The sequence below is a fragment of the Cinclus cinclus genome, unplaced genomic scaffold (genome assembly GCF_963662255.1).
Source record: "Cinclus cinclus unplaced genomic scaffold, bCinCin1.1 SCAFFOLD_96, whole genome shotgun sequence".
Lineage (NCBI taxonomy): Eukaryota > Metazoa > Chordata > Aves > Passeriformes > Cinclidae > Cinclus > Cinclus cinclus.
In genome coordinates, this window is record NW_026912237.1 from 31,744 (window position 1) to 103,134 (window position 71,391).

Here is a 71,391-nt window from a genome sequence, read left to right on the forward strand (position 1 = left end):
AGGACACAGTATCCGAGGGAGCGTGGCGCCGCTTAGGCGGGCAAAGCAGAAAGGTGCCGCCCGGCACTGGCTTTGACTCCCTGAGCTTCCTTGCTAGGACAGCAGCTGCCGAAAGCTGGCAACTAGGCTGCCAGAGTGCAGAATGTCAGCGGTCTGGCACGCCTGCTTGCCGAAAGCCAGGATCAGCGAGACAGCGTGCTAGGCTCTGTTTCACAGCACCTTGGAGAACACGCCCTTGAAGAATGCCGTCTCTGTTCCGCAAAAGCTCTGCCACAGTGAAGGTGGAAGAAGCAGCCTGTGGCCACGGGCAGAGCTGGTCAACAGCTGCGCCTAACTTTCCCAAGCTGCGAGAGCATTCTCAGCCGAGTTCTGCTTTGACAGAGCTATTGCTGAACTTTTGCAGTCCCGGAGGCTGCTGAAACCAAGGCTGTGTTCTGCCTCTTCATTCTTGCCTTCCTGTGCTCCAGCGAGAAGTGAAGCTCTGGCACGGCATTCAGCTTTGCCGCCTCTCTGCACGGAAAGCACTAGACAGAACTAGTGTGCTTCGTGCATGCTCTCTCCTCGCTTTTATGGTCACTGCTCTGCTTTTTGCTTGGCAGCGTTCCAAGGCTCCACGGCATACCTCTTGCACAGCGAGAGGTGGCCGGCGAGGAATACTTGCTGGCTTAAGTCGTTCCATGCTCAAGGCATTCATCAGAGCAACACCATGCGGGAAAAGAGGGGGGAACATTGCAGGACAAATTTCTATGCTGGAACATGATTGTCTGCGAGACAGCTCTCCGCAGCGCTAGTATTTGGCCAGGCTGAAATCAGCGCCACGGGAAGCCAATCTGACAAGCGGAGTGCAACGAGCGCGGCGATATGGGGCCACTTGGCAGGTGGCCGAAGAAAGACGGCTGCCCCGTGAATGTAGTGCGAGAAGGCGAGTTTCAGCAGGGCGTTCCGGGCGAGCTTAATGTGTAGCCGCAGTTGTTCTAGGCGAGATTGTAGCCGAGAAGCTTTCCGTCTCCATTCACGAGACAAGAAAAGCAGAACGCAATGGTCTAGAGGGTTGAGAAGAAAAGTGCTCGTAGCGAGCTCGTTGCGGCAGAAGCGAAAGCCAGGAGCAGCGTGCTCGGTGCGAGAAGTAGACGGCGCTTCGCCTCCTTGGGAAGGAAATCGCGTCTGGGCACGAACGGCAGCCAGCGAAGCTTCAGAACAGCAGGCTGTTCTGCTCAGCGTACGAGCCTGAAGTGAGTGGCAAGGGCTAAGGGGACAGTTCCAAGGCATCTAGCTTTCCTGCTAGCAATGCCATTTCTACCCTGCTGTGGAAAACATTGTCCTTTGCCCTTCTGCTCCGAGAGGCAGAGAGCATCTCGGCAGACGCAGTGCAGAGGGAAAGGACACAGTATCCGAGGGAGCGTGGCGCCGCTTAGGCGGGCAAAGCAGAAAGGTGCCGCCCGGCACTGGCTTTGACTCCCTGAGCTTCCTTGCTAGGACAGCAGCTGCCGAAAGCTGGCAACTAGGCTGCCAGAGTGCAGAATGTCAGCGGTCTGGCACGCCTGCTTGCCGAAAGCCAGGATCAGCGCGACAGCGTGCTAGGCTCTGTTTCACAGCACCTTGGAGAACACGCCCTTGAAGAATGCCGTCTCTGTTCCGCAAAAGCTCTGCCACAGTGAAGGTGGAAGAAGCAGCCTGTGGCCACGGGCAGAGCTGGTCAACAGCTGCGCCTAACTTTCCCAAGCTGCGAGAGCATTCTCAGCCGAGTTCTGCTTTGACAGAGCTATTGCTGAACTTTTGCAGTCCCGGAGGCTGCTGAAACCAAGGCTGTGTTCTGCCTCTTCATTCTTGCCTTCCTGTGCTCCAGCGAGAAGTGAAGCTCTGGCACGGCATTCAGCTTTGCCGCCTCTCTGCACGGAAAGCACTAGACAGAACTAGTGTGCTTCGTGCATGCTCTCTCCTCGCTTTTATGGTCACTGCTCTGCTTTTTGCTTGGCAGCGTTCCAAGGCTCCACGGCATACCTCTTGCACAGCGAGAGGTGGCCGGCGAGGAATACTTGCTGGCTTAAGTCGTTCCATGCTCAAGGCATTCATCAGAGCAACACCATGCGGGAAAAGAGGGGGGAACATTGCAGGACAAATTTCTATGCTGGAACATGATTGTCTGCGAGACAGCTCTCCGCAGCGCTAGTATTTGGCCAGGCTGAAATCAGCGCCACGGGAAGCCAATCTGACAAGCGGAGTGCAACGAGCGCGGCGATATGGGGCCACTTGGCAGGTGGCCGAAGAAAGACGGCTGCCCCGCGAATGTGGTGCCAGAAGGCAAGTTTCAGCAGGGCGTTCCGGGCGAGCTTAATGTGTAGCCGCAGTTGTTCTAGGCGAGATTGTAGCCGAGAAGCTTTCCGTCTCCATTCACGAGACAAGAAAAGCAGAACGCAATGGTCTAGAGGGTTGAGAAGAAAAGTGCTCGTAGCGAGCTCGTTGCGGCAGAAGCGAAAGCCAGGAGCAGCGTGCTCGCTGCGAGAAGTAGACGGCGCTTCGCCTCCTTGGGAAGGAAATGGCGTCTGGGCACGAACGGCAGCCAGCGAAGCTTCAGAACAGCAGGCTGTTCTGCTCAGCGTACGAGCCTGAAGTGAGTGGCAAGGGCTAAGGGGACAGTTCCAAGGCATCTAGCTTTCCTGCTAGCAATGCCATTTCTACCCTGCTGTGGAAAACATTGTCCTTTGCCCTTCTGCTCCGAGAGGCAGAGAGCACCTCGGCAGACGCAGTGCAGAGGGAAAGGACACAGTATCCGAGGGAGCGTGGCGCCGCTTAGGCGGGCAAAGCAGAAAGGTGCCGCCCGGCACTGGCTTTGACTCCCTGAGCTTCCTTGCTAGGACAGCAGCTGCCGAAAGCTGGCAACTAGGCTGCCAGAGTGCAGAATGTCAGCGGTCTGGCACGCCTGCTTGCCGAAAGCCAGGATCAGCGAGACAGCGTGCTAGGCTCTGTTTCACAGCACCTTGGAGAACACGCCCTTGAAGAATGCCGTCTCTGTTCCGCAAAAGCTCTGCCACAGTGAAGGTGGAAGAAGCAGCCTGTGGCCACGGGCAGAGCTGGTCAACAGCTGCGCCTAACTTTCCCAAGCTGCGAGAGCATTCTCAGCCGAGTTCTGCTTTGACAGAGCTATTGCTGAACTTTTGCAGTCCCGGAGGCTGCTGAAACCAAGGCTGTGTTCTGCCTCTTCATTCTTGCCTTCCTGTGCTCCAGCGAGAAGTGAAGCTCTGGCACGGCATTCAGCTTTGCCGCCTCTCTGCACGGAAAGCACTAGACAGAACTAGTGTGCTTCGTGCATGCTCTCTCCTCGCTTTTATGGTCACTGCTCTGCTTTTTGCTTGGCAGCGTTCAAAGGGTCCACGGCATACCTCTTGCACAGCGAGAGGTGGCCGGCGAGGAATACTTGCTGGCTTAAGTCGTTCCATGCTCAAGGCATTCATCAGAGCAACACCATGCGGGAAAAGAGGGGGGAACATTGCAGGACAAATTTCTATGCTGGAACATGATTGTCTGCGAGACAGCTCTCCGCAGCGCTAGTATTTGGCCAGGCTGAAATCAGCGCCACGGGAAACCAATCTGACAAGCGGAGTGCAACGAGCGCGGCGATATGGGGCCACTTGGCAGGTGGCCGAAGAAAGACGGCTGCCCCGCGAATGTGGTGCCAGAAGGCGAGTTTCAGCAGGGCGTTCCGGGCGAGCTTAATGTGTAGCCGCAGTTGTTCTAGGCGAGATTGTAGCCGAGAAGCTTTCCGTCTCCATTCACGAGACAAGAAAAGCAGAACGCAATGGTCTAGAGGGTTGAGAAGAAAAGTGCTCGTAGCGAGCTCGTTGCGGCAGAAGCGAAAGCCAGGAGCAGCGTGCTCGCTGCGAGAAGTAGACGGCGCTTCGCCTCCTTGGGAAGGAAATGGCGTCTGGGCACGAACGGCAGCCAGCGAAGCTTCAGAACAGCAGGCTGTTCTGCTCAGCGTACGAGCCTGAAGTGAGTGGCAAGGGCTAAGGGGACAGTTCCAAGGCATCTAGCTTTCCTGCTAGCAATGCCATTTCTACCCTGCTGTGGAAAACATTGTCCTTTGCCCTTCTGCTCCGAGAGGCAGAGAGCACCTCGGCAGACGCAGTGCAGAGGGAAAGGACACAGTATCCGAGGGAGCGTGGCGCCGCTTAGGCGGGCAAAGCAGAAAGGTGCCGCCCGGCACTGGCTTTGACTCCCTGAGCTTCCTTGCTAGGACAGCAGCTGCCGAAAGCTGGCAACTAGGCTGCCAGAGTGCAGAATGTCAGCGGTCTGGCACGCCTGCTTGCCGAAAGCCAGGATCAGCGCGACAGCGTGCTAGGCTCTGTTTCACAGCACCTTGGAGAACACGCCCTTGAAGAATGCCGTCTCTGTTCCGCAAAAGCTCTGCCACAGTGAAGGTGGAAGAAGCAGCCTGTGGCCACGGGCAGAGCTGGTCAACAGCTGCGCCTAACTTTCCCAAGCTGCGAGAGCATTCTCAGCCGAGTTCTGCTTTGACAGAGCTATTGCTGAACTTTTGCAGTCCCGGAGGCTGCTGAAACCAAGGCTGTGTTCTGCCTCTTCATTCTTGCCTTCCTGTGCTCCAGCGAGAAGTGAAGCTCTGGCACGGCATTCAGCTTTGCCGCCTCTCTGCACGGAAAGCACTAGACAGAACTAGTGTGCTTCGTGCATGCTCTCTCCTCGCTTTTATGGTCACTGCTCTGCTTTTTGCTTGGCAGCGTTCCAAGGCTCCACGGCATACCTCTTGCACAGCGAGAGGTGGCCGGCGAGGAATACTTGCTGGCTTAAGTCGTTCCATGCTCAAGGCATTCATCAGAGCAACACCATGCGGGAAAAGAGGGGGGAACATTGCAGGACAAATTTCTATGCTGGAACATGATTGTCTGCGAGACAGCTCTCCGCAGCGCTAGTATTTGGCCAGGCTGAAATCAGCGCCACGGGAAGCCAATCTGACAAGCGGAGTGCAACGAGCGCGGCGATATGGGGCCACTTGGCAGGTGGCCGAAGAAAGACGGCTGCCCCGCGAATGTGGTGCCAGAAGGCAAGTTTCAGCAGGGCGTTCCGGGCGAGCTTAATGTGTAGCCGCACTTGTTCTAGGCGAGATTGTAGCCGAGAAGCTTTCCGTCTCCATTCACGAGGCAAGAAAAGCAGAACGCAATGGTCTAGAGGGTTGAGAAGAAAAGTGCTCGTAGCGAGCTCGTTGCGGCAGAAGCGAAAGCCAGGAGCAGCGTGCTCGCTGCGAGAAGTAGACGGCGCTTCGCCTCCTTGGGAAGGAAATGGCGTCTGGGCACGAACGGCAGCCAGCGAAGCTTCAGAACAGCAGGCTGTTCTGCTCAGCTTACGAGCCTGAAGTGAGTGGCAAGGGCTAAGGGGACAGTTCCAAGGCATCTAGCTTTCCTGCTAGCAATGCCATTTCTACCCTGCTGTGGAAAACATTGTCCTTTGCCCTTCTGCTCCGAGAGGCACAGAGCACCTCGGCAGACGCAGTGCAGAGGGAAAGGACACAGTATCCGAGGGAGCGTGGCGCCGCTTAGGCGGGCAAAGCAGAAAGGTGCCGCCCGGCACTGGCTTTGACTCCCTGAGCTTCCTTGCTAGGACAGCAGCTGCCGAAAGCTGGCAACTAGGCTGCCAGAGTGCAGAATGTCAGCGGTCTGGCACGCCTGCTTGCCGAAAGCCAGGATCAGCGAGACAGCGTGCTAGGCTCTGTTTCACAGCACCTTGGAGAACACGCACTTGAAGAATGCCGTCTCTGTTCCGCAAAAGCTCTGCCACAGTGAAGGTGGAAGAAGCAGCCTGTGGCCACGGGCAGAGCTGGTCAACAGCTGCGCCTAACTTTCCCAAGCTGCGAGAGCATTCTCAGCCGAGTTCTGCTTTGACAGAGCTATTGCTGAACTTTTGCAGTCCCGGAGGCTGCTGAAACCAAGGCTGTGTTCTGCCTCTTCATTCTTGCCTTCCTGTGCTCCAGCGAGAAGTGAAGCTCTGGCACGGCATTCAGCTTTGCCGCCTCTCTGCACGGAAAGCACTAGACAGAACTAGTGTGCTTCGTGCATGTTCTCTCCTCGCTTTTATGGTCACTGCTCTGCTTTTTGCTTGGCAGCGTTCAAAGGGTCCACGGCATACCTCTTGCACAGCGAGAGGTGGCCGGCGAGGAATACTTGCTGGCTTAAGTCGTTCCATGCTCAAGGCATTCATCAGAGCAACACCATGCGGGAAAAGAGGGGGGAACATTGCAGGACAAATTTCTATGCTGGAACATGATTGTCTGCGAGACAGCTCTCCGCAGCGCTAGTATTTGGCCAGGCTGAAATCAGCGCCACGGGAAGCCATTCTGACAAGCGGAGTGCAACGAGCGCGGCGATATGGGGCCACATGGCAGGTGGCCGAAGAAAGACGGCTGCCCCGCGAATGTGGTGCCAGAAGGCAAGTTTCAGCAGGGCGTTCCGGGCGAGCTTAATGTGTAGCCGCACTTGTTCTAGGCGAGATTGTAGCCGAGAAGCTTTCCGTCTCCATTCACGAGGCAAGAAAAGCAGAACGCAATGGTCTAGAGGGTTGAGAAGAAAAGTGCTCGTAGCGAGCTCGTTGCGGCAGAAGCGAAAGCCAGGAGCAGCGTGCTCGGTGCGAGAAGTAGACGGCGCTTCGCCTCCTTGGGAAGGAAATGGCGTCTGGGCACGAACGGCAGCCAGCGAAGCTTCAGAACAGCAGGCTGTTCTGCTCAGCGTACGAGCCTGAAGTGAGTGGCAAGGGCTAAGGGTACAGTTCCAAGGCATCTAGCTTTCCTGCTAGCAATGCCATTTCTACCCTGCTGTGGAAAACATTGTCCTTTGCCCTTCTGCTCCGAGAGGCACAGAGCACCTCGGCAGACGCAGTGCAGAGGGAAAGGACACAGTATCCGAGGGAGCGTGACGCCGCTTAGGCGGGCAAAGCAGAAAGGTGCCGCCCGGCAATGGCTTTGACTCCCTGAGCTTCCTTGCTAGGACAGCAGCTGCCGAAAGCTGGCAACTAGGCTGCCAGAGTGCAGAATGTAGGCGGTGCTGCACGTCTGCTGTGAGAAAGCCTATAAGGGAGAGGTAGCGTTCTTGTTTTTGTTTCAGACCTCTTCAACAGTGAATGGGTAGGGAGTCGCTTATCGCTGCGGGCATATCTTGTCAACAGCTGCACCTTACTTTGCCAAGCTGCAAAAGCATTCTCGCTTGAGAACTGCTTTGATAGAAATATTGCTGCAGTTTTGCAGTTCCGGAGGCTGCTGAAACCATCTGTGTTTTCTGCCGCTTCATTATTGGCTTTCTGTGAAACATCGATAAGTGAAGCTCGGGCAGGGCATTTAGCTTTTCCGCGTTTCAGCACGGAGGGCACTATACAGGAATACCGCGAGTCGTGCATGCTTTCTCCTGCCTTTAGCTCCACTGCTGTGTTTTCTAATTGGCACTGTTCCCGTAGGCCACGTAACTGCCGACCGGCGAGAAGTGGCCGGTGAGGAGTACTTGCTGGATTACTCGTTTCCATGGCCAAGGCAATCACCACAACAACAGCATGTGGGAAACGAGGAGGAAACATAGCAGGGCAAGTTTCTCCGCTGGAACATTTTTCTCTGGGAGACATCTCTGAGCCTTACGTGGAAGCGCTTTGCCATTAGGTTTCGAAATGCAAAGAACTCCTCGGCAGATGCAGTGAATAAGGAAAAGACACAATAACCTGGTGGGTGTGATGCGACTTACGCGGGCCAAGCAGGAAGGTATTGCCCTTCACCGTCTTTGATTTCTTGTCCCTGCCTTTTACTTCCAGGTTCTAATAACTAACTTCCGTGCTAGTTTGCTGTGGTGTCACTCCATTCTGTCCAAGGAATGGAGAGAATTTCAGGAATTGGGCAACTATCTCATGTAAAGCCCGCTCTAGGACAGCTTCTCTTGCTAAGCTCTGACAGAACATAACCGTCACCCTAACCCGTACCCGAACCCTAACCCTAACCATAACCCCAACTCTATCCCTATCCCTATCCCTATCCCTATCCCTATCCCTCTCCCTAAACTAAACCTAACCCATACCTGTACCCGAACACTAACCCCAACACCAACGCTAACCCTAACACTAAACCCAACACTAACCCTAAGAGTAATATTAACACTAATCCTAACCCTGACCCTAAACCTCATCCCTAAACCTAACCCCGCACCCTAACTCTAACGCTAAGCCTAAGCTTAATAATAACATTAACCTAAACTTAACCTGAAACCTAGAGCTAGACATAGGTGGCACTTTCCCCCAGGAAGCCAAACTCAAGAGCCCACAATGCTGATGTCTTTTTGTAGGGTACGTTTGGCCCTCCGTTTGTACACAGGGCCTGGGCTCAGCACACACCTGTGAGTCAGTTGAATAAATCCCGGTTTACATTTCAAGGGTTCTCCTTCTGGCACTGCATGCTTGCCTATCTGGACTGGCATGTTCATCTCCCCTCATGGACACATTCACGAACAACTGACCAGATCTGGCAGAGAACAGCCAATAAAACTCACAGTCCGGGAGCAGAAAATCTCTTGGGGTTTAGTTCCATCTCTCACCTGTTCCAAATGCAGGGAAGATGGGCTTTTGTCACACATCACAACAGCAGTGATGGATCAGGGCTTTTGTTAAATTTAATGAAAGGGTATTAAAAATAAACTAAGTGTGATATGTCTTTTAAGGCCATTAAAGCTTTTTAAAACCCAAGGAGATCATCACAATGCCCGAGTTCAGTCTCCTATTCGTACTGGTTTTGATAGCATGAAATACATAGGGTTCTTTTAAGAAATGGTAATTTGTAGCATCTAAACCTCTGGCTCCTCTTGATTTGCACTTACAGCCCCTTGCAGGAAGCTCTGCAGCCTTTTTTTCCATCCTACATTGGAGAGAGGATGCGTATGAGTGACACACATATGCACAAACTGTCTTTCTGGCTCTTCAAAAAGTTAAAAACGCCTGTAAGAAAAATGATATAAAGCAATAATGTGTCTCAGACTGTTCAATAAAAAGGAAAACGGAGCTTTAATGTCCCTTTAATGAGAGGTGTTGAATAAAATCTTCTCCCTGAGTTTGCACACAGTAATAGCATTTTTTTTAACAAACAAAACTAAGATTTTTTTTTTGGACCAAATAAGTTAGGTCTGTATGAGAACAGCTCAGGAGGCTTTCAGGGCTCACAGCGATGATGGCAGAGCACAGAACATTAAAAATGAAGTGTTAGTTCCCTGACTTAATGCCCGGATGGAGCCAAAACATTTTGCAGAGAGACAAAAGAGCTTCTTCTCCTTGTTTCCGAGCTCCCAAGTCAGCCTGTAGTTCATCTCCTGCACCAGTGCAGACCAATCTGACGTGGGTAAGTAACAGATCCGGCTCCCGAGCTCCAAGCCACACGGCCCCGAGGCGAACGCAAGTCAGGAGTACAAAAACAGCTGTGCAAGAAAGATGAGAGAAAAATCAGAAGAGATATTCTCCTATTTCTACACAGCAATACCGAGCCAAGCTGTCTACGTCCAGGACCAGGTTTTCAAACAGTTCCCTAACTCTTTACCTAGATGGAAAAGGTCAAGTGGCTTGGCCCATGCCAAGCCAATGATCCTATTCATGAGAAGGAACAAACCGGCTCCCTGTCAAATCAAACCATTTGAAATCTGACCTGTCAGATGCTCTCATGGACCAGCAATAGGGATCAGCATCCAGGCCTACGTGGATTTGTTTCTTGCAGACCATTTTCCCTCTTGGAATTACATTTCTTTTATAGCTTTTGTTCCATTTTAGTCCTTGAGAAGCAAGTTCTGGGTGAATACCATGCAGAGGTCCAGAATGGTAGTGCTGCTTTATTTTTCCCATCAGTTCCTAGCTTGGTGTGCTGACAGACTATCCCGGAATTCAGAGGTCAAGCAGGGTTGGCTTTGCATTGCCTGTACCTCTGGTCCCACTTTTTGCAAACACAACTTGTGCCAAGGTCACTGAACTCATCACCTCAGCTTTTCCCTCCAAAAGATCCCCTCCTTATTTCCCTGTAGGTGAACTCAGATCCACTCTTCACCTCCACTGGTCATCCAAGTGTCCATTCTGTTCCCCCAGTGACCCCAGCAAGGTCCCTTTGCCTTTCTCCTGCCCCTCTCCAGCCCCAGGCCGCTCCTCTGCTTGCTCTCTCCCACGGGCCTCATCCTACACGGAGCCTCTCCTCCCTTTCTCGCCGGCTGCTGCCAGGGAAGGAGGACACAGAGTCCCGAGGGCTGAGCCCTGCCTGCTAGCCCTGGAGAGTCCTGGCTGCGCTCCCCATGGGCCTCGGAGAAATTTCCCTGAGGAACCGCCTGCCGGGCTCCCTTCAACTACCTCAGCAATCCCCTCAAAAATGCCTCCTCACTCCCCTGGACATCCCCTCGCATTTTCCTACACAAACACTTCTTGTCTCCCCTCTAAATGACACCGGGGCTTTCAGCTAAATCAATGGCATGACCCGTGCCGCCTACTGCTCATGGGTCACCCAACCACAATCAAGAGCAAATGCTGGTTGGCCTTTAAGAACCTGAAATAACTTTGAAGCAAAAGAAATAATATTTTTTCTTCTTTCACATGCTGGACTTGCCTCTGGGGATATGTGCTGAGCTCTCGCTGCAGGGGACTGTCAGGCCCGAATGGCTGGGAGTTCATCTTCTTCTCCCTTGGTCGTCAGAAATTGTCATTAATTACACCACAGAAATGCTTTCTGAAACCTTTCCCCTTTCCTGTCCTTTGCTGGTACATCTTCTCTCTCTGCCTTTGAATTTACAGCTGTTCTTAGGCGGGACCAAGGTGAAATTTTTAGCTGGATTTTTCTAAAATTTCTAATTTTACTGAAATTATTTCCAATTCCCCAATGAGAAGAGCACAGACTCACAGCCATTCAGGGCTGGCAGCCACCGAGGGAAATCTGAGACAGTATTAATACAAGTGACCTTTCCTGTGAGTAGCCATCACTCCAGTCCTCCAGCCTCAGCAAGTTTCTGCCGTGAATGGACCCAACTTCTAATGCAAACCTAAATTTCCGTCAGCTTTTGTTAGAAAGATCCCGGACAGTAAATCATACTACAGAATTTAAAATTTGCACAAAGAATAACAGACCCAGGCCAAACCCAACCACCCCATCACTGCTCCACCCCACTTTTGTCAGAAACAGTCATATTGTTTACAAATCTTCTCCTTCCCTGCTGCTTAGTTCTTCACTGCACATCCCCAGAGAGGATTTACTCCACCTTTCGTTCACCACAGCACCTCTCTCCTCAGCACAAATCCCACTTGGCACAGATAAAACGGAGCAGACCTAAGGCAATGGATCCAGCAGCAGCTGCAATTCCAAGCTCCCCGTTCCCTGGATTGCCCACCCAAGCGCTCCTGGCAACCTCACCTCAGCCCGGACTCTCTGTCCTCAGAGGGAAACACAGCCTGATGGGACACGGCTCTGGCACTCCACTTCCTCTTGCTCCTGCTGACCTGGAAAGCCACAGGTAAACCCAGTCCCCCGGACTTCGAATCCCTGGACACCAGCAGAGCTGGAGTTTCACCCAGATTCCAGATTCCCAAGGCACTTCATCCCAGCAGGGAGGAAAAGGGGAACCCTGTATCCTCTGACTGACCTCACAGCACAGGCAGGACCGGGAGCCCTCCACTGGACTTTGCACAAAGGGACACCCAGGGTGCTGCATTGCAAGAAATCCCAAAGAGAAATGCCTCCAAAACCTGACAGAGAAAGGTTTCAAGTCACTCCAGAACACAGACGGCTGTTCATGCCTTCTCAGGCCACACCAACCCTGTCCTATCCACCTGAGCTGTGCAGGTGAGCTGTGCAAAGGCTCCCCTTCCTCCCAGGCAATTGCTGTCTGAAGCCACAGATGTCCGCCCTGGGCAGCACCTGTAAACAATGTGGGAAAGGCAAAATGAGAATGTTTTCTGTCAGAAAATGAATAATAATAATGATAATAATAATCAGAACTCCTGACAAATTTAGTAACATCACTTTCATATGATAAATACTGGCCATGCCCATCCTTCCGGCCCATGTGAAAACAGGAAGGAGAACTACAGGAAAAGCAGAGTCCCTTCTTTGGATGTCTAAAGACTCTTCTGCACTTTATGCTCTTTGTGCTCTTTAAATGAATGGATTGCTGCTAAAAGAACCTCAGGCCCGTATTTTCTCAGCCACAGGCAGGACAAGGTGACTTGAAGCTGGAGAGCAGGGAGATGCAGGACCTTGGCAAGCGAGGGATAAGAGCAGGGGAAGCAGGGGAGGTGGCGGGGGAGAGCTGGACACTTGAAGGAACAGGTATTTTCTTGTTTACATTCATCAGTGCTGGGAACTTGGAAAACATGTGGTGCTGCATGCATCGAGGACACAATGCCCATGCTGTGGTTGTCTTCCCTTTACTCATAAGCCTTGGCTTCACCCCCTTTCCAGGGTGTCAGATCTTCCCCCTGGTCTCTCTGACCTGCCTCGGCTAGCTCAGGGTCAGAGAGATGGGGGATTTTTTATCTGACATGGACAAAGGTAAAAGATGAGAGGAGGCTCTCTTTCCTGGGATGATCCAAGTTTATTGTCCTGAAGGGTTCCAGGGAGAAGAGAGATAGCATGGGAAACACGGGGTATTTTCAATCCCAACTCAGGGGCGGAGGAATCCCGTATCACAGCCACTCAGGGCTGGCCAGGGGAAAGGGAGGGGTTAAGGGAAGGGGACAACCACGATACAAACCGAGAGTGAAACAGAACGAACCATCCTCAGTGCAACACAAAAACATAAATGTGCATTAAAACACCAGGGGAGCAGAGAATTCCTCCAGGCTAAAGGTGAGTCTGGTCCCACTACAGGGATGTATCCACTAAAGGAGGGGAGTTGTTTATGGGAACTGACCACAAAAATCAAACCCAACAAACACTGAAAGGGACTCTGTCGAGCTGCACCACCGAGTGTTGGCAGCAGGCAGAGGCACGAGGTGCACGCATGATCGAGAAGTACCACTTCACTTGGTTTTTCTGCTTATGTGGATTTCAGTTCTGCTTCACTTCACAGCTGCTATTCTGTCAAGGTCACTTCCATTTTCACAAGCCTGTGTCACGTGTGGTCAAGGCTGTAAATCCTCCCTTAGGATTTCCATGTCTCATCTGGATTTGCCAGGAAGCACGTGCACACAGAGATGCCCGTTTCCGTGACAGGTCACTCAGAAATCATGTAAGCCAGCAACTTGCTCCTCACTGGATCACTTGGAAATACATAAAAGAGCCAGAAGAAAAATAACCAATCAACAACCCACATTTGTTGACATAGCTTAGTGCAGCTTCATCCTAATATTCTGCCCAGTGATGGAGAGAAAGAAGGAGGAAAGCTGTTCTCCCACTTCTCCCAGTTCTGCACCAAGCAGCTGGAAACAGCCAGCACTGCCCTCACCTGCAGCTGTGGCAGCTTCCCTCCTTCCTTCAGCCTCGCCCTGACTTCTGAGGGGCCAGAGGCACCACACCACCCAAAAGCATCAGCGCTCACACCCAGTGCCAGTACGGATGTCTTCATGGTCCATCTTTGGCCAAACAAACCTCGGGCATGGTTTTGCTTTCCTGACAGACTTGGGCAATCTCATTCCCATTTATCAAGGCAACGCACCCCCCCCCCCCCGCGTATGGCTCTGGAGTAAGAGCCCCTCTGGAACAAGAACTCGAGAGAAGACTGCAGGGAAGAATCCAAGAGCAAAATGAAATCCCACATATTCAATGCAGGCCGGCTTCTGGCAGGTTCCTTGTGGCTTTTGGGGCACAAGAAAAGCTTTTACACCATAAAAACATATGTGAAAACCCCACACCGAGCACTTGGTTTTAAAGCTGTTATTGCACTTCATGTTACAGATAACAGAATTGCTTTGGGATTTGGCATTTCCTGCACCCACACAAACACATTAAAATAATTAAGTGCTGAGTCCTGAAGCTCAGTTCTTCCAATCTTATTTTGGTGGTGTCACTTGACATACCAAAATCCAAAGCAATACTTCCAAAAATGAAAAGCAACTCCCTCCCCTCCCCATTCAGTTTTCCAGTGGAGGGGTCCTTTTAAGAACAAGTTAAAGAAAAGAAGAAAAGCCCAAGACCTACTATCAGCTAGTGTACCAACCCCCTGTTTTCCATAGATTCTCATTATGCCTGATGGCTTCTCTAAGAAAATCAATTTGTACATGTAAAAACCTGTCAAGTAGGGGCAGGGGTTTCTGAGCCCCCACCTCGCAGGTGAAGGATCTGAGGAAGAGTGGCACAGAGGGATCCCAAAGTGCCCAAGAGAGGTTCAAGTTCACTGCGTTTGGGCAGCATTATTTGAAACCAAAGTGCTCTGCAGCTGCCCCAAGCCTGGAGTTCACAGAAACAAAATGAGCGCCCCCTCCTGCCTCGTTTTCTGACTTCTCTCATCAAGGGACAATCACATCATGCAAAAAATAAGAGAGAAGATGCTAACACCAGTCCAGTGCCCCCCAACAGCTGGCACCAGGATTCATTCCCTCCCCTGGCTGATGGAACTTAAACCCAGCTGTTCTGGGATTTAAGGAGCAAAGCCCAGCTTTGCCACTTGCTGTTCCACTCCTTCCCGCATCTGCAGAGCACAGAGATTGCTGGGTTCCATATTACATCTCAAAGCAGCAGCCCTGGGAGTGCTGCTGGAACCCAGAACACCCCCCCCCCCCCCCTCCCCCCCCCCCCATTCCCAGACACCAACCGGACTGGTCAGCCTCATACTCCTCAGGGACAAAAAAACCAAAAACCAGTAAAAAAAATGGTTATTTTACACCAAACAGGACCCATTTCAGAGGACAAATATCCCACACTGCCACCCCGAGCATGCCCAAGGCTTTGTGACAGAAAAGCAAAACTTCACATGTGAAGCACCATTTCCCTTGGAACAACACCCTCCATAAAAATTGCCACATAAAAGCCCAGGTGTTTGCAACATCGTCGGTAACACATTGCACATAAAGGATCAGGTCCCTGGGTGTCCTTTTTTGAAAGACAGGTGTTTGCTAAGGAAAGCAGAAGCTTCCCTTTGGACTGAAAAATGTGATGCTTCCTTCCTACAAATTAGTATGATTTTGAAATTAAGGGAGCTCTCAGCCAAAGATATGGGGGTAGGAATAACAGTTCTTTACTAGTATACCTAACAAGACAAACAAGAACAACAGCTATGAAATTACCCACAAACAGAACAGTAACTCAGTCCCAGTCCTTTCTGAGCTGCAGTTCCCGGTGCTGGGGGCGGGCAGGTCCTGCAGAGCCGCAGGAGGGCTGGGGGTGAATGCAGCGTTGTCCCAGGGGGAGAGAGAGATGGAGAGAGCCCTCCGCTCACGGTGTCGGTCCTGGTGCTCGGCAGAGTGCTGGATGGTGGTAGTTTACAGCAAGAAGACAGCAGGGCAAGGTCCGACAGCAGTGAGGATGGTTCCCGACGCTGGGATGGCGGTGATGGGAAAGAGGCAGCGATTGTCCTTCTCCTCTGAACTCCGAGGGGAGAATGGGCCGAGGCCCCGCCTTCCGCTTCCTCTTCTGGATGTTTGAATCTCGGGGGGTTTCCCTCTTCTCTCCCCTCCCCCTTGCCACCAGGGCCTAGTCAACAGATATCTTAGCATGACAATGGGGAAAATTCCACAGAGGGAAAAAGGAAAGAACCAACCCCCAACAGGTGATCATCCTTATCTCTGTAGGAAGTATCTTCTGTTAATGGGCCTCTGAGTCCTACTGTATAACTGATGAGATTACATCATCCTATTGGGAGATACTCCAGCCAGGAGGACTAGCCAAGCCTTTCCTACCTAGATAAAAAACTGAGGCTTAGAACGCCAAAGGCAACCTTTTTCCACTGGATTCCAGAGGAAGAACCAGGCTTTTTTTCCACATCATTACTGGACCTGCTGCCCGATCCCAAAGAGTAAAACACAAATCAACAAAGTTGTTTTGTGCGGTGCTTTATTCAGGGCCCGGGGACCTGCGGACTAGCGTCCAAAGTCAAAGTCCCAACTCCTTAGTGAATCTTACACAGTTTTATACCCTTTTACAAATCTTGCTTCACCATGGCTACATGCTATGGTCCACATACTTCACATCAAAGGCAGCAGTCATTTTCGAGATAATATTTCTAAAGGTTATAACTCTTGCACGCCTGCCTAAGTTAAGACAATAAGATACCTTTCTAACGGTTATAAATCCTACATGCTTGTCTAAACTAGAACTATAGATTAATCCCACCCCTGTTTATTGTACTTCATCAGTAAATTCCCTACTGTTCCTATAAATAACCAGTTGGTCCTTCTTCGCCCCACTGGCCCTTAACTCATTATTCTGTAGCTCAGCACATTCCCTGGCTTAGTTCCCAGGGCCTACCTTGCACTAGCTACAAACTGCAGCCTTAGCATTACTACCACTAACTATTAAATGTATATATATACGCTAACAACTCCCCCCTTTTGAGCATCCTTCAATCTTCTGCAAGGATGCTCAACTTCTTCCCTCCATTCTTCATGTAACCGTCTCTAAGCACGAAGGAGGCGGTGTGTTCCCAGCCGGTTGTCCGTTCCTGGTCATAGCCTTCATTATTCTCCGGGTATGAATTCCTTCTCTGGTGATTACTCCTAGAAGACATCTGTAAACTCCATACACAACTCCAATTAATATCAACAATATTATTGCATATTGAACAATTGAGGATATCCAACCAGAGACCTGGATCCCTAGAGAGCTGAATATTGCTCCAATCCAGTTATATTCCGCATCTTTTGCTATTTCCCTAGTTTTAGATTCAATATTCTCCAATTGATCTATATCTTTTTCTACTTCCTTTGTCACTTTTGGGATATGAATACAGCAATGATCTGTCTTCCCATGCAGATATCCACAAACTCCATGCTCTCTTAGTAACAGCATATCTAATGCCATCCGGTTTTGCAATGTCATCCGAGTGGTTGCCTGTAATTGTGAATTTAAATCTTTAAATCCCTTCTTGGTGGCTGCTGCTAATCTTTCGGTCTGTCCCAGGAGTCTATACAACATTTCCCTATTTCGATATGTGGAGATAGGTGCAAATAAAGATTCTAGTGCCCATCCGAATTTTACTCCCCCTGACGGTTCATGCCACTCATTTTCTTCAATAATTTCATCTCCTATGTCTCTCCTTTGCCTGGCCTGTATTTCTTGTTTATTAAGTTTAGATTGTTTCCAGAATGGACATAAGGTAGGAACTCCTAAAATTATTTGAGTTACCATCCCATCGATCGGTATATGAGTGGTCCATTTCCCATGTCCCATTACCCAGACCAAGTTACCAGGGTTTCTGATAGTGGTAGTTTTGCAATCTACTTGTTTGTTACCGGCCATCTCTCCCCTAATTGTATGATTGTACCCTCTACATTCACATCCCCACTTGAGTAACACTCTTACTGGTACCAAACCTATTTCTGCTTCTGGAGTATCACAAGTAATAACTCGTGAACAATTCCATGTCTCTGTTGTCCCAGTTGATGTCCTCTGAGCTGTCTCTGTTGTTAATACTCTAGTATAAGTCTGGTTCTTATTTCCTATCCATTCAATGCACCAATTCACAGTTCCTAGGTAACTATATGTCTCTAATAAACTTGGTCCCCAAATTGCTCCCCAATCGTCTTCTAAAGACTGTGATTGCGTAATGTTTTGACATACTTCTTCATTTCTTGTGCGTTTTACCTGCATCCAAACCTTATTACATGGTTCCCTTATTGGTCCTTCCACAATGCATTTGTTCATTTTACTAACCCACGCATAGTAGCCTGGCATTTGCTGGCAATCTTTTTCCAACATATTCCTAATTAATTGGCATCCTTCCTTCTTTTCTACATCCTCCTTTGGTATCAATTTACAACTCCAAGTAAAATCCACGAATGCCCTGGGTAAAGTTTTTACTGGGATGATTCCCCACGGTATCGGCTCCCCGGCTGCCTGTGGTAAAGGTAAACAAGCTGTAATCGAGGAAACATTCTGCACTTTACCAAAGTCCCGAATTAATCCTACTATCAAATTTTCCTGTTCCTGACTGCGGGGAAATGTTACATCTATGGCTCGAGTTCTTCTGTGAGTTCCTCTGATGCTATTAAGATAAACTGCAGTTATTGCATGTCCCCGCCCACTATAGACCCCACGTTGGCCAGTGATTCCACCTCTCAAATGCGACCAAGCCCTGACGTTTCGTATTCCAAAGTCACCCATTTCTCCACATGAGACTATACACAAGTATCTACTTCCGAATTTCCCACTCTTCAGATCAGTAATATTTAACCATCCTCCTCCCACGGTTCCTTCGGACCACCAGCTAACTCCTTCGCTGATTTGATTCCACATTCCCTGAGAATTTTCCCTCCACCACTTAACTTGTATCCCATATTCACACTCGTTTTTCAATCGGAAAGTACAATTCATTCGCAAAGGAGGACTGTCCCACATGTCTACATAGGTTGAGGCTGGAATGACCTCAACATCCCCCTTCTTGGTACCATCCCCTAATAATGACATTACCCGTAATTTCAAGTTACCGTAGTCGAAACTATCTCTGATCCAGACTCCACATAAATACTTGTCTTCAGATCCCGAAGTTACATTTATCAATTGTAGGGTAGTGTTTCCCATTTGTGTTTTCATATCCCAAGTTGTGACAATACCTGTGTCTACCCAATCCATATCCTTTTTCCATCTTACATTGACTTCTTCGGATCCAGCTCCCTGGTCATTGGTGAATGAACAAGTCAGATTTACATTCATTCCTTCAACCGCCATAGTCACCGGCTCTAGAACAGTAATCACAACAGATTCATGAGTTAAAGTTACTTGACATGACATGATCAGTCCAATGATTAAGATGTAGGCCTTGGGTCGGTGGGTTTGGCTCGAATAACCATCTTGGTGGAAGACAGTGGCTGCACTTCCCAATGAGTAGGGACTTTCTTGATCCGGGTGTAGTGGATCCAGTTGTTGATGCCCTCGACTTTTGCCGCCGTGAAGGTTGTCATAATCACCTGACGTGGACCCTCCCATGATTCCTTCAAGGGGTCCGTGCTCCAGTTCTTTACATACACCCGGTCTCCTGGTTGGATGTCATGGACTGGATTTTCCAGCGGCAGAGGGCGGTTCCACTGCAAAGCACCTCTCAAAGCTGTAAGAGTCTTGTTAAGAGATAGAACATAGTTAAAGAGCATTTGGTCCCCAACCACGTGAGGATCACCTTTTAATGTTGTTGCATGATATGGTCTGCCATATAGTATTTCATATGGACTTACTCCTACCTTTTCCCTGGGTTTAATCCTGATTCTTAACAAAGCCAATGGTAATGCTTGCGGCCATTGAATCTTAGCTTCTTGACAGATTTTCTTGATCTGACCTTTCAATGTCTGATTCATTCTTTCTACCTGCCCACTTGATTGAGGTCTCCATGGGGTATGTAAATTCCATTTAACATCGAGCACTCGTGCTATGTTTTGTACTATTCCGGCCACAAAATGTGGTCCCCTATCTGATGAAATTCCCAGGGGTACTCCAAACCTAGGAATAATTTCCCTTAATAAGGTTTTGACCACCTCCTTAGCCTGGTTAGTTCTGCACGGAAAAGCCTCGGGCCATCCCGAAAAAGTACATACATATACCAGAAGGTATCTGTACCCTTGAGCCCTGGGCAACTCTGAAAAGTCAACCTGCCAATAATCACCTGGCTCTGGTCCTACCTGTAATTTTCCTAATTGAATCTGCTTCCTCACTACAGGATTGTTCTTTATACAGACTGGGCACATTGCATTAACTCGTTTAGCTAAAGTCAACATCTGGTTAGAAATGATTTCTTTCTTTAAAAATTTAACCAATACCTCTGCCACCCAGTGGCATTTGTTGTGTTCTGCTTCTAAAATTATTTTCATGATCTTGACAGGTACTAATACTTGCCCTATGTCGGTCACATACCACCCTAACGCGTTCTTCTGGGCATTCACAAGTCTGGCCAGTCTTTCATCTTCTAAGGAGTAATTTGGCTTCTGCTCTAGGTGAGGAGTGACTGGGCTTACCTTTGTCGGAATCAATGCCAATTGTGTCCAAACCTCACGTGCCACTTTCCGAGCAGTAGCATCTGCTAGATTATTTCCTTGGTAGATTTTTTCCTTCTTCCTTCTGATGTCCTCTCACATGCATTACTGCTACTGCAGCTGGTTTATGCACAGCATCCAAAAGAGATAGGATTTCGTTTCGATGTTTTATAGATGTCCCTTGGGAACTTAACAGTCCTCTTTCTTTCCATAATGCTCCATGGACATGCAGAACTCCAAATGCATATTTAGAGTCAGTCCATATATTTACCTTCTTTCCTTGACTCAAAACCAAGGCGCGAATCAAAGCCACAATCTCTGCTTTCTGCGCTGATGTTCCCGGGGTGAGGGCTTTAGCTTCCACGACCTGGAGGAGCGTTACCACCGCATAACCCGCATACCTGGTCCCATTCTCGACGAAACTGGATCCATCTGTAAACAGTTCCCAGTCCGGAGACTCCAATGGCACGTCTTTCAGGTCAGTGCGGCTAGCGAAGACTTGTTCAATGACTTCCACACAGTCGTGGGTCAATTCGCCTTCTTCTTGCTCACTGCGGAGAAATTCTGCTGGATTGATATGGTTAGTTACTTTTAGCTCAACATCATCTTGTTCCCTTAATATTGCTTGATATTGCAACATTCTGCTGGAGGACAACCAATGCCCCCCTTTTTGTTCCAGAACTGTTATCACCATATGAGGCACAAACACTTCTATTTTCTTACCCAAAGTCAATTTTCTTGATTCCTGAATCAATAGTACAGTAGCTGCCACGGCTCGCAAACAGGACGGCCATCCAGAGCTGACTGCATCTAGTTGTTTCGAAAAATAGCCGACCGGACGCTTCCATGATCCCAACTTTTGCGTGAGTACTCCTAAAGCCAGTCTCTGTCTCTCATTTACATATAATTGAAAGTCCTTAGTTAAATCGGGTAGTCCCAATGCCGGGGCTTCTTTTAGTGCTTGCTTTAGCCCTTGGAACGCATTCTGCTGTGGCTTGTCCCACCGTAACTGTGTCTCTTTTAGTGCCTCATATAAGGGTTTGGCCAGGAGTCCGAAATTCGGGATCCACAGCCGGCACCATCCTACCATTCCTAGAAAGGATCTTAGTTCCTGATGATTTCGGGGAATAGGTATGGTGCAGATGGCTTCAATTCTATTTGCTCCTAATCGCCTTACTCCTTGTGTTATTTCACAGCCCAAATATAACACACTTGTCCGGATGAGTTGGGCCTTTTCTTTCGAGACCCGATATCCAGCCTGGCCTAGCATGTTCAATAAGCTTATAGTTAAATTTAGGCAAATGTCCCTTTCTTCTGTGGCCAGGAAAATGTCATCTACATATTGAAGTATTACATGAGAAAAGGGAGATTCTTTTACCTGTGTTGTTTTCCATTCCTCCAATTCCTTGGCTAACTGGTTCCCAAATATTGTGGGGGAATTCTTGAATCCTTGCGGAAGTCGTGTCCAAGTAAGCTGTTTCTTCCGGCCAGAGTCAGGGTCTTCCCACTCGAATGCAAAATATTTCCTACTTTCAAATGCCAGAGGGATGCAGAAGAAAGCGTCTTTTAAATCAATTACTGTAAACCATTGAAATCTTTCAGACACAGATGTTAACAAAGTATAGGGGTTTGCCACCACTGGGTGGATATCCTTGGTTATATTATTTATAGCTCTCAGATCCTGAACTAACCTATATTTACCATTGAGTTTTCGTACTGGAAAAATTGGGGTATTAAATTCTGACTCACATTCTTGCAAAATACCTTGGATTAAGAATTGAGCAATCATGGGGGCTACTCCTTTCCTAGCTTCTAACTTAATCGGATATTGTCTAATCCTTACCGGTTGGACTCCCTCCTTTAGCTCAACCACTACTGGTTGAGCTGCCTTAGACTTACCTGGAGTGCCGGTTTCCCAAACCCAAGGTACCACTGCCTGTTCAACCTCTTCAGGAATTGGGGTGGGCTCTACCTCCTTAATCACAAATAGTCTAGATATTTCTTTATCAGGAATTTCTAATTTCACTCGTCCTCCTTCAAATAATATTCTCATATTTAGAAGAGATAACAGATCTCTTCCAAACAGTGACTCTGGGCAATTAGGCATATACAGGAATTGATGATCAAATTCTTTTCCTCCGAATTTTATGTCTAACGGCTGCAAAAATGTCCTCTCTTCTACTTGCCCAGTTGCCCCTATTACTTGAATTTTTGCATCACTTAATAACCCTAATTTTGTATTCAAAACCGAATGTGTTGCTCCCGTATCAACTCTAAATTCTCGTTCTTGTCCCCCTACCTCCAATACTACCTTCAGATCCTGATCTAGTCAGCTCTGATTTTGATAGTTGCCTAACACAAATGCTTGAGCGACATCTACCGGCCCCGTGGTAGCTCCTGCGTTTCCCATAGGATTTACATTCCCCACATTACCCACTCCCCATTTGACTGGACATTCATTTTTCCAGTGACCTAACTGTCTGCAAAAGGCGCATTGATTAGGACCCAATTTTCCTTGCCCCCCGAAGGGATTTCCCAATCCTCCCATTGCTCCCCTTCCCAAATTCTGCTGAATTATGCCCCTTCCTCGACCCATACCACCCCGGCCCCGTCCTCGTCCTCTTGGGCTTCCTCCCGTAGCGTGTTGCAATACTGCTAAAATATTTGCCTGATGTCTCTTTGCTGTCTCTTTTTCTCTATTATTATATACCTTCCATGCCACTTCTAGCATTTTCTCTAGGTTCCGAGTGTCCTCCCCTTCTAACTTTTGCAGCTTTTTCCTAATATCATCCTGAGATTGCCCCATAAAAATCAAAGCCAACTGTAATTTCCCTGCCTCCCCATCAACCTCTAAATTAGTAAATCTGCGTGCAGTTTCCTTCAGCCGCTCCAGGAATGCTGACGGGGACTCACTTTTATCCTGTCTTATGGAATACAGTTTTGACCAATTCATTGTTTTTGGCATCCCCGTTCTAATCCCTTCTATTATTAATTCTTGATAAACTTGAAGTCTTTTCCAACCCCGACTGGTGTTAGGATCCCACCCGGGGTCCTCTCTCGGGACCAAGTCATTTAGAGTTCCATCCATCATTTGTACCCTCAACATTTCCCTGGCTCGTTCTGTCATTGCCCGTAACACCATCTCTTTCTCGGTTGAATCCATCAAGGTATCTAGTAACACCTGTAAATCATTCCAATCAGGATTTTGTGTTTTTATTATCATTTTTACCACTCGAGCAACCTTGTCCGGATCCTCCCGGTATGACCCTGCTGCTTGTTTCCAAATTATCAGATCCCCAGGTGAGAACGGGACTTTAATAAACACCTTCTCACCCTGAGGTCCCATAGCTTCCCTTAAAGGGGCTATCAGTTGGGGTTTTTCCCTATTTTTCCTCCCTTGTCTAGTTCTTTCTGCAATAGGGGTTCTCGGTATATTACGGGTATGACCGGGAGATGGCTCCCCAGGACAAGGTATTATCGATTCCTGGGAGCCCTTCCCCATTTCTGGGGTTTGTATTATTTCTCTTTCTTCTTTATCACTATCTTCCTCTTCCGAAGCTAATTCTGCAGGAGGGGCACTAGGAGCTACAAGCAAAGATAGGTCCTCTTCCTGGCTTGTCAGCTTTGTCAAACAACCATTACACCTATTCCTTTGCCTACAACCTTGACAATTTTTTTCCTCTACCTGTAATACCATAATACCACATTCTTTCTGCCATTCGGGTTTGCCTTTTAGGGTATAAAACAAATCCAAATAAGGAATCTCATCCCATTTTTCATTTTCCCGTAAAAACTGCATTAACGGGGATATCACACCAGGGTCAATAGACCCATTAAGGGGCCACCCCGAACTTCCAGTTTCATATTGTGGCCACCAATGATTACAATAATCAATCATCCTTTCCCTTTTTAACTCTTGATGGAACCCTTCTCTTTTCCAACGCCCCAACAAACATCCTAACGGAGTATTTTCCGGAACCTTTTCATTAGATTGAACCAAAGCTTTAAACGTTTTAAATGGCATCATAATAACACAATCACACAATACTATCTCACAAACACACTTCCAACAGTCACGGCTACAACAGATATTGATTATCAAATTATTAACCAATAAACCAACGGATACTGATTATCGAATTATTAACCAACAAACCAACAGACACTGATCATCGAATCATCAACCAACAAACTAACAGACACTGATTATCAAATTATCAACCAACAAACCAACAGACAGTGATTATCAAATTACTAACCAATAAACCAACAGACACTAATTATCAAATTATTTAACCAACAAACCAACAGACAGTGATTATCAAATTATTAACCAATAAACCAACAGACACTAATTATCAAATTATTTAACCAACAAACCAACAGACAGTGATTATCAAATTATTAACCAATAAACCAATAACCAACCAAACTTGCCACTTCTCGACGCCGCGAGGGGCAAGTGCCGATCCTGCGCAGCTTTCGCCGCGTCTAACGGTCGGCGCCTAGGCTTTACCAACCAGAGACGTCTTCTGCCCAACCCTGCGAGGATCGCCGCCTCGACTTATCAGGCAGGCACCTAAACCAAATAATAAAGCACCTTCGGGCTTACCTGTTACAGTTGTCCGTCAGGCGCGGGGTCGGGCGCGGGTCGATGACTCCCCAGGAATCACCTGGTGCCGGCGTGGAGTGGATCAGCTCGCGAACCGCCCCAGCCACCTCCGGAGTCCTGCCGCGGTCGCCAAAAACCGCTGCCCGATCCCAAAGAGTAAAACACAAATCAACAAAGTTGTTTTGTGCGGTGCTTTATTCAGGGCCCGGGGACCTGAGGACTAGCGTCCAAAGTCAAAGTCCCAACCCCTTAGTGAATCTTACACAGTTTTATACCCTTTTACAAATCTTGCTTCACCATGGCTACATGCTATGGTCCACATACTTCACATCAAAGGCAGCAGTCATTTTCGAGATAATATTTCTAAAGGTTATAACTCTTGCACGCCTGCCTAAGTTAAGACAATAAGATACCTTTCTAACGGTTATAAATCCTACATGCTTGTCTAAACTAGAACTATAGATTAATCCCACACCTGTTTATTGTACTTCATCAGTAAATTCCCTACTGTTCCTATAAATAACCAGTTGGTCCTTCTTCGCCCCACTGGCCCTTAACTCATTATTCTGTAGCTCAGCACATTCCCTGGCTTAGTTCCCAGGGCCTACCTTGCACTAGCTACAAACTGCAGCCTTAGCATTACTACCACTAACTATTAAATGTATATGTATATGCTAACAGACCCTTTGGAGGAAAACTGCACCAGCACCCTGACTGACAGGGTATCAGGTTGTATTCTGACTCTGTTAGTGGTTGTATTTTTTTTTTAATTGCATGTATTTTGTTTTTCCTTTTTCTCTTCCCTATTAAAAATTGTATTACTGACTTGAAGTCTCACTGGTTTTGCTTTTGATCCAGTACAGGTGGGTTGGACTGTGAGGGTACACAGAGACCCACTGGGACATACTGGGACATACTGGGAATGATACTGGGCAATAATGTAGCAAACTGAGGATACTGTGAGTGATACGAGGTATAGTGGGACCAACTGGGGACACAGGGAACAGTGTCTCATCCGCCACAGCCTCACAGCCCCTCATAATACAGTTCGGCACCAAAAACACCTGCAAAGTTCGGTGCCCAAAAAGCCTGGTTAGAGCCCCCCAAGCTTCCCCCAAGTGCTCCAGAACCACATGCGTTCTGCCCTGGGGACCTCAAGTCACGGCTCGGACTCAAAAGTGTCCCCCAGGTGCTTTCCCGGACCCCAAATGCTTCGTCCGAGCCACTTCCGGGACTACAGCTCCCATCATGCTCCGCAGTCCCGTTAGAGTGCTATTCCAGCCGTGACTACATCTCCCATCAGGCACCGCGACCCACAAAGAGACAATGCGGATGCGCCCTCCTGTGATGCTCCGCGGCTGTATTCAATCGTATTATGCCCGTGCCTACAATTCCCATCATCCCCCGCGCCCCAGAGAGCCCCGTTCTAGCCCCCCAGGTGCCCGCCCGGACCCCGAAGCGCTCCACATTCCCCTCCCTGACCTCCAAGTTTTCGCCCTGGACCCCCAAGAGCTCTCCCAGCCTCCGAGGTGTCCGTCAGAATCCCTCAGTGCCCTGCCCAGTGCCCACCCGGCCCATTGAAGTGTCCTACATACCCTCAAGTTCTAAATTCCCTGTGTAGACCCAAGACTGCCCCAAATGTACCCCAGAAATGTCTCCCTTGACTCCAGAGTGGCCCCTTTTACCCTGTCTGAGAAAATGATAACAAGGATTAGAGAAGGACTGAAAAAAGTCTACTTATCATACAGAAGGAGAAAGCAATAGCCAGTAGTTTTCAATTAATTAATGAAGGGAATTGTGTTACTTAGAACCAATCACCAAGAATTTTTATGATTGCTAAAACCGTATAGATTTTTTAACACATAAATGAAAAATTAGGTAATAAAAATATTATTTTTATTATTAAAAGAAAAACATCTTTGTAATTTTATTATTTTATTGATATATAATTATAATAATAAACATGCAGGGATTTTTTTTATGTTTTAGGATGTCAGTCCCAGGTGGGCAATGTCTGACATGGTGAGGTTGGAGGTGAGAAGCAGGTTGTCCAAATAGGGTCAACCCTGAAAGGGATCATTCTTCTCTGTGCCCAGACCTTCTAAGGTGACATTCATCATCAAGATCACCTGGGGAATGCTTCGGTCACCTCTTCTCTGAATTGAAAAATTAAAAAAAATATTCACTTGATTAAAACCAAAAATCATGAGGTGCACTTTGAACTCTCTCTCCTTAACGCTGACACTGACACTGACACTGACACTGGGGATCCAAGAGCATTGTGACTGAGGAACCTCATGGAACCAAGAGTCCATTGCTACACTGTGCAGCCTGTGGAACCAAGGGGAGCACAGTGACATTGCGGGGCCTCATGGAACATTGGAGACTATTCTGACACTCTGGGACCCACTGGAACAAGGGACTGTTACAGCTTGGCAGGGCCTCATGGAATCAAGGGCACGGCAGTGAACACTGTGGGTCTGCACAGGATGAAGGGTTCATTCTGACACCGTGGAACCCAGGATACCATTGTAACACTATGGGGCACCATGGAAACAAAGGTGCATTGTGACAGAGCAGGACCTCATGAAACCATCGAGGCCATTTTTACATATTGAGGCCTTGTGAAACCAAAGGGCCATGGTGGCACTTCAGAGCCTTGTGGAGCAAACAGGACCCTAGTGACACTGTTGGACTCAGTGGAACCAAGGGGCCATTGTGACACTTTGGGTGTCATGGAATCAATGGTCTGTTTTGACACTGCAGGCCTTAACGAATCACAGAGACTATTGTGGCACTGCAGGTGATGTCTTGGAGTGGCTACCTAGAACACAGGCTAGACAAGGTTAAGGGAATAAAGTCGGTGCTTATTAAAGGCCTTCAACAGATACACCTTGGACAGTGAAAAGCTTCCCAGAGGCTACACCCAAGGTGGATGGTGGTCATGACTTTTTCAGACAGATATAAGTTTGGTCTGTTTGCATATAAGGGGTTAATCCTCCAATTACAGCTTCCGCTAATGAAGTCATATTCCCTCAGTTTGCTCCCCCCTCCCAATTCACTTTTGTTTATTGTATTTGGAACCTGAGGCTGTAGGGTGTCCTTGAGTTTCAGAGGAATCTTTTTGTCTGACCAAAATGTGAAGATAGTTAACTAATACTTTCTATGGAGTTTAGAGTTATGCATTGATGCATAACAGGATTTCAAAAATATAAAGGCTAAAATCTTATGCCATGACAGGCCTCACTGAACCAAGGGGCCACTGTGACACTTTGTGGCCCCATGGAACCAAGGAGTCCATTGTGACGCTACAAGGCCTCATGGAAGCAAGGAACCATTGTGACACTCTGGGGTCTTGTTGTGCTAAGGGGTGATTGTGTCACTGTGTGACACCATTGAATTAAGGAGTCCATGGTGACACTGCAGGGCCCCATGGAACTAAGGATTCATGGAACAGTGCGGACCCCATGGAACCAAAGATCCACTGTGACACAGCAGGGCCTCATGGAATTCTGGAGACCATGATGACACTTTGAGGCCACGTTGAATCAAGGGGCTCTGCAGGGCCTCGTGGAACCAAGGAGACCATTCTGCCATTGTGAGTCCCCACAGAACCAAGGGTCCATTGTGACACTGCATCACCAAGGAGACCCCTGTGACACTGCAAGGCCTCATGGGAACAAGGGACCTTGCAGTCCCTTGTATATCTGCAGAGGGATTTGTCTCCTCTACAACGCATGTGGGGGAGACACCTGGCTGAGGGCTCCACATCCTCCTGCCTTAATTTTCTTTGCATTTCTCATTGTTCTTTCAAAATACCCAAACCCAGGGTGAAGATGTTGAGCTAAGACAACGATGGCAACATGGGGGGGGATCTTCCAGGGGATGTGGGGGGTGCTGTGTTCAAGAGGGTTGAGGGTTCCTGGGAGGGATTTGGGGGTCGCTCAGGGTCTTGGATATTCTAGGCTGAGCAGTTCTAATTGCTTTGGGAAACTCTGGCAGAGGTTCTGGGGCAGTTGATCAAGGATCCCCTGCCCAGGAACTGTCCACATATCCCCTGTACCAGTTTTGGGTTTCTCCTGTCCTGGATCCCCCTCTCCTCGCTGTCATTCTCCTTGCCCCCTGCTCATTCTCATGTTACCTCGCTCCTGGTCCCACCCTGCTCCCATCCCAGTCTGGATCCCACTCTTGGTCTCATTCCCTGTCCCGTATTCTCTGTCTGGTTGTCATTCTCATAATCCCGGTCCCATATTCCCTGTCCTGTTCCCGTTCTCATATTCCCAGTCCTCATGCTGGTCCCGCATTTCCATTTCCATATTTCCTGTCCCATTTCCGTATTTCCATTCCCAGCCCTATTTCTAATCCCGGTCCCATCTTTCTAATCCCTATCCCATATTCTCTCTCCAGTTGCTGTATCTGTATTCCCTGTCCTGTTCCCACATTTCCATTCCCAGTTCGTGTCCTGTATTCCCCGTCCCAGTCCTGTATTCTTGTTTCTGTTCCTGGTTCCCGTTCCCATTCCCTGTCCCCATTCCCTGTTCCCTCTCACCAGGCCCCGCCGCCATCGCTCCGGCCCCCCCGCGGCCCACACGTGACCAGGGAGAACCCCGCGCTGCTTCCGCCCACCAATCACAGCGCGCGATCGCTCCTGGATTTGCATAACCACGCTTTCGGTCCTGACCCCGCCCACCGCCGGCTGAAGCCGCGTCCGGGCGCTGTTTATTCCCAGTTCCGTCCCAGTGCTCCCAGTAAGAGCGGTCCTAGCACGGAAAGCGCTCCCAATTCCTTCCGGGTTCTCTCAGGATCGCTTCGAGTGCTCCCAGTATTGGTTCCAGCACTGTGCAGGGCACGGCCACTTTGGAACCCCCCAGGGCAGAGCACGGCTGCTTTTCAGTGTCGGCACCGACCTGGGCCGGGCTGGGAGCGGAGGAGGGGGAGGAAGGAAAGAGGAGCGGGAAGAACAAGAAGGGGAAAGTCAGGAACATGAGGAAGAGGAGCTGCAAGAGAAAGAGCAGCAGCAGAACCACTCGGCTCCCCCGCCCGCCCGCTCAGGCTGCAGTTCCCCCAACTCTGGCAGCATCGCCCTGCCCCCCCGGAACCCACAGGTGAGCAGGAAGGGGAACCTCGCCCCAAAACCAGCGGGGGCGTCTCTGGAAGGTTTTCTTTTTGAGGGGCCAGGGTACGTTTGGATCTTGAAGGACCCCGAAGCTCAGCCGGAAATGCCCCGGGAGGGATCTTGGCAGGTCCCACGTGGTGATCACCCAGTACTGGTGGGCAGAGGGCCAGTATGGGGTTTGGGGATCCCCAGGAGAGCCGTGGGGGAATGCGGGAGCCCCGGAGAGGGGAGAGCGCAGAGGGGCATTCCCAGAGCCAGGGAACCCCCGGCAGCCTGGAGGAGTGCAAGAGGTTGGTGATGAGCAGCCCCAGGCTCTCTGAGGTTGAAAGGGGTGATGACATCTCCAGCTACCCTTGGCCCGCAGGAACATCAAAACCAATGTGCTCAGCCCTTGTTTTTCCCCAAAACCAGGATTTCCCATTCCCAAATCATGGTCAGATGGAGGAGGAGGCCGTGAGGAAGATGGCCCAGAAGCCCTATGCAGGTGAGGGGGAAGTCCCTGCCCCCTTCCCCCTCTGTCCTGCTCCATCTCCCAGCCCAGCACGGCCCCCGGCTGCAGGACAACCCCGCTGCCGACACCGTCCTGCCGGGGACATGCTGGGGGGATCTCCTTCCCCCTCCCTCTGGAACAGAGGCAAATCCCATCCTCTCCTTGTCCTTCCTCCCCCAGACAAGGAGCTGAGGATGGAGACCAGGGAGGACAAATCCCCACAGCTGAACCTTATGGAAAAGGCATTTTAAACCAGCTCCATGGTGCAGGAATCCAAGGAGGAGGAAAAGCCCCAGAGATCCCTCATGAGGGGTTACAAATGCAGATCACGGTGATCCAAAGCAGAAAGACCCACTCCGGGCCAGGGAGGTGGCCAGAGATGCTGCTGGAGCTTAGAGCTGAGAGTCCATGAGCAGCTTCATGATGGGGAGAAGCCCCACAAGTGCTCAGAATGTGGGAAGAGCTTCAGCAAGTGATCCTACCTGATCCAACACTGGAGAATCCACATGAGGGAACAGCCCTATGAGTGTGGGGAGTGTGGGAAGGGCTTCAAGACAAGCTCTGACCTGACTGCCCACCAGATGAGCCACACAAAGCAGAGGCGTGCCGATTGTGAGGAATGCAGGAAGACATTTAAGACTAGCTCCAGTCTCCTCAGGCATCAGCAGATTCAGAGGAGAGGCCCTTCCACTGACCCAACAATGGGAATGGCTTCAACCAAAACTCCACTGTCGTCACCCACCAGCGCATATATACTAGGACGAGGCCCTACGAGTGTCCCAAATGTGTGAAGTCCTGTTCCAGAAGCTCTCACTTTACCCTACACCAATGAAGGCACCACTAAGGGAAGCCCTGCAAATCAAGTGCAGGAAGAGCTTCATGTGCTGCTCCAGCTCCATCCCCCGTGGCAGGATCTGTGCTGGATGTTCCTGTGGCCCCCAGTGGGCAGAGCATTGCTGGTCCATGGTGCCCGTGATCTATGTTAGGAAGACACCTGGCTGGGTGGCTCCACATCCTCCTGGCTCCCCATGGGCACCTGGACATATCCACAGATCAACATCAGAAATCCATTGTGAAGAGCACGTTTGTCGACTTCTGACCCGAGAAAAATCTCACTCTTTGCATCTTCTGGTGGTATCAAGCAACACTGAATGGCCTTGGAGGTCTTCTCCAATAGAAATCCATCATTTTAATCCTTTCTGGCTCATGGGCATCTTCCACAGCCAAATGGGAACATACTGGGGCAAACCCCACAATTTTGGAGATGGTGGGGTGGAAACCCCTTCAAAAAGGGTTCTTCCCACCCAGCCAAGCATGTGGATGCTTTGCCAGCAGGGACACATAAATTCTTTTGTTTTGGCCTTGAAACAAAAAGGTTTCTGTTCATTCCTTTGAAAGCCCTGTAACTGGGGTTAAAAATAACGACAAGGAACTAAGACATGGGTGGGGCCATGGGGGGAGATGGATGAGGATGTGAGGAACATGGATGGGGACATTGCGAAGTGCTGTCCAATGCAGGTACTGCCACCACATCCCCACTATCACCACCACAGTGCACCAGCCAGATGTCATCACCCAGCAGGGCAGGAGGTGGAACTTGTTCGGCTGTTGACAAGTGGCCCGGAGGTGAGTGACAGTCACCAGGGCGTCCTAGGGACTCCACGCTCAGAGGACCCCAATGGCCCAAGGTACAGCACAAGGGTCAGTGCCACCCACAGTGTCATGTGGCCCCATGCTACATGTCACCAGGGGTGTCCTGGTGACATTGTCCCCCTGCTATCTGTCCTGGTGGCATCATGTCCTTTCCCCTCTGTATGTCCAAATTCCCTACCATATCTTCCTCTCGCCTTCCATGTGTCCCCTGCCCCCAGTGGGGCCAAAAACCATGAGGTCCTGGGCTGTCTGAGGGGACCCATCCTGTAGTGTCCCTGTGTCCCTCAATGTGTGCCCATGTCCCTCAGGATGTCCCCATGGCTGCTTCTGGCACGGAGCATCTGCACTCACCCTGGCACAGGTAGGAAAACACTGTAACACCCCATGACATCCTTGTCCTCTGATTTTAGGTCCTTCTCCCCTCCATTTTCAGTCCTTTTCCCCTTTTTTGGGTTCAGTGCCCCCTATTTTGAGTCTTTTCTGTGCTTGTTTGGATTCTTTCCATCCTTTACCCCAATTTTATGCACCCTCGCCTTCACTTTGGCACATTTTTGGGTGCATCCCTCCCTTCCAACCCCCTCCGCACCTTTTAGGCGCCCCTCACTCCCCTACACCCCAACTCCCTTCCCCACAGACATCTCCCCAGCTGTGTCCCCAACTGTCCCCCTATGCCACATGGACTCAGTGCTCACCATCCTGGATACCCTTGAGTCCCCGGCCTGGGACTGTGGATTTCCTCTTCCAAGAGATTCAGAGCTGGACCGGCTGCCAGGGGATGCCGATGGCACCAGAGCTCAGGGTGGGTGGCCTGGTGAGGTTGGTGGGAGGGGGTTTGGGGTCATCTTGGGACTGACCAGGGGCTTGTCCACTCTGCAGTGAGAAGCAGCCCTGGCCAGGGAGTCTGGGATGGATGGGGGCAGGAGAGATTGGACACTGGTGGACACTTGATGGACACCTGAGTCATGGATCCCAGCTTGACACTTGTCTGGATAGCTCTTGGCCCTGCAGCCCCCCAGCCTAGGCAGCTCCGAGCCCAGATAACCACCAGCCTTGATACACACCTTGGGTGTGTATCACCTAACTGGCCCACCAGCCCATCCCAGTAGCCCCAACCCCAAAACCCCCCAAAACAAACCCAATTCCAGAACATCAATTCTGGATGCTCCCTGCAGAGTGAGGGGGAAACTGAGGCACGGGATGAGGTGATGGGAGGAGACTTTGAGACTCACCCTGGAGACCCCAAAACGAGCACCCACCCCCCAAATTGTCACTGCAGCATCTCAGGCCCCCCAGCTGTCACACTGGGGCGACTCCAGGAGCCACTGCAACCCCAGGCCCCTCGAGGGGTGACCTGTGGTGTCCCTCTGGTGTCACTGGCGAGTCCCCAGCAGAAGCAACATCACCTCCTCAGCAGGAGGAAGACGAGAAGGAGGTGAGGATGTGACTGAAACTCCTGCCCGTTCACATGGGGAGGTCGCCACACGAACGGGGGCCAAGCACAGGTGGAGCAGCGGAGGTACCATGGGGACTGGGGGGGGACATGGGGACAGTCCCCAAGGTCCCCTCAGGGGATGCTGTGGTGGGGGCGGGGGGGAGGGGGTGCAGGGTGGAGCAGCATCTTCAGGGGGATGTGGGGAGATGGAAATGGCTGGGAGTGACCCCAGAAATGTTTTCACCACCTCCTCCTGTAACATGTGGGCCGCCCCCTTCTTTGGGGTGCTGGTAACAAATTGGCAGATGGCGGTGACAAAAAGCGCAGGTGCCACCTCGGGGATTGCACAGAGAGAGGGTCCTGCAGCATGACCAAGACCCCCCTGACTGAGGGGCACCCCAGGGTGACAAAGGGGGGGGGGGGTCAGGGGTGTCCCCAAGGTGTGAGGGGAGCAGGTTTTATGGGGAAGTGTGGTTGGGGCGCAACAGAAATGCGTCCAGTCCTGCCGGTGTCCGGAGCACGAGGGGGACATGGCACCTGTTACCCTGTCACTGTGTCCCCCTGTCTCCCATCATCCACTGTACCCCACTGTCCCTTTTGCTGGGCAGCAAGGGGTGGTGGCACTCCTGGATGGGTGTCCAGGTGGATCTGCACTCACCTGCTATGGACAGAGTTGTCAAACGTGATGTGGGGACACTGGGTTGCACTGTCATTGGCATTTCACTGTCATTGTCACCATCACTGTCAGTGCCACTGCCATTTGTCACTGTTATTGTCACTGTCACTGTCCTTAGCACTGTCACTGTCACCATCACCATCACTGTCATAGCACTCACTGGCTGCTCCCCAGGGTCCGCAGAGGTACTGGGGAACAGCCAGGGGACAGATGGATAGATGTGGGACAGAAGGACATGAGTGAGACACCAGGAGAGACATAAGGCACACAAAAGGGACATGAGAAGATACCAGAAGGACACTCAGGGGACACTGGGACACTTGCGGACACTCACAATATCACTGAAGGTGTAGCAGTCGGGGATTTTCTGTTTTAGTAGCGTTTGGATGTTGATGGCCTTGAGCTGGAACTCCATGATGACACTGATCAGCCTGAGGGGACAAAAAACACTACAAGAGGCCTCAAAATCACTAAAAAATAAAATAGGAAAAAATCCACCTCAAAATCCCAAAGAAACCAATGCAAAAGGGAAAACTCCGCCGCAAAAAATCCCCAAAAAAGAGAACAAATCTGCCCATAAATCCCCAAAAAACCCTGTGAGTTCCCCAAGTTCAAAAAAAAACCTGGAAAAGGAAAAATTTGACCCCAAAAATCCCCCAGAAATTAAAATTCCACCCCAAAATCCTAAAAAAAAAAAAAGGAAAATTTCCACCCCAAAATCTCAAAAAATCCAATGCTAATGGAAAATTCCACCTGAAATCCCCAAAAACCTCAGGAGTTCCCAAAATAACAAAAAAAAAAAAAACATTCTAGAAAAGGAAAAATTCTGCACCAAAATCCCCCAGAAAACATCAGGAAAGGGAAAACTTGGCCACAAAATCCCCAAAAATTACCCTGGGAAAGGGAAAATTTCATCCCATAATCCCACACAGGAATTCGGAAAAAGGGGTCGCAAATCCAACACTTGGATTTTAGGGATGGGAAACTTCCCTGGGTGGGACTTGTGGGATTTACCTGTGGAATTGGAGGGTGAAATTGCTGTCAGTGCAATCCAGCACCAGCAGCTGGGGGTCTCCAGGGTACACCCCCAGGCACTCTGTGGGCTTGGGACTGGGGTCAGGGAATGCTGAGAGCCCAGAAACCCTGGGACTTCCCAAATCCTGAATCACATATACTCCAGGACCATCCCAAACCTTGCACCTCAAACCCAAACCCCAAACCCCAAACCAAAACCCTACTCCTAAACCTCTTGGGACCATCCCAAATGCCTTTAGAGTATCCCAAATCTCAAATCCCAACCCTAACTCTAAAACCCAAACCCCAAGTGTCCCCACCAGTGATGACGCTGGAGGCAATGTCGAAGGTGTCATTACCAGGGTCAATGTCCCCTGTGCGGAAGAAGTGCTGTGCCTGGTGCCATCTCTGGTGACACCTGCAGTGCCAGCATAGGGGTAGTGGCCCAGGGTCTTGTTGAGGACAGCCAGGTACTGTGGGGACAGGGAAACAGTGCTGGGGATAGCACTGGGGCACCTCAGCGTCCTCAAATCACACCAGTGTCCCAAATCACCTCCATAGGCTGAGGTCCTTCATGTCCCCAGATGACCACTGTGTCCCCAACTCTTCTAACCCCTTTCGGTGTCCGTGTGCCACCTTCTTGAGGACAAAGGCATGGGGTGGGAGGTGCTGGCCTGGCACAGCCCTCGGGGTGCCCAGTCCCCCTTGTCACTCCCACACCTGTGCATGTCCCTGTGCCAGGGCTGGCATTAACGGTAGCACCGGGCCAGGCACTGGCACAGACACCAACCAAAACGGCTTGCAACCAGCAGGGCCACCCATGGGGTGGGCACGGAGCCACCCCAGCCTGGCCCCACGCCTGGCCTGTCACTGCCATGCCCACCAGCATTGCCACACCATAGACTAATGTGTCCCCTGGCACTGCCGTGCTCGTGGTGGCATCTCCACGGGCATTCCAGCACCTGCGGCGGCACTTCCATGGCCATGTGTGCCTTGGTATCACCACACCCCTGGTGGCACCTCTATGACCACCTCATCCTGACACCCCTGATCACCACCCCCTGTGGATGACAGGGACACTGTGAGCACCTGCACCCTGTTCTGTCCCTTCAGTTACCCCCTTGTAGACATCTCTGCTGCCAGTGGCACAGGTGCCACCTGATGCCACCGTGTGGGACTTGTCCCAGTTATCGCCGATGGATAGACACCTGGTGCCACTGGGCAGGGATGATGTCCCCAGGGCTTGTGGCAGAGCAGGACCCACACTGGGAAGGCCACATCCGAGGCCACCAAACTGTACCCAGCAGGCAGGAGGGACACCGGTGAGAACATGGTGGTGCCGCAGGGGGGGTGGCAGGTGACGTGTGGGGCACATGTGGGCACAGGAACTCATGCATCACGGGCTGGGGCAGGTACCATGCTCCAAAATCATGTCCCCTGTCCCTGTGTCCTGTTCCGTGTCCTGTGCCATGCTCAAGGTCATGTCCTGTGTCCTATACCACACCCTGCACCCTGTGTCATGTCCTATATGCCCCATGTCCCATGTTTCATGTCTTTAGTCCCATGTCCCATGAAACCCTTCACGCTGTGCCCCAGTCATGCCCAGGGCCCTACACCAAGCCCAATCTTGGCATCATGGCCCTGGGAACTGGGACTGGCACTGGGGCTGGAAGCCACCTGGGACAATGCCTGGCATCATGACACAGCAGCTGGAAACGTGGTGGGGATTGGGACTAGACAATGGACACCGGGTCTGGGGCTGGGCACTGGAACTGGACACCAAACCAGGATCTATCTTAAGCCCCCATACTGGTCTGGCAGCACTGAGGTTACTGGGGATACTGGGAGCTACTGGAGGGGTACTGTGGGTGCTGACTGCTTCCCCCCCAGAACACGACGAGAGGAACCCCGGGGGGAGGGGGGGGGGGGGGGGGGGGGAGGTGGGGGGCAGGAGCCCCGAAAATGAGACACGCGAGCTCCCAGTTCAGCAAGGTCACGGTGCGACAGCCCAGTCCCTGGCTCCTCCCCTGTCCCTGTCCCCTCCTCGGTCCCCAGGGCATGACACGGGGCTGTCCCTATCCCAGTCCCTGTCCCCATTCCCGGTCCTGTATTCCCGGTCCCTGTCCCCATTCCCTGTTTCCATTCTCGGTCCCTGTCCCCATTCCAGTCCCCATTCCAGTCCCCGTTCCCACTCCCGTTCCCGCTCCCGCTCCCATTCCCGTTCCCTCTCACCGCACGCCGCCGCCATCGCTCTGCCCACCGCTCCCGCCCTCACGTGACCAGGGAGAACCCCGCGCTGCTTCCGCACACCAATCACAGCGCGCGATCGCTCCTAGATTTGCATAACCACGCCCTCTGCTCCGACACCGCCCACCACCGGCTGTAGCCGGGTCTAGGCGCAGTTTGCTCCCAGTTCCCTCCCAGTGCTCCCAGTAAGAGCGGTACTGGCAGGGAGAGCGCTCCCAGTTGCTTCTAGGTGCTGTCAGGATCGTTACCAGTGCTCCCAGTATCACTTCCCAGTGCCGCGCGGGGCGCAACCGCTTTGCAATCCCCCAGGGCGGAGCGCGGCTGCTTTTGCGCGTCGGCACCGGGCCGGGCCGGGCTGGGGGAGGAGGAGCGGAAGGAAGAAGAGTAGTGGAAGGAAGAGCAGCAGCAGAACCGAGCGGCTCACTCGCTCGCCCGCTCTAGGCCGCAGCTTCCCCGACTTCCCCGGCATCACCCCTCCCCCCGGAAGCCGCAGGTGAGCTGGGAGGGGGAGCTCGCCCCAAATCCATCGTGGGGAGGTCTCCTGGAGGTTTCTTTGTGGGGCAGGAGATGTTTGGATCTTGCAGGACCCCGAAGCTCAGCCGGAAATGCCCCGGGAGGGATCTTGGCGGGTCCCACATTGCTATCGCTCGTTCTGGCGGAGAGGGGGCGAGATCGGTTCTGGGGATATCCGGGAGAGCCGTGGGGGAATACGGGAACCCCGGAGCGGGGAGAGCGCAGAGGGGCGATCCCGGAGCCGGGGGACCCCCGGCAGCCTGGAGGGGTGTGGGAGGTTGGTGATAAGCAGCCCCAGGCTCTCTGAGGCTGAAAGGGGCACTGGCTTGTCCAGCTGAACTTGGCCCGCAGGAACATAAACCCAACGCGCTCAACCCTTCTTTTCCCCCAAAAATGGATTTCCCATTCCTAAACCTTGGCCCGATGGAGGATGAGGCCGTGAGGAAGAAGAACATGCCCCCGGAGCCCCAGGCAGGTGAGGAGGAAGTCCCTGCCCCTTTCACCCTCTGTCCTGCTCCATCTCCCAGCCCAGCACGGCCCCCGGCTGCAGGACAGCCCCGCTGCCGACGCCGTCCTGCCAGGGACGTGCTGGGGGGATCTCCTTCCCCCTCCCTCTGGAACAGAGGCAAATCCCATCTTCTCCTTGTCTTTCCCCCTCTAGACAAGGAGCTGAGGATGGAGACCAGGGAGGACAAATCCCTGCAGCAGAACCTTGTGGAAGAGGCTGTTTGGAGCAGCTCCATTGCACAGGAAACCAGCGAGGAGGAAAAGCCCGGGAGATCCCACATGAGGATGGGCTGCAAACACAGTTCTTGGGTATCCGAGGAGAACCAGGGCCAAAGAACCGGACAGAGCTGCAGCCAGAGCTCAGAGCTGGGGTTCCATGAGCATCTTCATGATGCGGATAAGCCCCACAAGTGTTCAAATTGTGGGAAGAGCTTCAGCAAGAGATCCTCCCTGATCTGGCACTGGAGAATCCACATGGGGGAACGGCCCTATGAGTGTGGGGAGTGTGGAAAGAGCTTCAGTATGAGATTCAAACTGATCCGCCACCAGATGATCCACACTGGGGAGAGGCCCTATGAATGTGACATACGCAGGAAGAGGTTTCAGACCAGCTCCAATCTCGTCATGCATCAGCGGATTCACACAGAAGAGAGGCCCTTCCGCTGCCCTGACTGTGGGAAGGGCTTCAAATACAACTCCCGCCTTGTCTCCCACAGGCGCATCCACACTGGGGAGATGCCCTATGAGTGTGGGCAGTGTGGGAAGTGCTTCAGGACAAGCTCTGAACTGATTGTCCACCAAAGGATCCACACAGGGGAACAGCCCTATGAGTGTGATAAATGCAGCAAGAGGTTTCTGACCAGCTCCAGTCTCCTCCTGCACCAGCGCATTCACATAGAGGAGAGGCCCTTCTGCTGCCCCGACTACAGGAAGGGCTTCAGGCACAACTCCAACCTCGTCACCCACCGGCGCATCCACACTGGGGAGAGGCCCTATGAGTGTTCTGAGTGTGGGAAGAGCTTTTCACAGAGCTCTCACCTGACCAAACACCAATGGAGGCACCACTAAGGGAAGCCCTGCAAATCAAGTGCAGGAAGAGCTTCATGTGCTGCTCCAGCTCCATTCTCCATGGCAGGATCTGTGCTGGATGATGCCGAGTGACCCCTGGTGGGCAGAGCCCCGGTGATCCATGTTAGGAAGACACCTGGCTGGGCGGCTCTTCATCCTCCTGGCTTCCCTTGAGCACCTGGACATATCCACAGATCAACATCAGAAATCCATTGTGAAGAGCACGTTTGTCGACTTCTGACCCGAGAAAAATCTCACTCTTTGCATCTTCTGGTGGCATCAAGCAACACTGAATGGCCTTGGAGGTCTTCTCCAATAGAAATCCATCATTTTAATCCTTTCTGGCTCATGGGCATCTTCCACAGCCAAATGGGAACATATTGGGGCAAACCCCACAATTTTGGAGATGGTGGGGTGGAAACCCCTTCAAAAAGGGTTCTTCCCACCCAGCCAAGCATGTGGATGCTTTGCCAGCAGGGACACATAAATTCTTTTGTTTTGGCCTTGAAACAAAAAGGTTTCTGTTCATTCCTTTGAAAGCCCTGTAACTGGGGTGTCCTGGTTTGAAGGACAGGTGTTTGCCAAGGAAAGCAGAAGCTTCCCCTTGGACTGAAAGAAAATATGATTCTTCCGATTATTATAATTTCGGAATTAAGAGAGCTCTCAGGCAAAGATATGGGGGTAGGAATAACAGTTCTTTACTAGTATATTTAACAAGACAAACAAGAACAACAACAGCTATGAAATTACCCACAAACAGAACAGTAACTCAGTCCCAGTGTTTTTTGGCTGCAGGCACCTTTTCCCTGAGCTGCAGTTCCCGGTGCTGGGGGCGGGCGGCTCCCGCAGAGCTGCAGGAGGGCTGGGGGTGATGGCAGAGCTGTCCCAGGGGGAGAGAGAGATGGAGAGAGAGCTCTCCGCTCACGGTGTCGGTCCCGGTGCTCAGTAGAGTGCTGGATGGTGGTAGTTCACAGCGAGAAGACAGCCGGGCAGGGTCCGATGGTGGTTTCCCGACGCTGGGATGGGACACAGACGGCGATCGTCCTTCTCGTCCGAACTCCGCGGGAGAAATGGGCCGAGGCCCAGCCTTCCTCTTCCTCTTCTGGCTGTTTGAATCTCGCGGGGCTTGCTTCTTCCCTCCCGTCCCCTCCCCCTTGTCACCAGGGCCCAGTCAACAGGTATCTTAGCATGACAATGGGGAAAATTCCACAGAGGGAAAAAAAAAAAAGAAAGAACTAACCCTCAACATTATCCACCCCGAATTTTCCCCTACCATCATGCCAAATCAAATTAAAAACCTTCAAATTATAGACATCCATACAGTTACAGATACAGGCACAGTATTGTAGGTAGTTCACCCTAAAACAATGTCTCCTTGGGGTATGCATCTGGTCTTTCCATCCCTTTGCATGATCCACCAGGTACACCCTGGCCCTTGAGCAAAAACCACCCCCCGAATTGGATTGTCTTTGCTGGAGGCAGGGTTCACCCAAACAGTTTTTCCTAGCATACCTCTCATATGCACCACTGGAACCTTGTCCCCATCTGGTGTTCTCAAGGGCTCAGACTGGGCAGGGCCTGCTCGATTAGTGGAACCTCGGGTGTTCACTAACCATGTGGCCTTTGGTAGATTAATCTCCCAGTTCTTGAAAGTCCCCCCACTCAGTGCCTTCAAGGTGGTTTTAAGCAGCCCATTGCACCGTTCCACTTTCCCAGCCGCTGGTGCGTGATAAGGAATGTGGTACACCCACTCGATGCCGTGTTCTCTGGCCCAGGTGCTTATGAGGCTGTTCTTGAAATGAGTCCCATTGTCTGACTCAATTCTCTCAGGGGTACCATGTCTCCAAAGGACTTGTTTTTCCAGGCCCAGGATGGTGTTGCGGGCAGTGGCATGAGGCACAGGGTAGGTCTCCAACCATCCAGTGGTGGCTTCTACCATGGTCAGCACGTAACGCTTGCCTTGGCGTGTCTGAGGCAGTGTGATGTAGTCAATCTGCCAGGCCTCCCCATACTTATATTTGGACCACCGCCCCCCATACCAGAGGGGCTTCACTCGCTTGGCTTGCTTGATGGCAGCACACATCTCATAGTCATGGATAACCTGGGAAATACTGTCCATGGTGAGATCCACCCCTCTATCTCATACCCACTTATAGGTAGCATCTCTGCCTTGGTGACCTGAGGCATCGTGGGCCCATCGAGCCAGGAACAACTCTCCTTTGTGTTGCCAGTCTAAGTCTATCTGTGACACCTCTATCCTTGCAGCCTGATCTACTTGCTCATTGTGTTGGTGCTCCTCATTAGCCCGACTCTTGGGGACATGGGCATCTACATGATGGACCTTTACGGGTAGCTTCTCTACCCGACTGGCAATGTCTTTCCACTCATCAGCAGCCCAGATTGGCTTTCCCCTACGTTGCCAGTTAGCTTTTTTCCATCTTTCCAGCCAGCCCCACAGAGCATTGGCTACCATCCATGAATCAGTGTAAAGGTAAAGCTTTGGCCACTTCTCTCTTTCAGCAATGTCCAGGGCCAGCTGAACAGCTTTGAGTTCAGCAAGTTGACTTGATCCACCTTCTCCTTCAGTAGCTTGTGCAACCTGTCGTGTGGGGCTCCATACGGCTGCTTTCCACTTCCGGTTCATCCCCACGATGCGACAGGAACCGTCAGTGAAAAGAGCGTAGCGAGTTTCATCTGCTGGCAGTTGGTTGTATGGCGGGGCTTCATCAGCCCGGGTCACTTGTTCTTGCTCCTCTTCATCGGCAAGACCAAAATTTTCACCTTCTGGCCAGTTTGTAATTATTTCCAAAATCCCAGGGCGATTTGGGTTTCCGATACGGGCGCGCTGTGTGATGAGGGCAATCCACTTGCTCCATGTGGCATCGGTGGCGTGGTGGGTAGAGGGGACCTTCCCTTTAAACATCCACCCCAGCACTGGTAGTCGGGGTGCCAGGAGGAGCTGTGCTTCTGTGCCAATCACTTCTGAGGCAGCTTGAACTCCTTCATAAGCAGCCAAGATCTCCTTCTCTGTTGGGGTGTAGTTGGCTTCAGATCCTCTGTAACTTCGGCTCCAGAATCCCAGAGGTCGGCCTCGGGTCTCACCAGGTACCTTCTGCCAAAGGCTCCAGGACAAGCCCTTGTTCCCGGCTGCAGAGTAGAGCACATTCTTCACCTCTGGTCCCGTCCTGACTGGGCCGAGGGCTACAGCATGAGCGATCTCCTGCTTGATCTGGGCAAAGGCTTGCTGCTGCTCAGGGCTCCAGTGGAATTCGTTCTTCTTCCGGGTGACCAGGTAGAGAGGGCTCACGATCTGGCTGTACTCAGGAATGTGCATTCTCCAAAAGCCTATGGCACCTAGGAAAGCTTGTGTTTCCTTCTTGTTGGTTGGTGGAGACATCGCGGTGATCTTATTGATGACCTCAGTGGGGATTTGGCGCCGCCCGTCTTGCCACTTTACTCCCAGGAACTGGATCTCTCGGGCAGGACCTTTGACTTTGCTCCTCTTGATGGCAAAACCGGCTCCCAGCAGAATCTGGATGATCTTTTCTCCTTTCTCAAATAATTCCATTGCCGTGTTCCCCCACACAATGATGTCATCAATGTATTGCAGATGTTCTGGAGCTTCACCCTTTTCCAGTGCAGCCTGGATCAGTCCATGGCAGATGGTGGGGCTGTGTTTCCACCCCTGGGGCAGTCGGTTCCAGGTGTACTGCACGCCCCTCCAGGTGAAAGCAAACTGAGGCCTGCACTCTGCTGCCAGAGGAATGGAGAAAAATGCATTGGCAATGTCAATGGTGGCGTACCACTTTGCTGCCTTGGACTCCAGCGCGTACTGGAGTTCCAGCATGTCCGGCACGGCAGCGCTCAGCGGTGGAGTCACTTCATTCAATGCACGATAGTCCACAGTCAATCTCCATTCTCCATCAGACTTGCGCACAGGCCAGATGGGGCTGTTGAAGGGTGAGTGGGTTCTGCTGACCACCCCTTGGCCCTCCAGCTCACGGATCATCTTGTGGATGGGGATCACGGCATCTCGATTTTTCCTGTACTGCCGGTGGTGCACTGTGGAGGTGGCAATTGGCACTTGCTGCTCCTTCACCTTCAGGAGTCCCACTACAGATGGGTTCTCTGACAGTCCAAGCAAGGTGTTCAATTGCTTAATGTTTTCTGCCTCTACAGCAGCTATTCCAAAAGCCCACCTGAGTCCCTTTGGGTCTTTGTAATAGCCATTCCTCAGGAAGTCTATGCCTAGAATACACGGTGCCTCTGGGCCAGTCACAATTGGATGCTTCTGCCACTCTTTCCCAGTCAGGCTCACCTCAGCCTCCAGCAAAGTCAATTCCTGTGATCCCCCTGTCACCCCAGCAATAGAAACAGGCTCTTCCCCCACATGTTCTGATGGTATTAGGGTGACCTGTGAACCAGTATCAACTAAGGCCCTATGTTTTTGTGGCTCTGATGTGCCAGGCCATCGGATCCACACCGTCCAAAAGACCCAGTTTTCCCGTGCCTCTCCCTGGCTAGAGGCAGGGCCCCTCTAGCACTGGTTATTATTTCCTTCCTGGGCATACATGTTGGAGGTTCCCTCAAGGGGATCTGACAAATCATCCTCCCTTTTGTAATACCCTGCATCTTGGTTATGGGAAGTTGAGGCTACCTTCACTTTAGTGGAGCTCCTTTGGTTAGTGTTTCCCTCCTTGAGTTGACGCACCCGTGCTGCCAGGGCAGAAGTGGGTTTCCCATCCCACCTCCTCATGTCTTCCCCATGGTCACGCAGAAAGAACCACAGGTCAGCTCGTGGGGTGTATCCTCTCTCCTTAGCTGGGGGACGTTGGGCTCTAACTCTGGGATCTGTGACTCGCACTGGTGCTGCATTGACCTTCCTCATCTCCTCCCTCACCCCTCTTATCTCCTCCTTGAACTCCTATCTGAGTTCCCTAATCACGGCAGAGACCTGAGCCTGCATTGGGCCATTCATTATACTCTCAAAATTTCTGAGCTTATCGGCAACAGAACCCACTGTCTCGTGGTTGGTGTCAGCATTAATGGCTGCAATGAATGTGGTGTATTGAGATGGCCCCAGGTGTGCCAGATTCCACAACATCTGCCCTGTGCACCTGACCTTGTCGGGGTCATTGTCGTTGTCCACCCGTCCCAAAGAGTACTTCCAGTATTGCTACTTCTCTCAGCTGTTGGATCCCCTCCTCAGCGGTTTTCCAGCACATTCTATGGTGGTGCTCCTGCATTCTCTCTCTATGGACAAACCTCTCTCTTACACTCATTAAAAGCCGCTCCCAGAGGGAAAGGGGGCCTCGTTCCCTTACGAATATGTGATCCACACCTGAGTCCTGGGTTAGGGGTCCCAAATTCCTTGCCTCAGTACCATCCAGCTGCACACCTGTACCCATAAGGTCCCAGACCCGCAGTAACCACGTTGTAAAAGCCTCACGGCCCCTTCGTACAACATCCTTACGGAGATTACGGAGACTCTCGTATGACAGGGACTCTGTGACGATCTCAACCTCTGGCTCCCCTGCTGGTTGTGAGGGCCCTGCTTTCTGATCATTATTATCTAGGTGCTTTGTTTTCACCTTAGACTTTCTAGTTTCCACGGGGGCAACTGCTGCTGGCTGTGAGTGCCCTTGCAGTTCAGCTGGAGCCTGGAGAGATGTAACATTTGTGGGTTCCACTGCTGCACCATCAGGTTCTCCCTCTTTAAGGCAGAGGGAGAGTTTCTCAAGAGCTGGGGAAAGGTACTCCTTCAGCATTTGGCCCATCTCCTTCACTAGAAACCCCACCCACTCTGGATGGTTCCTTTCTGAGGTGAGCTCTGGGGCAGAATCAGGCTCAGGGGCAACATCCTTAACCTCTGGGGCAGAATCCTTAGTCTCTGGGGCAGAATCCTTAGTCTCTGGGGCAGGGGCAGAGTCAGGCTCTGGGACAGAATCCTTAGTCTCTGGGGGAGAATCCTTAGTCTCTGGGGCAGGGGCAGGGTCAGGCTCTGGGGCAGAGTCCTTAGTCTCTGGGGCAGAGCCAGGCTCTGGGGCAGGGCCAGGCTCTGGGGCAGGATCCCTATTCCTTGGGGGACGTATCAGGGTTGTCATCCAAGTCAATCTCCCCTCATCTCGGAATGTTAAATAGAACAGGTTTACAAGGCCTATTAGCAATGTCAGCCACTGTATGATATCATTACTGCTTAGAAGAGATTTGAACCCCTCAAAAGCTGGTGGAGCAGACCCAAAAAACTGTGTAAGGGGTTGGGACAAAATTTTCCCTGGTGTCATATCCTCACAGTATGTACCATTATTAAAGTAGCCCCAAAAACATACAGTTAGAGTGTGATAGCTCCGAATCCATGTGCCCACCTTCCAGAGGAAGTTAAAAATCCATGAATTTCTCATGTTATCAGCCCACAAAAGGAACTGGATAATAGTTACAGCAGCCTGAGTTATAGGACCCATGTTCAAGTAAGGGATTGCAAATGGGAGAGATAGAGCTGTGGCCACATGGAGCCCAAACCACGGTAAGCTGGACAACATGATGCCACCTAACACAAAACTGAGGTAACTCAAGAACTGTTATTCCTTTTTCACCCTTTTCTCTCAATGCCCTCGGGCCCCACGTTGGGCGCCAAAATCTGTCCTGGTTTGAAGGACAGGTGTTTGCCAAGGAAAGCAGAAGCTTCCCCTTGGACTGAAAGAAAATATGATTCTTCCGATTATTATAATTTCGGAATTAAGAGAGCTCTCAGGCAAAGATATGGGGGTAGGAATAACAGTTCTTTACTAGTATATTTAACAAGACAAACAAGAACAACAACAGCTATGAAATTACCCACAAACAGAACAGTAACTCAGTCCCAGTGTTTTTTGGCTGCAGGCACCTTTTCCCTGAGCTGCAGTTCCCGGTGCTGGGGGCGGGTGGCTCCCGCAGAGCTGCAGGAGGGCTGGGGGTGATGGCAGAGCTGTCCCAGGGGGAGAGAGAGATGGAGAGAGAGCTCTCCGCTCACGGTGTCGGTCCCGGTGCTCAGTAGAGTGCTGGATGGTGGTAGTTCACAGCGAGAAGACAGCCGGGCAGGGTCCGATGGTGGTTTCCCGACGCTGGGATGGGACACAGACGGCGATCGTCCTTCTCGTCCGAACTCCGCGGGGGAAATGGGCCGAGGCCCAGCCTTCCTCTTCCTCTTCTGGCTGTTTGAATCTCGCAGGGCTTGCTTCTTCCCTCCCGTCCCCTCCCCCTTGTCACCAGGGCCCAGTCAACAGGTATCTTAGCATGACAATGGGGAAAATTCCACAGAGGGAAAAAAAAAAATAGAAAGAACTAACCCTCAACATGGGGTTAAAATAAAATGTTGAAGTAAGGCATGGATGGGGACATGTGGCGGACAAGGACATGGGTGAGGTCATGGATGGGGACGTGAGGGGACACAGCCTTTCATGGAGACATAGACATGGATGGGGACACAGACCCAGCTGGGGACATGAAGGTACATGGACATGGGTGGGGACACGAACTGGGACAGCATCAATGCCACCAGCACCTTCATCTCAGCCATGGCAAAGCACTGCCTAATGCAGTTCCTGCCACCACATTCCCACCATCACTGCTGCAGTATCCCAGCTGAATGTCACCATCCACCAGGGCGGGAGGGTTGTCGACAAGTTGTTGTCAGGGCTTGTTCAGTTGGTGACAAGGGGTGTGGAAGCAAGTGACAGCCACCACAGTGTACCAGGGCCACCACCCTCAGGGGAGCCCAACCACCTCTGAGGACAGCGCAAATGTCAGTGCCACCAGCAGTGTCCCATGCAGGGTGTCACCAGTGGTGTCCTAGTGGCAGTGTCCCCACAGGTGTGGCAATGTTGTCCCCTGCTGTGTGTCCTGGTGGCACTGTGTCCCTTCCCCTCCATTTGTCCTCATCCTCCACTGTGGCCATTACCTCTGTGTGTCCCTGTCCCCTTCCATGTGCCCCCATGTCTCCTCCTATGTTCCTGTCCTCCACCCCTGGTGGGGCCTGATCCTCCAAGGTCCCCAGCCCATGTCCTGCAGAGTCTCCCTGTGTCCCTCAGGATGTTTCCGTGGCTGCTCCTGGTGCTGAGTGTCTGCACCCACCCCAGCACACGTAGGGACACACCATGACAGTTATGACACCCCATGAAACCTTTTCTCCTTGGATTTTGGGTCTTCCCCCCTTATTTTGGATACTTTCTCCCTATTCTGGATACTTTATCCCCTATTTTGTGTCTTTCCCCCTCTTTTGAGTCTTTACCATTTATTTTGTTTCCTTTCCCCTTATTTTGCTTCCCTTCCTCATCTTTTGGATCCTTTCCCCCATTTTCCATCCTTTCCCCTAAATTCAGGCACCTTCTTGCTTCTGGTACGTTTTTGGGTGCCTTCCCCCTCCTCCAATCCTCTCCAACTTCTTAAACCTCCTCAGCCCCCACACAGGTTGCCCCCCAGGCATGTCCGCAGCTGTCCCATGCCACATGGACTGGGTGCTCGCCATCCTCGGCGCCCTTGAGTCTCCAGCCCGGGGCAACTCCCCCGGCACTGCCCCCAACAGCGGCACCCCCAAAACTCTGCCGTCTCGGAGCCGCCGAGCGGGTGCCTGGCCCTCGGCCCTGAGCACAGAGCTCTGCCCGGGGGCTCCCGGGGAAAGGCGGCGGCGCTCGGCAGAGGCCCCAGCCCGCCCAGCCCGCGGCAATTCCCCCGCATCGGGACAAAATCCTGCCCCGAAGGAGCCACTTGCAACGTCCGTCTGCGGCTCCTCCGTGCCCCGAAGATCCCGGCAGCTGCCCCGCGCTCGCCAGGCGCTACGGCTTCCGCAACCGGGCACAATATTCACTTCATGCAATCTTTGCTATCTCTGCTTACAGGTGCAAAACCAGCTGCTGCTCAGACAGTCCCAGATCAGACTGAAGGGCTCCCACCCAAAATGCTGCATTCCGTTCTGACCCACCATTAAGAAATCCAAGAGCAAAACAGACAGCTCATTACAGAAAACCTTGCAAAATCACATCTGACAACATTTTGGTCCAAAATCGCAAATATGAACAGAAGCTGAGCAAGTCAGCAACGTTAGAAAACAAGCTTTGAGCATTGCGACTACAAGAGCTCAGGCAATGCATTTAATTGGAATCAGGCCTCTCTTTCTGACATGTGAGCAATGCCATCCAATTTCCCAAACCAGGGAAATGGGGGGTCCTGGCAGCTGCCGCTTCACACGCAGCAATGACACAGAATAGGGCAGGGAGAGCAGCTGCCAAACTCCTACCTTCTACTTGCAATTAAGAACTTTTATTCTGATGTCTAATAAAGCAACGATTAATAGTCAAAAAGACTAAAAATACCTGTACTAATTATAACACAACTAAGAATAACTGTACTATTGATAGCAATAATAGAGCTAATAGCGATAATAAGAATTAATCATGGTAATAAAAACCCTACCACACTTATACTAGGTTTGCCAGGCCAGGTTTTGGTATGGGGGGTCTCTAGAAGCACCTTCTGTGAGAGGCTGCTGGAAGCACCTGCTCCTCCATGTCCTGCAGAGTCAACGCCAGCTGGCTCCAGGACGGACCAGCCGCTGGCCAAGGCTGGGCCAGGTAGAAATGGTGGGAACACCTTTGGGAAAACAGACTGAAGAAAAGCAGTTCTTGTGCAGTTGTAACTGTGGCCAGGGAAGAGCAGGGCGAGAACATGAGAGGAACAACTGTGCACACAGCCAGGGCAGGGCAGGAGGAGGGGCAGGAGCTACTGCAGGTGCTGGAGCTGATTGCCCTGAGATTCTGTGGTGCAGTCCCTGGTGAGGCAGCTGGGCCCCTGCAGCCCATGGAGGGCACAGAGTGCAGAGGTGCACCTGCAGCGCCTGGAGGGGCCCATGCCAGAGCAGGGGGACGCCTGAGTGGAGGCTGTGACCCCATGAGAAACCCGTGCTGGAGCAGGGACCTGGCAGGGACCAGCAACCCGTGGAGAGAGAAGCCCACGCTGGAGCAGGGTCCTGGTAGGACTTGCGAGCCCATAGGAACGTGACCCACATTGCAGCAGTTTATGAAGAACTGCTGTCCCTGAGATGAACTCACCTTGGAGAAGTTCATGGAGAAGCGTCTCAGGGAGGGACCCCATGGTGCAGCAGGGGAACGGCTCCTCTCCCTGAGCAGCAGCAGGAGAAACAACATGTGATGAACTGACCAGAACCCCCATTCCCCATCTCCCTGCACCCACTGGGGGAGGAGGCAGAGCTGGGAAAGAGGGAGGGATGGGCAGAAGATACAGTTATCTTACTTCTCACTCTCCTGGTCTGATTTGGAGAGCAGTTAATTCAATTAATATCACCAATTTCAGACCTGTTTCACCCATTGTGACATTTGCTAAGTGATATGTCCCAGTCCTTATCTCAACCCAGTAAGCCTTCATTCTGTTTTCTGTCTCCTGTCCGTATCTGGAGAGGAGTGAGAGAGCAGCTTTGGTGGGTGTCGGCCATCCAGCCAGGGTCATCTGACAACACTTCCTTTCTCTCATTCTTTCTTTCTCTCTTTCTTTTCACAGGTCACTGTGAAGAGGTTGAGTGGTGCTTTGATGGAGGGAGTGAAGGTGGCAGGGAGCAGCAGGGACAGGAGCCACAGGGATGTGGCACAGGCATCAGAAGGGCCCAGGCAGCTGGCAGGGGCTCTCCCCCTGGCCCAGCAGCAGCCCCGTGCTGTGCCCAAGGCACTCCCACCAGGGGCTGGGCCCAGAGGCAGGGGGAGACTCCAGTCCCGGGGGCGGCGTCTCTGCCCGGATCCCCGTCCAGCCCAGCCTCCCCCGAGTGCGCAGTGACCGCTGGCACGGCTGCACTGGACAGAGTGACCTGTGGGGACATTGAGAGCTGCCCCCACTGTGACACTGCCCTTGGGATTTCACAGGCACCAAACAAATCACAGCCAGCCCTGCTCCTTGTGATGTCACAGGCACCAGAGCACATCACAGTCCTGCCCCTTGTGATGTCACAGGCTCCAGAGCACATCACAGCCCTGCTCCTTGTGATGTCAAATGTGGAGGCCCATGGCTTTGCCTTAGAGGAATTTCCCTTGAGTGGGCTGTGATTAGCTTATCTCAACCCTCCTAGAAGGATGCTCATTAGGTTAGCACACCTTTTCTTGTCATGGTGAGCTACTGAATAGCTTCTCTTATCCCACCATGCCCTAGTATCCATGTTAATCCTTTGTAACCAATTGGTCTTTCCCCCTTGCTCTCTCCCATAAAAACCTCAGTTATTTCCCTCAGTTCTCTAGGGAGCAGTCTTTCCTGGCTCCCTTCACAGAGCTGCTGAATAATAAAGGAATCTTTGTGGAATTTGCCATAAGACGCTTCCCGTCTCTCTGTCCCTGAGGCAGCCTGGGAAAGCCTTGCAAGCAGAGCTGGAATCGCTGAGATTAAATCACTGACCAGAGCTGATGACTTGTGGCCACAGCTACCCCTTCCTGAGGCTTATCCAGTGGCCAGGAGAACAGACAGAAGATCCCCTAGAAGGCAGTTCCTTGCAGGACTCTCTCTCTCTGGGAAGGCTGGCAGCTTCCTGGGTCTGAAGCATTGAATCTCAAAAGACCCCCTACCAGCCTTCAGTCACAGGTACCAGAGCACATCACAGCCCTGCCCCTTGTGATGTCTCAGGCCCCATGAGTGCCCCAAGTGTGGGAAGAGCTTCTCACAGAGCTCTCATTTCACCAGATACCAAGATGCACCACTGAGGGAAGCCCTGCAAGTGCCCGGAGTGCAAGAAGAGCTTTGTGCCAGTCTAAGGTTGCAATGTAAGATGTTAACCACAAGTATATATTCTATCACCATCTGTTAAAAGCAGGTGGAGCAGTGTTCCTTCTCTCTTCCATGACCCATCCATCATAACTCCAGGGGGCAGGGGGAAATATCTTCTGTTAATAGGCCAGCTGTTAAAGCCAGGTGGGGTAGTTTTGTTTACCCCTTTCAGGACCCATCCTTTGTCCAGGAAGGTGTGATAATTGATAAAAGATTCGTGTCAATCATAAAAGTAGTGGGGTTTGTATAAACCAGAATACTTAGGTCTGAAATGAAGCATGGACATTAGATAGAGAAAAATAGAGAAAAATATATATGATTAAATAATTCTCTTTAAATACCCCTGTTATGAATATTGTGTTTTTTAGTAAATTGTATTCAATACCAGTTTGCAAAATGAGGATTTCCCACAGCCTGAAAGATTTTGCAAAATCAGATTTCCTGCCTTTGTGTAATCAATTGCAACCTATCTGCTAAGACCAGACTTCCCACTTCTGCTGTTCTTTATCTACCAAAACCAGATGGTTACTTGACAAATTGTCCAGAGATTTCACAAGCGGTCCCATGGATGTTTTTTTGACCACCACCGCTTACCTGGCAGAATTATGACAACAAAAAAAATAACAGTTATTGATTACTACGAGGAAAAACATCCTATAAAAAGGAGCTGCAAACCAAGGTTTGACAGAGCGTGGAGTGGGCGCTGACCCCTCACGTTCCCCAGCGCTGCTTGCTCCGTCTATATCAAATAAAGCAACTTAAATTTTGCTAAATATGGAGACTTTCTTTCTCATTTATAACAAAGGTATTTTCTGTTAATAAGCCATTAAGTCTCGCTGCATGATTAATCAAATTACATCATCCCATTTGAAATGCCCCACCCAAGGGGAAGAGCCAAGCATTTCCTACCTAAATAAAATCTAAAATTTGAAATATCACAGCAACCTTTTCCCACTAAATTCCTAGAGAAAGACCAGAAAGACCAGGCCCAGCTTCATCACCAGTAAATCTTAAAAAAAAAAAAAATCAAAAAGAACACACCCTTCTCCAAAATCATTGCTTCAACAAAACCACATCTGTCACTCCAGTAAAACTATAGCCTGCATGTAATCAGACTGCTACCAACACTGTGACCAATAGGGTGTCAGGTTGCATTCTAACTCTATCAGTGTTTTCTTTTTAATATTACTATACTTTTAATTTTCCCAGTAAAAATCTGATATTCCTATTCCCATATCTTTGCCTGAGAGCTCCTTAATCTCAAAGTTATAACAGAGAGAGAGAGAGTTTACATTTTCCATTTCAAGAGAGGCTCCTGTCTTCCTCAGCAGACACCTGTCTTTAAACCAAGACTGTGTTCCTCCAGCTCCATCCCCCATGGCAGGGTCTGCATTGGATGATCTCCAGTGACCCTGGGTGGGCAGAGTCCTGGTGATCTGTGGTGCCACTGATCCATGTTGGGGAGACACCTGGCTGGGGGATCCACATCCTCCTGGCTCCCCGTTACCTGTATTTTCTTTGCATTTCTCTTTGTCCTTTCCAAACACCCAAAACTGGGGCAGAAATAAAGATGTTGAACTAAGATGTGGAAGGGGACATGGGGGGATCTTCCAGGGGATGTGGGGGATGCTGGGTTCGTGGGACTTCAGGGTTCCTCAGAGGGACTTGGGGGTTGCTCAGGGCTTTGGGCACTGCAGGCCCAGCAGCTCTGTCGGCACTGGGACACCCTGGCAGAGTTTCTGGGGCAGCTGACCAAGGACCCCCTGCCCTGGAACTGTCCCCATGTCCCCCCATCCCGGTCCCTGGTGTGCCTTGTCCAGGATCCCCCTGTCCCTGCTGCCAGCTCCCTTGCCCCCAGCCCATTCCCAAGTCACCCCACTCCTGCTCCCATGCCAGTTTGGATCCCATTCGAGGTCTCATTCCCTGTCAGTGTCCTGAATTCTCTGTCTGGTTGCCTTTCCCAAATTCCCAGGCCCATATTCCTTGTCCTGTTCCCACTGACATATTCCCAGTTCTGCTCCAGTTCCATACTTCCATTTCTATAGTCCCTGTCTTGTTCCAAAGTTCACATTCCTAGTTCTGCTCCCGTACTCAGGTTCCCAATCTTCCTAATCCACATCCCATATTCTCTCTCTGGTTGCTCTTTCCATATTCCCTGTCCCATACCCATGTTTGCATCCCTGGTCCCATTCCCGCTTGTGTCCCGTATTTGGGGTCCATTCCCAGTCACTGTCTCCAATCCCAGTCCCAGCCCTGTATTCCCGGTCCCATTCCTGTATTGCCAGTCGCTGTCCTTATTTCCAGTCCCTGTTCCCCGGTGCCCTTTCTCAGTCCCCACCCCCATTCCCGGTCTCATTCCAGATCTTGGTCTCCATTCCTGGTCCCATTCCCAGTTCCATTCCCAGTGCTGTCCTGTATTCCCAGTCCCATTCCTGAGGGCCGCCTCTCCCATGGGGGCCGAGGGTTTCACAGCTGGGGCTGCCGTGCCACATGAACCCTTCAGCCCTGCTGCTCTCCTTGGCCAGCTGCAGAGAGTACAAGGCTTTGGGCATTGCTCAGAGGCCCCCAGCTGGCCACAGCAGCCCATCCTGCCAGCACCCCTGTGCCTCAGAGCCCTCCCTCATAGTGGGGCCATGCAAGGGCCATGGGCCTGCACGAGGCTCCTGTTCTTGACACAGGAGCAAGGCTGCAGCTCCAGCCTTGGGGCCCTGGGCCGCAGCAGCCCAGGGCAGGCCCAGCTGCAGAGCTCACAGCCCCGGGGTGTTTCACTGGAACACTTCTGAACACTAATCCCCATCCCATATTCTCTCTCTGCTTGCTGCTCCCACATTCCCTGACCTGCTCCCATATTCCCATCCCCGCTCTCATTCCCGGTTCCTGTCCCGTATTCCCGGTCCCATTCCCCGTCCCATTCCAAGTCCCCATTCCCAGTCACACTTCCCGTTCCCGAACCCGGTTCCCATTCCTCGTCCCCATTCCCGGTTCCCGTCCCCTCTCACCCGACGCCGCCGCCATCCCCAGCCCCCCCCCCACGTCGATCCTCACGTGACTGGGGAAACCCCGCGGTCCTCCCTCCCACCAATTACAGCGCGCGATCGCTCTGGATTTGCATAACCATGCCCTTGTATGTGGCCCCGCCCACCGCCGGCTGCAGCCAGTGCTCCCAGTAAGAGCGGTCCTGGCAGGGATAGCGCTGCCAATTCCTTTCTGGGGCTCTCAGTATCGCTTCCAGTGCTCCTAGTATCGCTCCCAGTGCCCCGCGGGCGCAGCTGCTTTGGAATCCCCCAGGGCAGAACGGGAGGGAGAGTAGCAGCCGCAGAAACACGCAGTTTTCCCCTCAGGCAGCAACTCCCTCGGCTGCGGCAGCATCACCCCCCCTCGGACTCCGCAGGTGAGCTGGGAGGGGAAGCTCGTCCCAAATCAGTCGGCGGAAGGGTCTCCGGGAGGGGTTTTTTGCAGGGCAGGGATCTTGCTGGACCCGGAGCCGGGGGACCCCCGGCAGCCTGGAGGGGTGCGGGAGGTTGGTGCTGAGCGGGCTCTGGGCTCCCCGAGGCTGCAAGGGGCCCTGGCTTCTCCAGCTGCCCTCGGGCAGAGGGACCATCAAACCCAGCGTGCTCAGACCTTGTTTTCCCACAAACCAGGATTTCCCATTCCCCAACCTTGGCCCGATGGAGCAGGGGAAGGAGACCAGGAAGGACAAATCCCCGCAGCAGAACCTCGTGGAAGAGGCCGTTTTGAGCAGCTCCACGGTGCAGCAATCCAACGGGGAGGAAAAGCCCTGGAGATCCCGCATGAGGAGGGGCTGCAAGTGCAGATCACGGGGATCCCAGGAGGAAAGACGCGGCCAGAGCTTGGAGCTGGTGGTCCATGAGCAGCTTCATGATGGGAAGAAGCCCCACAAGTGCTCAAAAGTTGGGAAGAGCTTCAGTCAGAAATCCAACCTCATCTGCCACTGGAGAATCCACACGGGGGAGCGGCCCTATGAACGTGGGGAATGCGGAAAGAGCTTCAGGATAAGTTCAGAATTGACTGTCCACCAAAGGAGCCACACAGGGGAGAGGCCCTTTGAGTGTGATAAGTGCTGGAAGAGATTTCAGAGCAGTTCTGATCTGCTCAAGCACTATCGCATTCACATGGATGAGAGGCCCTTCTGCTGCCCTGACTGTGGGAGGGGCGTCAAGCAAAACTGCACCCTCGTCAGGCACCGGCGCATCCACACTGGGGAGACGCCCTACGGGTGTGGGGAGTGTGGGAGGAGATTCTCACAGCACTCTAACTTGATCATACACCAACAGAGTTTCCACTAAGAGAAGCTCTGTGAGTGCCCCGAGTGTGGGAAAAGCTTCATGTGCTGCTCCAGCTCCATCCCCCATGGCAGGATCTGTGCTGGATGATCCCCAGTGACCCCCAGTGGGCAGAGCTCCGGTGATCTGTGTTGCCACTCATCTATGTTGAGAAGCACCCGGCTGGGGGCTCCACATCCTCCTGGCTCCTCGTGGCCTAGATTTTCTTTCATTTCTCTTTGTCGTTAAAAACACCCAAAATCGGGGTAAAGTCATTGTACTAAGGCATGAATCAGGACACGTGGTGGACAATGACATGGGTGGGGAAATGGGAGACGTGGACATGGATGGGTACATGGCCATGGATGGAGACGTGGCAGGACAAAGACATGGGTGGGGATGTGTGAGGACATGTAAGGACACAGCCCTGGGTAAGGGGACATGGACATGAGGGTACATGGACATGAGTAGGAACATGGGGAATATGGATATGGGGGGACGTGGATGGGGACATGAACTGGGATGGCATCAATGCCACCACTTGTGCCACCACAGTGCCACCAGCACCTTCATCTTGGCCATGGCAAAGCGCTGCTCAATGCAGTTCCTGGTGGGAGGGAGTTTGGGGTCATCTTGGGACTGACCGTGGGTCTTGTCCACTCTGCAGTGAGGAGTATCCCTGGCCAGGGAGTCTGGGATGGATGGGGGCAGGAGAGGTTAGACACTGGTCCTGATGGACACCAGAGCCATGGATACCAGCTGGACACTGGTTCAGATGGACACCAGAGCCATGGATCCCACTCTGGATGGACAGTGCTCTGGGTAGATCCCAGCTGGACATTGGTCTGGACAACCCTTGGTCCTGCAGACCCCCAGCCTGGCCAGCCCCCAGCACAGATGATCACCAGCCTGGCAACGCCCTGGCCAGCCTCACTGGTCCACCAGCCCATTCCAGTTGCCCCAACCCCAAACACCCCAAAATAAACCCAGTATCAGAACATCAGCTCTGGGTAGTCCCTGCAGAGTGAGGAGGAAACTGAGGCATGAGCTGGGGGGGGGGTGAGTATGGTGGTGGGAGGGGACTTCAGGACCTAGGGATCCACCCTGGAGATTCCAAAACAAGCACCCAACCCCCAGATTGTCACCGCAGGATCTCAGGCCCCTCAGCTGTCACACCAGGGGGACTCCAGGAGCCACCGTGACTCTGCAGTCCCCTCGAAGGGTGACCCGTGGTGTTCTTCTGGTGTCACCAGTGAGTCCACCGCAGGAGAAGGAGGAGGAGGTGAGGATGTGACTGAAACTCCTGCCCGTTTACATGGGGAGGTTGCGACAGGAACTGGGGCCAAGCACAGGTGGAGCAGTGGAGGTACCACGGGGGGTCAGGGGGGAGGGGAGGACATGGGGACAGTCCCCAAGGTCCCTTCAGGGAATGCTGTGGCAGGGGCAGTGTTTGGGGGGGCGGGGTGATGTGGGGTGGTGCAGCATCCTCAGGATGATGCAGGGAAAAGGAAATGGTCGGGAGTGACCCCAAAAATGTTGCCACCACCCCCACCTCGGGGATTGCACAGAGAGGGGGTCCTGCGGTGTGACCAAGCACCCCCTGACTGAGGGGCACCCCAGGGTGATAAAGAGGTGGTCAGGGGTATCCCCAAGGTGTAGGGGGGAAGGGAAGTGTGGTTGGGGCGCAGCAGAAATGCCTCCAGTCCCTCCTGCACTTGGGGCACAGGGGTAGCGGGACACCTGTCACCCTGTCCCCAGCAGGGGTGGAGGCTGCGGGAGGCTGGCATGGGTGGGCAGGAGAACCCAAAAATTTGGAACCCCTGGGTGGTCAGGAAATTTGGGACCCTTCAAGGTGGGGATTCCAGGCTGGGGATGCTTCCCACCACCACCCTCAAATCCAGCTCCTGGACCCACCCAAATTATTCTCCCTACCCCATCACTCCCAAATCTGTCCCCAAAATGCCTCCCCTGTCCCACCAACACCAAATCCAAGCCCAAAATTCCTCTCCCCATCCCACCAGCCCCAAATCCAACCCCTGGTCCCCCCAAAATGACTTCCCGCATGATGCCGCCAGCAAATGCAGCTCCTGGACCCACCCAAATTATTCTCCCTACCCCATCACTCCCAAATTCAGTCCCCAAAATGCCTCCCCTGTCCCACCAACCCCAAATCCAAGCCCAAAATTCCTCTCCCCATCCCACCAGCCCCAAATCCAACCCCTGGTCCCCCCAAAATGACTTCCCGCATGATGCCGCCAGCAAATGCAGCCCCTGAACCCCCCAAAATTGACTCCCCGCCACCACACATGGAGGTGTGAGCCCCCCCGGACACCCCTGAGCCCCCCCCGCACTACTGAAGACCTACAAGTGGCACACTGTGGCCGTCACCACCCCAGGAGGGGACCCCAAAAGGGGCGGGGGGTCCCTGGGGAGCCAGCGCTGGGAGCGGCTGCAGGGCTGGAAACGCTCCTACAGCCACCCCGACAGCGACAGGGCTGGTGACAGGGGTGTCCCCAAGGGCAGCGTGCACTGGGCGCTGATCCAGAGGGTGTTTTCTGTCCCCTCCAAGGTGCCCAAGGAGCCGTGGGGTCTTGAGGGGACACAAGGGACAAGGCCATCCCTGCAGCTGTACCTGCGCCCTGTGGGCAGGAGGAGGGGACACGGCGACAGCAGTGCCAGGGCAGAGCTGGGGACACAGGATGGGACAGTGTAACTTTTTGTTGTGTCCCCTGCCGTGTTGTTGGGCAGGGGAAAGTGACAAGGTTTGTGAGCGCTGGCCTTTCAGGCACTTAGCTTCATGGTTTCTCACAGAAACCTGTAGTTTCCAGCCGGCATAAAAAGACCGGGAGAGCAGCTCAGACTTTTTTCCACAGGCTTTATTATTGTCCGTGAAGGGGTCAGGCTACAAATCCAAAGATAGGGGATCACACATGTACTTTTATAGGTTTTGGGGGGATCACAAGTAAACCAATGGAAAACAGGGTAAACACATTTTGGCTAACTACATTATCTTTCTTTGTTTGGGACAACCAATTATAAAGAACCAAACCCAACCAGTAATATTCTAAAAAGATAGGAAGAGCTTGCATTTTTATAACATGAGTCATTCGAAGCAAGTAGTTTTTCTTATCTCAAAGGAGGTTCCAGGGGACTGTTGAAGGGCTGTTTGCAGAGAGATTCATCTCCTCTACAGGGCAGGTGAGTTATTCTGGAGTGGAAGTTGAGTGCTGGATGCTGAAGTAATTTCAGAGAAGTTCAGAATGTGCTGAGTTGGAAGGGACCCATCAGGATCATTGAGTCCAACTCCTGTCCCTGCACAGGACACCGCAACAATTCCACTATGGTCCTGAGAGCACTGTCCAAATGCTTCTTGTCCCAAGACAGAATTGGGGCTGGGACCACTTCTCTGGGGACCCTGTTCCAGTGCTCAAGCCCCCTCTAGGTGAAAAAGATTTTCCTAATCAACCTAAGCCTCCTCTGACTCAGCTCCAGCCATTTCCTCGAGTCCTGTCCCTGCTCATGAGAGTGAAGAGATTGCTATTATCCTCTGGACACTCTGCAATGGCTTTATGTCTTCTCTATGTTGTGCTGTCCCTCAAGGTGAGGCCACCCCAGTGCAGAGCAGAGCATGACAATCCCCTCCCTGGCCCGGCTGCTGATGCTGGGCCTGCTGCCCCAGGACATGGTGGCACTTTGGACTGCCAGGGCACTGCTGACTCATGTTCCACTTGCCCTTGGCCAGGACCCCTGGGTCCCTCCCCACAGCTGCTCTCCAGCCTCTCCTTCCTGGTCCATACACCAAGGCAGGGGTGCCCCATCCCAGGGGCAGAATCTGACACTGCCCTTGTTAAACTCCACAGTTGGTGATTGCCCATCTCTAGCTGTGAGGTCTCTCTGCAGAGCCTCTCTGACCTCCAGGCAGGTGACGGCTCCTCCCAGTTTAGTGTCATCAGTAAATTCACTGATTATCCCTTCAAGCCCTGTGTTCAGGTCCTTAAGGAAGATGTTGAAGAGCTGGGGCTGGCAGTGGAGCCCTGCAGAACCCACTGGTGACCACTGTCAGTGTGGTGTCACTGCAGTCACTGCCACCCTTGGTGCCTGACCCCTGAGCCAGTTGCTTGCCCATCCCACAATGTGTTTATTCAGCTGTGTGCTGGACACTTTGTCCAGAAGCATTCTGGGAGACACAGTACCAAAAGCTTTGCTGAAATCCAGAAAGATTCCATGTGCTGGCTTTCCTGCATCAACTGATGTGTTTTACCCTGTTGTAGAAGGAAATCAGACTTCACCAGCAGGACCTTCCCCTCATGAAGCCATGCTGACTCTGACTGATGCCTGTATTGTCCTCCAGGTGTTTTTCAATACTTCCCAGAATAAACTTTTCCATTATTTTATTTGGTATTGAAATGAGACTGACTGGCCTGGAGTGTCTGGGGTCCCCCTTCTTGTCCTCCTTGACATTTGTACATTTGCCAGATTCCAGCCAGCTGGGACCTCTCAAATCCCAGATGTGAGCTCTGTGTATACTTTGATTACTCCAGGGGAAGCAGCCTGCTCAGACCCGCATGTCTGAGCTTCTATTCTCCTCAGGCAAACCCACTCTGAGGGTAGCAATGGTTAAAAGAATAATTAAAAATACTTCCCATATACAGGCACAAAGTCATTGCAGATAAAACAATCTTTACAAAAGCTCTTTAAGGTGAGACTCACAGGGCAAAAGTGGACTGCCGTGAAAGTCAGGTTGGAAAAAAAAAGTCTTAGTCATGTCTGTATTTAGTATAAAATCCCAGTTTCAGGAGAAGTTGAGGAATGTGTTATTCCAGAAGGAATTGTCTTAAGTAGATATATTGTACTTGTTCTTTGCAAAGCAAAGGAGTCTGTCCCATTCTGCTGTTTAAATTAAACTGTCTGATTACATTTCAGGGATTTTGGTGGCTTGGAAACAGTTTGGTGCAATTTTGTGAGCATTCTCTTTCTGTGCATTTCAGCCCTATGTTTGAGGAGCAGTCTCCTGTGTTTTCCTGTAGAAAGCAGGCGTTATTTGGCTGGATGTGTGGGGCATAACTCCAGCAAACTCACACAGTGATAATAGAAAATGCTTCTGTTTTTATACTCTATTTTATATACATATTCACTGATTTTCCTGGAATAAAGATACATATTATAATCCTTTCTCCCAAAATCATTAACATATTTAATGTCCATCATGTAGATGCCCATGTCCCCAAGAGTTGGGCTAATGTGGAGCACTGACACAACAAGCAGATAGATCAGGCTGCAAGGATAGAGGTGTCACAGATAGACTTAGACTGGCAACACAAGGGAGAATTGTTCCTGGCTCGATGGGCCCATGATGCCTCAGGTCATCAGGGCAGAGATGCCACCTATAAGTGGGTATGAGATAGAGGGGTGGATCTCACCATGGACAGTATTTCCCAGGTTATCCATGACTATGAGATGTGTGCTGCCATCAAGCAAGCCAAGCGAGTGAAGCCCCTCTGGTATGGGGGGCGGTGGTCCAAATATAAGTATGGGGAGGCCTGGCAGATTGACTACATCACACTGCCTCAGACACGCCAAGGCAAGCGCTACGTGCTGACCATGGTGGAAGCCACCACTGGATGGTTGGAGACCTACCCTGTGCCTCATGCCACTGCCCGCAACACCATCCTGGGCCTGGAAAAACAAGTCCTTTGGAGACATGGTACCCCTGAGAGAATTGAGTCAGACAATGGGACTCATTTCAAGAACAGCCTCATAAGCACCTGGGCCAGAGAACACGGCATCGAGTGGGTGTACCACATTCCTTATCACGCACCAGCGGCTGGGAAAGTGGAACGGTGCAATGGGCTGCTTAAAACCACCTTGAAGGTGATAGCATAGGGTTAAAATGTTTCTAAAATCATGGGAATTGTATAAATTTAGTGGATGGTAAGGTAGGCCTGGGGAACTAGGCCCTGGGAATGGGAACTAGGCCCTGGGAACAAATTAGATCAGGTGAAACTGCACCTGTGTAATCACCGTATGATAAATGATACGATTGTTTGGTAGTTGAATATAGTTATTGTTTAATTGTAATAAGAATCATGAGAAAAGGTGTTTGGAGGACCTGATGAAAATTACAGTAATTCATGCTTGGATAAGATCAATGTATACAATAGAACAATATGAGTTTAATAATTAATATATAGTTACATAATTAAAAGGGTATAAAATCATGTTCATCTCAAATCCATGTTGGGGTCAGATTTGGGTTTGTAGCCCAGCTCCCAGAGCTTTTCAATAAATGCACCTGCATATAATCATCCTGTGACTATATGTTTCCACGCTAACATTTTGGTGACCCAGATGGGACCTTGTGAGTGCTGCTGATGACCCCATGACCTGATCACGCTCCAGCCGGCACCAAGGGATTCTCGGGGAGCCCATCGGCACCAGGACCCCCCACCGCTGACAACGTCCCCTGGAGAAAGGTAAGGTTCTTTTAATCTGGTCTGGTTGCCTGCCAGTTAGACGCAGTGAAAGCTGTGTGTTGTTGGGCTAAGGAATTCCTGGTATTGCCTAGGCACCGTCTGTCAGTCAATCGCAAAAGCATTGCAGGTTCAGCATCAGGGGTCTATTATAGCTGTAACATGGAGAAGTTCAAATGGATTTTGGGCGGCAATGCCCCCATACTACACACTTATCCTTTGGGGTGCTTAATAGCACATTGGAAGGAAGGTAATTTTGGGCACGAGTTACGTAAGGTTAAGTTGATTGATTATTGCAACACTTGGTGGACAAAATATGTCTTGCATATAAAATAAAAAATTAAAAAAGGTTAAAAAAAGAGAGAAAAAAAAAGGAAAACGTGGCTGAAAAACGGTTCTTTGCAATATGACATGATTTCACAGTTATTGATGTTTTGTAAACAGGAGAGGAGATTGGATGAAGTTCTGTACATTGATTTGTTTTCCTGTTTGCAGGAAAAACCAGAGTGGCTGGCTCAGTGTGGGTTAATGATTGTTAAAATACCTGAAAACAATAATTGCATGGGTTGTGTCCAAGGGAAGCGTTGTTTAGAACACCTGGCATTGGATGAAAGTTTATATTGGAAAAATGATATAGATGGTGAATTGCTGGTAGCCCTCATGGCATCAAGGGAATCTGACCCTACCTCACCTGACCCTATTTCACCTGGCTCACTTACACCCCCCTGCCAAAAGATACCCTCCTCCCTCACCTACTCGTGCTCAGGGATACCCTCCTCCCTCACCTACTCGTGCTCAGGGATACCCTCCTCCCTCACCTACTCGTGCTCAGGGATACCCTCCTCCCTCACCTACTCCTGCTCAGGGATACCCTCCTCTCCCTCCAACGCCTCCTTCACCTGCTCCTATCTTCCTGTACCCTCTTTGCTGTCTTCACCTGCCCCTCCTTCCCCAGAAAGTGACCAAGATGTAACTGTAATACAGAGATATGGGGAGGGTGCAAAAGGAGTAGATAGTAGTGGGAGCGATGAAGATAAACCACTAACCCCTATTGCTCGTTGGACATGATTAAAATTAGCCCCGGCTTGGTCTAAAACAAGAGAGGGTTTATTAAGATCAGACAAACAAAAGAGAACTGTAGTTGCCCCTTTGAGACAATGAGCGGGAGTGGACAGACCGTTTTTTGTAAATGTACTCTTTTCCCCAGGAGATTTAGTAATTTGGAAGCAGTCAGCTTGGACTTACAGAGAAAACCCTGATAAAGTGGCCAGAGTAGTGAAAATTATTCTGAAAACTCAAAATCTGGACTGGGATGACATCCAAGTTATATTAGATACTCTAATGGCCTCTACCAAAAGGAAATGGTAGTTAGTGCAGCCAGGGAAAGGGTGAGAGAAGAAATTTGCAATGGGACTTTGGATTATAACTTTCCTACTGTGGACCCATTGTGGCATCCTAGTAGTCCACCTGGAGTGGATATGATGGGGCTGAGGAAATATCGAGGGTGGATGTAGGTGGGGGGGTTCAGGGTGCCATGCCTGGGACTGTGAATTGGTCCAAATTATATGAGATCAGGCAAGAAAGGGGGGAGTCTCCAGCTGCCTTTCTGGAAGGACTTGGGGAAGCAGCCAGGAAATATACTGACCTCCAGGTAGATGCAGAACAGGTGAAAATTCAGCTTGCTCTTGTCTTTCTTGGCCAATCATGGGATGACATTGGGAGGGAGTTGCAGAGATGGGGGGGTGGGGGGGGTGAGTTAAGAAGTTTGGACAGGTTGCTTGAGGTAGCTTGGACGTTTATAACAATAGAGAAAAAGAGGTTAACAAGCAGCAGGAGCAGAATCTCTTGGCAATAGTACAAGGAAATTCAAGGGGAGGTGCTAGAAGCAGCTGAGGCAGAACTATGGGGAGGGGTGGGTTTGGCAAGGGCGGCAGAGGGTCAGTCATGCAAGGGTTGGGCTTGAATCAGTGCCCATTGCAAACAGCATATTGCAAAAGCCGTACAGGTCAAACAGTATCCTATAAAAACAGAAGCACGGCAAGGAATAGCAAAGACTATTGATAAATTCTATAATATCAAACTCTAGAAGAATGTGAATCAGAATATAATACACCAATATTCCCAGTAAAGAAACCCAATGGGGATTATAGGCTAGTACAGGATCTAAGGGCAATAAATAAAATAACTAGACATTTATCCAGTACACATTGTTGACATCTGTAAAAGAGATATATAAATGGTTTACTATAATTGATCTAAAAGATGCTTTCTTCTGCATACCCTTGACAAAGAAAGTAGGAAACTGTTTGCCTTTGAGTGGGAAAATCCAGGAAATGGAAGAAAAACCCAGCTCACCTGGACATGACTACCCCAAGGATTTAAGAACAGTCCGACCCTATTCAGAAACCAACTGGCAAAGGAACTAGAGATCTGGACCAAAGAGGGGCAAGTACTGAAAGACCAATACCTTTTGTTGCAGTATGTTGATGATATACTGATAGCAATAGAAGAAAAGGCAACCTGCATGAAGGGAACAATTGAGATTTTGAATTCACTGGGAATGGGAGGGTACCAAGTGTCTAGAGAAAAGGCACAAATTGCCCAACAGACTGTAATTTACCTGGGATGTGAAATCTCACAAGGACAGAGAAAACTAGGTACTAACCATATCCAAGCTATTTGTGCTATTCCAGAGCCCCAGAATCTTCACGAGCTGCGAATCTTCCTTGGAATGGCAGAGTGGTGTAGTCTGTGGATCAAGGACTATGAGCTAATTGCCAAACCCCTGTATGAAGCTCAAAAGACACAGCCCTTCACTTGGGGCAAACCACAGAAAGAGGCCTTGGTAAAATTGAAAGAAGCACTGACAATTGCTCCAGCATTAGGGTTACCTGATCTGTTTAAAGGCTTTCAGCTGTTTGTACATGAAAGGCTTCACCTGGCACTGGGAGTCCTGACTCAATGTTTGGGAAGCTGGAAAAGGCTGGTGGGCTATTTTTCCAAACAACTTGACAATGTAAGTGCCGGATGGCCTTCATGTCTGCGGGCAGTTGCAACCACTGTAATGTTGATACAAGAAACCAGGAAACTCACGATGGGAAGACACATAGATGTCTATGTGCCACACACGGTAACCACTGTTTTAGAGCAAAAGGGGGGGGACACTGGCTATCTCCAAGCAGGATGATAAAATTCCAGGTAATCCTGACCAAGCAGGATGATGTCACATTAAAGACAACTAACTTTTTGAATCTAGCCTGGTTCCTAGGTACCACAACTGAAGAAGGCCCATTAGAGCATGACTGTGTAGAAGACCTAAAAGATGTCCCATTAGTGCAACCAGAGTGGGAGTTATTCACAGATGGAAGCAGCTTCATGGGGAACTGAATCAGATACGCTGGATATGCGGTAACAACAATCAGTACAGTAGTTGAGGCAGAAGCATTACCACCAAACACATCTGCCCAAAGGGCAGAACTGATTGCCTTAACCAGAGCACTAGAATTGAGTGAAGGGAAAAAAGAGAACATATGGACTGACTCAAAATATGCTTTTGGAGTAGTACATGTGCATGGAGCACTGTGGAAAGAAAGAGGACTGCTGTCTTCTCAGGGTATGCACATTAAACATCAAGACACAATCCTGCAACTAATAAAAGTAGTGCAAAAACCTGAGCAAATGGCAATTATACACTGTAAAGCACACCAGTCAAGAGGTTCTAAAATTTGTGAGGGAAATCGAAAGGCAGACTGGGCAGCCTGACAGGTTGCTCAAAAGGTGCAAACAGCAATGGCATTGATACCTTTAAAACTTAATGTATCTCAATTCAATTTGCCTCCAAAACCAAAATATTCAGAAGACAAGAGACTGGGACGTTTGCTGAATGCACAAAAGAATTCAGAAGGGTGGTATGTAACTACACAAGGGCAAACAGTGGTATTCCCCCCCCCCCCCCTTAATAATATGAGAAATTTTACAAGTTAAACATAGTGAATGTCATTGGGGTGCAGAAGCACTGGTGAAATTGCTAAAACAAAATTTAATCTCAGTATGAATGTTAACAATGGCAAAATCAGTAATGACAAAATGTGAGATTTGCTTGAGAAACAACCCAGTGGCTAGACAACAGACACAGCTAGGAAGAATTCAGGTAGGGATAGAACCAGGAGACTATTGGCAGGTAGATTTTGTAGAGTTACGAGAACCTCAAGGATACTCGATAATATCTCTTAATGGGGGTTGACACATTTTCTGGATGGCCAGAAGCCCTTCCCTGTCACTCAAACCAAGCAAAAGAAACAGCTGAATGGTTACTACAAGAGATCATTCCCAGATTTGGGGTGCCTATAGGGATATCATCAGATAGGGGCCCACATTTTATAGCCACAGTGGTAAAAGAGGTGAGTAGGTTGCTAGGAATAACCTGGGACATCCACACACCATGGAGACCCCAGTCAAGTGGACAGGTAGAGAGGATGAATCAGACATTAAAGAGGCAAATCAGTAAAATATGCCAAGAAGCCAAACTGCCATGGCCACAAACTTTACCCATAGCAATGCTGAGGATTTGGATAAAGCCTAGAAGTGGGATGTTAGTCAGTCCTTATGAGATATTGTATGGGAAACCATATGAATCTCCCGAACCTAATCCAAATGTATATGTCACAGGGAAGCAGGAAGTGCATAATTATGTTCTGTCTCTTGGGAAAACTTTAGCTCAGCTTTCGAGTGCCCTCATGTGGAATAGGCCACTGACTCTTTGAGAATCCAGTTCATGACATCAATCTAGGAGACGACATGTACATTAAGACTTGGGACGAAGAACCATTAAAAGAAAGGTGGAGTGGACCCTACCAGGTGCTGTTGACCACTTTTACAGCAGTCAAGGTGGCTGGAGTGGATCCCTGGATACACTATACCTGAGTGAAGAAAGTCTGTCCTGGACTGTGGACTGCACAAGCTGTAGGACCAACAAAGCTGCAGATAAGATGTGTTTAATTGTTTTAAATGATGTCAGGAATTGTGCCAATGCTCATTTTATGGTTATTAATATTAATGTCACCAGCTGGAATTAATGTTACTTTGGGATATGGAATGCAAAAGGATCAACTGACCACTCTTCATTCCAGAATGAAGAGGGAGGTCCAGGCAGAAACTCAGGTGATAAAAGTTTCCAATGCAATTTGGGCTGAGAATGTAATGATTGGATTAGTCAAAGACTTTGCCACAATGCAAAACACCAATACCGAAGGCAGCGGGAGACCTAATAAGCTGGGGAATCCTAACATCAAAATTATCTGAAGTACAAAAGAACAAAACAATGCATGTAAACAAGTACCACAGTCGAGGCAAATAATCAAGGAGACCTGGAAAGTAATAGGGGAATGGACGAGGCCTTTGAGAAAACAGGACTGTATTTCAAGTCATGGAAAGGTAGGACAAATCATAGAATAGTGGGTTGAAGATCAAAACCTTGCAAACTGGGAATGCTTCTTGCCACGCTACAAAAAGATTAAAGAGAATATCACAGAGACCACTCTTGTATGGAAGTGTGAGGAAAAAGATTGGAAAGGTCAAACAGAACCCTGGGACAGTGTGTGGTCCATGAGTATACTTCAGAAATTTCAATATACGGCAAATACCCCTTGGTGCATTAAAATGGGAAGGACCTGAGAATGAAACAGATCCAGCAGTGATGAACACTGCCATTAGCAGTAGAATAAAGGCAGAAATAGTGAGTTGGTGGGCATGTAATAAAACTTATGATTGCACTTCTGACAACATAAAGGTAAAACAAATGCCACCACTAGCAGTAGCCTTGCAAATTGGTTGTGCCTGCAGAGGGATCAAACACAAACGAAGTAAAGTGAATTATAAGATAATAGTGGGATGTGGCAAGAGCACAATCCAAAGTCCAGGACAATTTGTATGGGCAACAAGTGATGGTACCTGGACAACACATCTGCCTGTAGATTTGGGAAAGTAAAAGAAATTACCTGGGCCTGCCTACTTTATGTCCAGTTTGGAAAAAATCCCCATTTAAAGGAAAACATGAACTTCTGCAGATAAGAACAAGATGAGAAGTTCCAGATCAGGATGAAACTTGGCAAGAACCCTCCAGTGGAGTGGAATTTGGGTGGGCCCGAGAGTCTTTATTCGGTCCTATAACAAACTACCAAAATAGAGAAATGTTATATAAACTTACAGGTCAAGTAGATACACTAGAAAGAGTCACCCAGGAAGGATTTGAAGAACTAAATGTTCACTTACAAGCAACCACAAAAATGACTTTACAAAACCGATTGGCCTTAGATACGTTACTCCTTAAAGAGCACGGGGCATGCGGATTTTTAAATGGACAAGTTGATCATTGCTGAATCCACATCCCAAACATAACTGCAGATGTAGAATATTATATCAATCAGTTGAAACAAATAAGGTATTAGGCACAGAAGAACAAAAGGACTTGACTACGAGCTGGTTAGACAAAATCTTCAAAGGGTTAGGATGGAATGTGAGTTCATGGGTTAGGTCTATCATTGAGAATTTGGTAATCTTACTAATTATGTTCTTAGTGATTTGGTTAGTCTACAGAATCCTGAAAAGAGAAATACAGAAAAGGATATCCTGGAACTGAAAGATAATGAAGACACTGACACAGGACAGAAATCCACACCCATCATCTTCAGGTTCCTCGGTTTGTGACAACATCCATGACCATGGTTACAACAACCATGGATTTGAAGACGAACATCAAGTAAAAACTCAGAAGCCAAGAGGACTGTATCAAGTGAAAGCATTTGCACTTATTATAGTGAAGTAAAAATACTTTCAAAGGGGGGAAATGATAGCATAGGGTTAAAAATGTTTCCAAAATCATGGGAATTGTATAGATTCAGGTGATGGTAAGAAAGGTTGGGTCTGGTAGGCCTGGGAATGGGAACTAGGCCCTGGGAACAAATTAGATCAGGTGAAACTGCACCTGTGTAATCAACATATGATAAATGATACGACTGTATGGTAGTTGAATATAGTTGTTGTTTAATTGTAATAAGAATCACAAGAAAAGGTGTTTGGGGGACCTGATGAAAAGTACAATAATTCATGCTTGGATAAGATCAATGTATACAACAATATGAGTTTAATAATTAATATACAGTTACATAATTAAAAGGGTATAAAATCATGTTCATCTCAAATCCATGTCGGAGTCAGATTTGGGTTTGTAGCCCAGCTCCCAGAGCTTTTCAATAAATGCACCTGCATATAATTATCCTGTGATTATGTGTTTCCACGCTAACAGGGTGGTTTCCCTCCCCCTTTCTTCCCTGGTGAATTGGATATTTAATATAGATTGTAATTCCATCCAATTATACCTACTTAGTCTGAGGAATTGATCTAGTCTCTCAGATACCCCTGTAGGATCTTCCAATAGTTTTCCCATCTCTTTTTTTTAGTTTCTTACCTCCCCTGTGTTCAAGGGAACATTTACAAATCCAGTTAATTCAGTCTGTTGTCCCGCTAATGGGACTTCCCTCAGGGGGTAAAGGGGAGCCTTTGTGTCATTATCTCCCTCCTCTCTGCTGATCCTATCGCTCCTGGTATTTCTTTGACTCCAGGGAGTCCTCTGAGCTATTGGAGTACCAGAAGGGGAGGGAGCAGAGACATTGGGGGGGGGGTGGGGGGGGGGTGGGAGGGTGGGGGGGTGTCTCCTGTATTTTTTGTATTTATATGGAGGTGGGAGATTATCAAGGAATTCCCAGGTAACCTTTTTTGTTATCCTCATCCTCTTTTTCCTTGAACGCACATCCCGAGAATGGTTTATGCTGTTCTGTCCACAGAGCAGCACAGTCACATTCCTCTCTCATAAATGGTTCTTTACAAGCAACATATGTGTTTAATGCTCGACAAATCCACCCCTCAAACGATCTGAACATGGCCCAATACAGATTATCTCTACGGATCATTTCTTTGGTCCACTTTATTAAACAAATATTGAATCAATTTTTCTTTACTTTTTCATTTGTATAATTCCCTTGTGTCTCAACGTCATTCCCAAAGGGCTGCCCGGTGGTATTTCTGGCAACCTACTGGTCGGGTTTTTTTTGTTTTTTAAATTTAAGAACTTTGACCCCTTCATGGGTAGTTTGGACTTAAAACCTTACTCTTTCTTTGTCCTATTTTTACCTCAAAGGAGTGTTTTGAGGTATTTGTGCTCCCCCTTGTATTCTGCCTCTCCATGGGTCAGGATGGGAAGGAATTCTGCCTCTACCTGGGCTTGGGATGGGAAAAAGCAGCTTTTTCCCTCTGCCCCTCTGACTCCTGTGTTGCTCTCCCCCCTTTTTCCCCCCCAAGTCCCACCTCTGCCTGAGATGGGATGGAAAAATGTGGGAGTCCAGAGTCTTCCCCTGGCTTCCCTGGATGCCTCCAGACCCTCCAGGCAGGGGGCTCAGAGGGCTTGGTATAGTGCCCAAGACCCCTGGGGACTGGATTTTAGTCCCTGGAAAAAATTACCAACATTGCAGGAAGAATTACAAGTCACAAAAATTAAGTAGAGTATAAATTAGATTGTTAGAAGGCAGAAAAGTGAGTTTTTAGAAATGTTTATATTAGGGGCTTTAAAGCTAAGATGGAGGACTTTGGGCATGGTATGTCTTTTCTTCTTCTTCTTCATGTCATCCACCTTCTGAGTCAGGATGGCATTACTGGATTGGTTTGGGACAAAGTTGGACAGTGTAATAAAGGTGTCATGTGTTGGACAGTAATTGTAAACATTAGGTATGTAATTTATAGTATAAAAGATACGTCCTGCCCCAAGGGCATGGAGAGTGTGCCTTGGATCAAGCTACTACACAGACCTCTGTTAGTTAAAGAATTTCTTAGATAAGAAAGAATAAACAACCTTGGAAACCACAGAAAACGGCTTCCTAATTCTTCTTCGGTGCTGGAGCTGGGAAAACTTGAACTCTAAACCACCTAAATGTCCTGTTGTGGGTGATCTCCAGTTCAGGAAACCCCACAGACAGTGACATCTGGCGTCCCTGGGTGGGCATGGCTCACAAATGTGACCACACACCCTGAATAACAGAGAGAGGCACACCACTGGAGAAGACTGCAGAAATTTTGACCTCTGCTGAGAGAAAGCCAGCTCCAGATTCGACTCGGAAGGGAGGAAACCCGGGAACTCCTCACCCCTGTGCCCGACTGGCCAGAGATCAGGAAAAACCGTCCAGCTCGACTTTGAAGACTTGCCTTTGGGTAAGACAGGTCAAAATTCAGAAACTATGGGGGATGGACTCAGTCAGGAACAAATAAGCCTTTTATCCACCTTAAAAGGTGTGGCATCTGCTCATCCCATCCCCATCTCAGATAAAGAACTTAAGAATTTACTTTTGTGGGTCAGACTAAGGTATC

General features: G+C 50.4%; 2 protein-coding genes across 2 annotated transcripts; both read left to right on the forward strand.

Annotated features, from left to right (window-relative positions):
• Positions 1-26,725: 26,725 nt before the first annotated feature.
• On the forward strand, positions 26,726-36,912 carry LOC134057641 (uncharacterized). The gene is made up of 7 exons (XM_062514613.1): positions 26,726-26,749; positions 29,268-29,371; positions 29,418-29,820; positions 31,875-31,947; positions 32,283-32,335; positions 32,609-32,773; positions 33,251-36,912. Exons 1-7 carry the CDS (start codon positions 26,726-26,728, stop codon positions 33,416-33,418), a joined length of 990 nt encoding a protein of 329 aa, XP_062370597.1. The 3' UTR covers positions 33,419-36,912.
• A 449-nt stretch (positions 36,913-37,361) lies between these two features.
• Positions 37,362-55,531, forward strand: LOC134057642 (zinc finger protein 271-like). Its single transcript, XM_062514614.1, is given in 7 exon segments — positions 37,362-38,331; positions 38,518-39,429; positions 47,889-48,128; positions 48,211-48,304; positions 51,084-51,144; positions 51,146-51,205; positions 55,073-55,531. Coding segments are annotated over 7 exon segments (1,908 nt in total). The 5' UTR covers positions 37,362-38,249.
• Positions 55,532-71,391: the final 15,860 nt, after the last annotated feature.

Excerpts from the sequence above, each read along its gene's own strand:
- LOC134057641 (XM_062514613.1), top strand. The coding sequence starts at position 26,726 with ATGTCTGACATGGTGAGGTTGGAG. Across the intron at positions 29,821-31,874 it reads TGCCCCCCCGGAACCCACAG|TGCACCAGCCAGATGTCATC; the intron begins GTGAGCAGGAAG and ends TCACCACCACAG. Across the intron at positions 32,336-32,608 it reads CTGCACTCACCCTGGCACAG|ACATCTCCCCAGCTGTGTCC; the intron begins GTAGGAAAACAC and ends CCTTCCCCACAG.